This window comes from Arvicola amphibius, chromosome 6 (genome assembly GCF_903992535.2).
Source record: "Arvicola amphibius chromosome 6, mArvAmp1.2, whole genome shotgun sequence".
Taxonomy (NCBI): domain Eukaryota; kingdom Metazoa; phylum Chordata; class Mammalia; order Rodentia; family Cricetidae; genus Arvicola; species Arvicola amphibius.
The window spans coordinates 14017196-14087989 of NC_052052.2; the positions used below are offsets into that span (position 1 = coordinate 14017196).

At 50.4% G+C, this 70794-nt stretch overlaps 3 protein-coding genes across 3 annotated transcripts; 2 read left to right on the forward strand and 1 right to left on the reverse strand.

Moving 5' to 3' along the window:
• Positions 1 to 4774: 4774 nt before the first annotated feature.
• Pla2g2f (phospholipase A2 group IIF) lies at positions 4775 to 10262 on the forward strand. The gene is made up of 5 exons (XM_038335536.1): positions 4775 to 4890; positions 5508 to 5560; positions 7794 to 7938; positions 8740 to 8849; positions 10051 to 10262. The coding sequence occupies exons 1-5, from the start codon at positions 4775 to 4777 to the stop codon at positions 10260 to 10262; spliced, it is 636 nt and encodes a 211-aa protein (XP_038191464.1).
• Positions 10263 to 18870: 8608 nt separating this feature from the next.
• Positions 18871 to 32827, reverse strand: Pla2g2c (phospholipase A2 group IIC). Its single transcript, XM_038335498.1, is given in 7 exon segments — positions 18871 to 19034; positions 28561 to 28639; positions 28641 to 28665; positions 30083 to 30200; positions 30203 to 30221; positions 30401 to 30405; positions 32770 to 32827. Coding segments are annotated over 7 exon segments (450 nt in total). The 5' UTR covers positions 32810 to 32827.
• Positions 32828 to 43100: 10273 nt separating this feature from the next.
• Ubxn10 (UBX domain protein 10) lies at positions 43101 to 47647 on the forward strand. Its single transcript, XM_038334368.2, is given in 8 exon segments — positions 43101 to 43727; positions 43729 to 43758; positions 43761 to 43790; positions 43793 to 43944; positions 44980 to 45360; positions 45938 to 46109; positions 46519 to 46697; positions 47563 to 47647. Coding segments are annotated over 8 exon segments (1656 nt in total).
• Positions 47648 to 70794: the final 23147 nt, after the last annotated feature.

Here is a 70794-nt window from a genome sequence, read left to right on the forward strand (position 1 = left end):
TTTCATTGCTTGAGCACAGAGATGAGTTTGTACAACTGGGGCAAAGCTGTGGGTGACTCATCTTCCCGAGAATGGGGGAGGACTCAAGTGATACTGGGTGGATGGATGGGTCCATCTCTTGATCATTCAGAACCATCCAGAGCTTAGTGCCTGCATCCTATTGGTAGGAATTCTTCCAAGTCAGGGTTGCCTGTTTGAGAGGAGTCTCACTACGTAGCTCTGGCTGCCCTTGAACTTGTGATCTTCCTGTCTTTGCCTCCCAACTGTTGGGTTTACAAGCAGACACCACTTGTCATGCCTGCCTGGACCCAGGCATCTTTAACTTTACCACAAGGCAGATGGTGCTTTGCCTTGTGAGTCCTTCAAGGTCACATTGGTGGGTGAGGGAGTCCGGCTCTTCTTAGACAGTTTATAAACCTGTTCCTTCCTGTCATCAGACGCCTGTTTCAGTCAAGTGAAGGCACCGTTGTGACGGGGCAGGACTGTGACCACATGGCTGGCAGTGGCCATGGTCAGGCAGGAGTCCTCGTGTGGACTATTAAACGGATTCTAACTGAAGTGTTCTGTTGTTGTTGCTGTTGTTGTTGTTGGTGGTGGTGGTGGAGGTGGTGGTGGTGGTGGTGGTGGTGGTGGTGGTGGTGGTGGTGGTGGCGGTGGTGGTTATTTGTTTCTTCTTTGAGGCAGTGTCTCTCCATGTAGCCCAGGCTGGCCTCCAACTCTTGGGAGATCTGCCTGCTTCTGCCTCCTGAGTGTGGGATTAGGCACGTGTGTCATCAGGTCCAGGGACAGATACATCTGTTGTGGCTTTAATGGTTTTGTTTTTTTGTTTTGTTTTGTTTTGTTTTTGATTTTTTGAGACAAGGTTTCTCTGTAGCTTTTGGAGCCTGTCCTGGAACTAGCTCTTGTAGACCAGGCTGGCCTCAAACTCGTAGAGATCTGCCTGCCTCTGCCTCCTGGGTGCTGGGATTAAAGATGTGCGCCACCACCGCCCGGTTATGTTTTATTTCTTTTTGTGCTTCCCTAGTCCCTCTCTCTCTTTACCTTACTAAATGCCCTCACCGCTGCCCACCTTCCTCCAACCCGAGTGCAGTGCTGAACAGATCCAGTGCTTGGACATCCTTGCCCCCCTCCCAGCAGGGAACATTCAGTTTTTCAGCCTCAAGCGTGATTTTGGTTGTGATTTATAGTTCAAGGAGAACTTAGCTCTCAATTTTCTGACTTTTAGATTTGTTTTTTTTTTGTTTTTTTTTGTGTTTTTTTTGGCCAAGAATAAAGGCAGCTTTGGTATCTGATGAATGGATGTGGCTCCATAGGGTAAATTCAGAATTTCCTCATGCAATGCCAGCAGGAACTCCTGTAAATCCTTGTTCTGGCCAGAATGGTGTCCCCTCAAAATTCACGTGGTGAAGCCCCTTGAACACTTTAGCCCAGTGCCTCAGAATGTATCTGTCTTTGCAAAGAGCACCCTCAAAGAGGTGATTAGATTAAACAAGACTAACCTCCTTGATCGTCCATAAGACACAAGTAATAAAGGCCACCCTCGCAGTGCCTCTTTGCATCCATCTTTGGGAATAGCTTAGGTTTGTATCTGGGGTTGCTCTCCCACAAGTGGAATTTCTGGGCAGACCAGTTTATTATTCACTATTGAGCTCTTGGAGCTTGGAAGAGGCAGGTGGGAGTGGAGGAGCCCGCCCCTCCCCGGGGAGGATCCGGGCTGTCTGAAGACCTGCCTGACTTGCATCTCCACTCGAATTTTAGGGGACAAAGTGGCTTCCTGAGGTTCTAGGTCTTGGCTTCAGGCTAAATGCAGGCACTCCCCAGTTCCTGCAGGCTGCATTTGTTGTTGTTTTTGTAGGTCAGTGATCTTCCTGAGAGACAGATACAAATGAGGAGGTAGAATTAGAACCCAGATACCCTGCAGACACGAGAGCAACACCAGCCTTGCCACAGCTTTTCTGAAGCCCTTGTCACAGAGGCAAACCCTGGGGCTCACTGAGAAAACGAGGGCCTGGAACTCCAGGATTCCCAGTCGTGTCGAGATCCACAAAACAAAACATGCAGGTACCCGCAAGGGAACGCACCTGCAAGTACAAATTAAAGCCTTGCCGTGTGTGGATGAGTGATGGTAGGCTGTGAGGGACTTCCTGGGGACACAGACAGGAAACTGGGCAGAAGTGAGGGGGTGTGGGACACTGAATGACACCTGAGATAGGGTCATGGGCTTGGGACAGCCAGAAGAGGAAGTCTGAAAAACCTGAGGAGGAAGAGAAGCTTGTGGGGGAGTAGGAAGTGGGAGGAAACAGGGGGAATGGAAGGAAAGGGGGAATGCGGTGACAGGGGCATCCCTTTCAGACCCTTGTCAACAAGATTAGAAACACTGGATGAGGAGAGATGTGCAGATGAGGGAATAATTGGAAGTACCAGAATCCAACAGGCCTCTTTTCCCATCATCTCCGATACCCCTACCACTGCCACAACCCACCCCTATTCACTCCAGGCCCTTGTCTTTTAAAATTGAGCCCTGAAGCCGGGCAGTGGTGGCGCATGCCTTTAACCCCAGCACTCGGGAGGCAGAGGCAGGCAGATCTCTGTGAGTTCGAGACCAGCCTGGTCTACAAGAGCTAGTTCCAGGACAGGCTCCAAAGCTACAGAGAAACCCTGTCTCAAAAAAACCAAACAAAAACAAAAACAAAAAAAATAAATAAAATTGAGCCTTGTGCATGCCTCATAGCACAGGTGACAAGGTGACACTGGTACTTACAATCCTTATTCCTGGAAGGAGGCCTTGGTACCCTGACTACACAACCGAGGGGGGCACAGAGCAGGGAAGGGAGCCCAGTGGCCATGGTCTCAGCCCTGGGTGGTTGGTGCCTGCTCAGTCTGCTCAGGTGGCTCCCAGAGTCCTCCCTTCTTTCCTGACCCCATACAGAAGATGGTAGTGACAGGGACCAGCACAGCATACCCCAGTCCCTAAAAACAAGCAACTGATGCTAACACCCAGACTCACCAGGCCCTCCACCACCCACCCTGGTATCATCTGAGTACAGATAATAATTTTCAAAGACATTTTGGGAGTGGGCCAATTTAGGAGTGAGGCAGGAGGGGCTGTTGCTGGGCCCGGGGTGCTGTTTGAAGCCCTGGGGTGTGTTAGACAGCTGTAGCACTGAGTGTGATCTCTACCCACAGGACAGGTTAAAAAGAGCCCCAAGAGGGCTCTTGACACTGCAGGTGAGCTGGGTGCATGAGTTGAGCTCCCCACTCTCACCCCGGTCTCAGTCTGGGGAAGATGGCCATCAACACACTTAGGGACACGAGGATAGGTATGTATCCACACAAAGTCCCCTCACCAATAAGAGCCTCCGTCACTGGGTCAGACTTGGGCTCCTCACAGCTTTGTGCTTAATCAGGCATTGGTGGTTAGCCTGCTTTGGGGGTCTCTGCAGTGTCCACGTTTAGCTACAGTCTTGCTACCACGGTTCAGCTGGGATCTCTGCTGTCCCTCTCTGACATCCACTGATCAGCCTCTACAATCCCAGATGTTTGAGACGTTGTCGAGTCAGCTTAGCAGAGCCTCTGCCCCGCCGGGTCCTCGTGATGACCATGCATTCACTCACACTTGTCTTTGCCTTGTTGATAGTGCCTTTTATCCCTTTTAAATTATTGATTTTTATTTTAAGTATACATCATGTGTATGTGCGTGAGTGCATGTATGTGCACTGCATGCACTGGGGAGCCTGCAAAGATCAGAAGAGGCATCAGATCCCCAGGGACTGGGGTTACAGATGGTCGTGAGCCACCCTGTGGGTTCTAATGAACCCGAGACCTCTGCAAACACGATACGTGCTTTTTGGCTGCGGTGCCATTGTCTCTAGGCCCAACTTATTCTTATTTTATGTGTATGAATGCCTTGCCTGCATGGACGTGCCTGTACCGCTCGCATGCCTGGTGCCCGAAGAAGCAGAATAAGGCACCAGAACCCATGAAATCGGAGTGACGGGCAGCTGTGAGCTGCAGTGTCAGCGTTGGGTACTGAACCCAGCTCCTCTGCAAGAGAGCATCAAGTGCTCTTAACCACTGAGGAAACTCCCTAGCCCTTCTCTCTTCCTCCCCTCCCCCTCTCAGAGTCACATGTTGCCCAGGGTAGCCTAAAACCTGCCATGTAGCCGAGGATGGACTTGAACTCCTGCCTCCATCTCCCAAGAGCCAGGATTACAAGCATGTGCCACCACAACTGGGTTTTTGGTGTGGTTGGGTCCGGACCTTTTGCACTCTGGCTTCCTTAACCCTCTTTGCTTTGTGTTTGGAACTGTCCAGTCTCTCTTGCTCACTCTAAGGCCCTGGTACAGTGGTCCCTACAGGAAGATCCCTTGAAGAAAGCGCCTCTTGCTTTTCTTGGGCTAGTGTTGATAGATAACATTTTCCTTAACATCTTCCAGCTGGGGATGTAGAGAACTTCAGCCTTGCTTCAGGTACAGGGGGTGGGGCTGATTCTTGGTGCCAGTACCCCACTCCCAAGCCCAGAGGTGGGCAGGCTGCCGTGGGGTGGGGATTTTACCAGCCTGGTGTGGGAAGGGCTGTGACAGCAGGAGGGAAGAGGTGGAGTCAGTCTTTTCTAGGACACCTGTCACCTGCCTCCTGCCCAGGGGCATTACCCCAGCACTACCCTGCTAGTGTGCGTGGCAGCAGCGTGAAGCTGGGGCCTGTTCTTCAGAGACTTCCGGGCATATCAAAGACCTTTAAAGCCCTATGTCGCTGGCCTCCCCAAACCCAAAACATGGCAGATGGGGCACAGGCCAACCCCAAAGGGTTCAGGAAGAAGGTGCTGGTTAAACACCCCACTGGGTGGAAGTGGCCAAGCCTCAGGGCCTCCTCTCCGTTCAGAACCTCCAGGTAGGTGCTTGTTGCCCTGGAAGGGAACATTCCACGTAGTGGGGAGGGAGACGGGGAGGGGTTCCAGTTCCGTTCCTGGAGTCAGTTCTTCAGGAAGGAGAGCCTAGTTTCTGCATGTTGAGCAGAAGCGTGCCAACTGCATTCTGGTGCTAGAAGGATCTCTGGGATTTAGTCAACTTCAGTCTGTTCTTGAAGCCTAGAGAGATTGAGAGATCTGCCTGTAGTTCCTCAACATTAACCAAGCTGAATCTAGAATCCAGTGACCTGGGTCTCTTGGTTTTATGTTTTAAGATCCAACTGCCAGGTGGGGTTCCATGACTCGGGTCCTACCATTCCTTGGAGTATGGACTCAAGAGAGCTGAATTTGGTGTAGGATAATGGCTTTCCATCTTGGAGCTGAGAGTCGGGTGCGGGCCGTGGAGGAGATTGGTTCTGGTGGCTCTGCCACCCTGGGGTGTGTTCTTTCCAGGAGATGCAGGCCAGGTAGGGTGGTGCTGATAGCAGGGCTGGGTGGCAGCAATTAGGGCAAGAGAAAGCATGGGTGGTGTCTTGGATGAGACCCGGCTGCACGTTGCTGGGGAGGAGGGATTCAGCTTGGGCTTTGCTTTCTTTCTTAGGTCCAGCCTGGGTATGAAGAAATTCTTTGCCATCGCAGTCCTGGCCGGCAGTGGTGAGCATGGCTCCAAGGAGACCATTCTAACCCTCCTCCCTCCCCCAGCCTTTCCCTAGAAATGTGGGCTCCTGTGTGGTTCTACTGGCAGGCTGTTCCTTCCTCTCCACTTCCCTGTCTAGGCTCCAACCTCTCTCCTCTGGGGCTGTTTAGTTCGGGACACCTGTAAACAAGCCAGAAGACGTCTTTAACGAGCTATGCCGAGCAGGTGCAGGGAGCTGAGCAAGCCTTGTAAACTCGGAGTGTTTGCCATCATCGTGGACCTGAGCATATGTATTAGTGACTTTCCGTGCTGGCAGGAGTTAATGAGTCTGTGTGTAGCTAGATGCGTGTCTGTGCATGAGTGTAGGCGTGTCTGAGTATACACGACGTCTGCATGACCCACACGTCAGTAAAATATGGCTTATGGCTGGCACCTAGGTGTGCATTTGTGTTCATTGTGATGTGATGTGTGTGTGTGTGTGTGTGTAGTGGGAAGTTTAAGGGAGTGTTTGTCTATCCCAAGCATAATCATGTGGGTTTCTTTTTTTTTTTTTTTTTTTTTGGTTTTTCGAGACAGGGTTTCCCTGTAGTTTCTAGAGCCTGTCCTGGAACTAGCCCTTGTAGACCAGGCTGGCCTCGAACTCAGAGATCCACCTGCCTCTGCCTCCCGAAGGCTGGGATTAAAGGCGTGCGCCACCACCGCCCGGCTCATGTGGGTTTCTTACTCTCATCCTGTGAGGGCTGATGGTAGGGGACCCAGCAGCCTGGTGTTGCATATATCCTATCCCCAGGGTAAAATGCCTGCAGGGGAGGAGGCAGCCAGGGCCTTACAGCTGCAACTAGGTACCTCAAGGTCCTTTGTGGGGGTGGTTCTATTTAGCCTCCAACTTTCCAATCCTGGGCTTCCTGTCTCTCAGAACATTTTCTTGTCCACGGAGGAAGGAGGTTGGAAGATGTGGAGATGGGATGCCTAACTCCAGGCGCAGATGGAGCAGACCAGTGGAGGTTGTTATATGCGTGGCTTAGCATCCAGCTAAGGAACAGACAAGGCTCCTGCCTGAACTCTGCTGCTCCTAGCCTGTGCTACCTGGGCCAGCCTTTCCCCTTCTGAGCCTTTGTTTGCTCACCCCATAAATGGGGATAAAACCTCCCTCCTGCTGGTGGGTGGGTGAGTGGCTTCATCCAGGTGGGGCCTGCAGACCCCAGGCTCATGGCACTGACTCAGCACAGATGGCTCAGAGAGCCCCACACCCTACAAGGGACAGGAGAGGGAAGCAGTCAGAGAAGCAAGGGTGTCTGAACGGCCGGAGGGCCTGGCCGCTGTCAGGAAGCTGATTTTTGCTGGTGACAGAGGTGCCTTTGCATTATTGCTTGCTCCGTGTGTGCACTGCCTGAGATGCACCAACTCCAGGATGCTGGCAGGGACCCTGGCTCCCCTTCGGTTGCAGAGGTCAGAAAGGGAGCAGAAAGAACCCAATTCCTGTAACTCGTGACAGTTGTGGCACTCAGGATGACCTCTTGGGGAAGTGGCCTCTGATCTCATTAAGTTGCCCAGGCTGTCCCTGAATCCAGTCTACAGCCCAGGCAGCCCTTGCACGTTCAATCCTCCTACCTCAGACAACGTCCTGAGTAGCTGGAATGTAACCACCAAACCCGACTGAAATGCAATTCTGACTTTTAGGATTTTCACCTTAGTATGAGTTTAGCAGGCTCCACCTGAGGCAGAGGGTGTGGCTGAGGTTCCCACCCTGACTGGCTCTGGGTTCTCCAACGATCACGTGACAATGTGACCCTAGGCAAGTTACTCAGGGCTCCAGCCTCAGTTTGCTTATCGGTAAAACTCTGTTAATAACTTCACGATGAGCCGGGCGGTGGTGGCGCACGCCTTTAATCCCAGCACTCGGGAGGCAGAGGCAGGCGGATCTCTGTGAGTTCGAGGCCAGCCTGGTCTACAAGAGTAGACCAGGACAGGCTCTAAAAAAGCTACAGAGAAACCCTGTCTCGAAAAACCAAAAAAAGAAAAAAGAAAAAAAATAACTTCACAATGAATACCCAATGAGTTAACAAATTCAAGGTTTTAGGAGGCTGCCTGGTCTGCAGCTGAATGAACCAGACTTGGTCCTCTGGCCTGGGGCTGTAGGGCTCCGTGCAGGGAGTGGGAACCCCAGCCTACTACCCTCTCCTCCTCCCTTCGCCCCTTCCCCATCCCATTCTCTTGGCCCTGAGGAGTCACTCCCTGCTTCTCTTGTAGTTGTGTCTGTCGCCCACGGCAGCCTGTTGAACCTGAAGTTCATGGTGGAAGCTATCACCCACAAAAACGCCATCCTGTCCTTTGTGGGCTACGGCTGTTACTGCGGGCTAGGAGGGCGCGGCAAGCCCATGGATGAGGTGGACTGGTAGGTTCTGGAGGCCTCCTGTGGGGAGAGATGGGGGACGCTTGTGGACAGACTGAGGAGGAAGGGCCAGGAACTGCATTTTTACATTCTTAGATGCTTTCTGTTGTCCGTATTAGAATGGCATTTTATGCCCCCCACAAACAAACAAGGAGGCACCGGTCTCGTGGTGGATGCTCCACAAAGGCACGGACATTATGGACACCCACCCTATTAGTCCACACTTCCTCCCTCACACTAAGAGGCCCTGGAAGTCATGGCTTCTGCTCTTACTTCCTCAGCAGCAGCCAGCACCAAGTTTGGCACCACAGAGAGCTGGCAGCTGGCTTCACTCTTGTAGAAGAGGAGGGGATGACCACCTGCATTTGCTGCCCATCTTTTATGCCCCCATGCCTGTTGATGCGCCTCAGACCCTCTCCCCTCCTTGGCCCTCCAGCACAGTGAGGCTCTGCATAGAGCCTGAGTTACTTCCTATGGTTTTAAAGTAACGGCTTCCTGCCAACCCTCCCTCCCTGACCTGGTAGCGGGACACCTGTCTCCAATTGCAGCTCCACTCTGGGTTCCAGTGTAGGGAGGGAGCCGGGAGCCCTGATGATAGGACAAAGAGGTAGGATCAAGGACAAGAATATAGGGTGCCTGTGCCTGTTCTGCTTTACTGTGTGACCTCGGGCGTGTAACTACCCCTCTCTGGACTGCTGTTTGAAGGGCTGACTGTGAGGGATTGAAATAGATGATCCAAGGTCTCCACTTGGTTTTGGGGGGGGCTGCCTGCCTGCATCTGTCTGCCCATATCTACCCTCTCAGGTGCTGTCACGCCCACGACTGTTGCTATCAGAAGCTCTTTGACCAAGGCTGCCGCCCCTATGTGGACCACTATGACCACAGAATTGAAAATGACACTGTGATTGTCTGCAGTGAGTCCCTCCCTTGACACCCTGGTTAGGAATGGGACCTTGGGGGTGAGTGTGGGAACCCAAAGACAAACCCAGGATACCCCACTAAGTTTGGATTTCAGGCAATCAATGAAATATTTCAGGATTTCCCATATGAGACACACTGACACTAAAAGCTAACTGTTGGCTTCGAATTAGTATTAGCATAAAATGAAGAATTAGACCAGCCGTTAATTGGGCATGAATTTGAGTAAGAACTACCTTTTGCTACTTGGCCCTTGCCAATCCCTCCCTAGGAGAGTGGGGGCTTGCCTGGCTCTTCCACTGAAGGGAGAACTCTGGGAAAACAGGAGGTACTGGTAGGGTTGGGTAAATCTGCCCCTCTTTTTTTTTTCTTCCTAATTTTGTTGACTTTTACTTATGTGTGTGTATACCTGCTTCTCTATAAGTGTGCCAGGTGAGTGTGTGCGCCTGCAGCGCTCAGAAGAGGGTGTCGGGTCCTCTGGAACTGGAGTCACAGGTGGTGTGAGCCACTTGATGTGGGTGCTGAGAACTGAACCCGGGTCCTCTGCAATAGCAGCTGGTGCTCTTAACGGCTGAGTCATGCAATCGGAGATTTTTTCTGTCCCGCCCCATCCGACAGTCACTTTTAAATCATCTCTCAGAGGCATCTATTAATTATAAATGTTTGGCTGACAACTCAGGCTTATTAAAACTAGCTCTCACGTTAAATTAACCCATTTCGATTCATCTATGTATCACCACGTGGCTGCGGCTTTATCAGCCCACTGGCATCTTGTTTCTTGGGCAGCTGGCTGGCATCACCTGAACTCCACCCCTCCTCCTCTGAGTCCTCAGCTGGATTGTTTTGCCCAACCTTATCCAGCCTGGTTACTGGTCAAACAGCTTTTATTATTAACCAGTGGGGGCAATACACAGCCACAGTGTATAGAAGCATCCCATAGGCAGAACTATCTCTCCAGCTCCCCCCTCCCTCTTTCTTAGCCTCAGTTGTCCCAGTTGCTCAGAGGTTCCCCAGTTTTACCCTGTGCTAGAGTCACTCACAGGCTGTGGGGTACCAGCCCAGAGCAGGGCACCCCAGAAGCCAGGTGGAAGAAGACTTACGGACTTGAAGTTACTTCTCCAAGGCCACCGAGTTCCTGGAGCCCCTTCCTCTCTTGTCTTGCTGTCACCCATAGCCTACGCCTTCTTTCCACGACAGGTGAACTCAATGAGACAGAGTGTGACAAGCAGACATGTGAGTGTGACAAGAACTTGACTCTGTGCCTCAAGGACCAGCCGTACCGGGACAGGCACCGAGGCTACCTCAATGTCTACTGCCAGGGTCCCACACCCAACTGCAGCATCTATGACCCGTACCCAGAGGAAGTCACCTGTGGATACGGCTTCCCATCGACCCCTGTCTCAACCTAGCCCGGCTGAGGTCTGAGAGAAAAGAGGGTGGAGGGTCTGACTGGGGTCTACACCAGATGTGTGGGGCCACATAGGGCCCAGTGCTGTCCTGGGGCTCCCTCCTAGGACTGTAGTTAGCTCAGAAAACTCTAGAAGGCCAGGGCTTGTCTGTGGCCATCACTTGGTCAGTCTCACATTCAGCAGCTGGGTCAGGTCTTAGCAGGAAACACACGACTTGCTGCGGTCTCTCCTGGATACGGAAGGAAAGGATATGGCCCCAGCTCACCTCCCAGAACCTTTAGCCCAACACAGACCTGGAACCACACTCAGGAAGGCAGAGTGTTAGGCTGAGGCCTGGGTTCTAGTCGTCTTCACAAGATGACTGAAGGAGTCATTTCTTCTATGAGGAGGACAGAGTGGGTGGCCCCATCCAGTCCTCAGCCAACGGGATGTGTCTAGGCCCAAAGCCTGACCTCTGTTACCCAGCATGCCTCTGGGCAGGCTCCAAGGGCACAGGGACCCCATATACAGAGTAGCTACACATACAGGAACTGGGAGGAGGTGGTCACACATCCACAGTTCTTCCTACCCCCTGACTCCTGCACAGAAGTGGTGTGTACCCCCACTGCGCCCTTACCCCACCTAAATTCAGAGTGACAAGCTAGGGGGTACCCGGAGCTCTCACTCCGTATGCAGGGAGAGGCTGATCCGGACTGTCTCTGGGGAACTGAGACTGAGCTTTAGGTCGAAAGGTGGAAGGGAAAAAAATCTCAGTAGACTGAGAGGAAAACTTGGGTAGAGAGAGGGTGGGAGGGTGAAGAAGGGAGGGGTGAGGGGGTGGGAGCAGGATGTAGTGAAGGCCAGGCCAGTTGCCAGACACGTAGATGGGAATAGCAAGAGAAAGGATGGGACCGGGCTAGTGACGCTGAGGGCGTGGCCCCATGGGTCTGGGGAATCTCGAAGGCTCCTGCTGGCAGGTCACCTTCCCCACTGCCCCCAGCCTGTGTTCTTCAGGTGTACCTCTCTCTGTCCCTGGCCTCACCTTCCATCTCAGGATCAGCAGTGTCTAGTCCTGCCTCATACCTGTCTTCTGCCTTCATCCATGTTTAACTCTGAGAACCCAGGGATGCCAGCCCCGTCTGGACACTGAGAACATTCGCTGGGAAGCTCAGCTTGTGTGGCTACATGGGACATTGTCACTGGGGAGAGAGGGCCAACCAGGGTGGCAGCAGATGCAGGAAAAGATGTTTATGCAGACGGCAGTGTCGGAAATGGAAACTTTGGGACTATAAGGGGTCATTGCGGGCAAGTGCAATCCTTCTGAAGCTTGCCTCATGCTGGCTGTGGTGTGACATGGTGGTCACCTAAATGAACTGACTGAACTTGCCCCGACCTTGTGATCTTCCTCCTCTACCCTCTCAGGAGTTCAGCTAACAAGTCTCCCTTCCCTTCCCTGCCTCACTATCCCCACCCCCAAGCCAGGGGTAGGCCTGCAATGGGTGCCCAGAGAGCTTCCTCCCAAGTTTTGACCTCAGGCTTGAGGGCTCTTCCATGGGCACACATCTCCTATAGAGAAGGCTGGACCAATGAGACTACTACTGTGGGATCCAGAACCCTGTGCCTCAGTCCCCCTCTCCCCGCTGCCCCAGTCTCCACAGAATGCCACATCCACTCCCCAGACTAATAAACACGCTCCACCTTGGCTGCCACTGCTGGGTCCTTTTTAGGGTCAATGTGGGCACAGGGATACCTTCCTAGGTCTCTAGTTCTGGGGGAGACAGATTTCATGACATTCCTCAGCTGGCATAGCCTCATCCTTTCCCTCACCCCCTGCTTGTGGGGAGATGTGGCCCTCTGCAGCAGGAAAGGAAAGCCTAAGCCAGGGGCAAGGGCAAAGGGACCCTCCACGCAGTGACGGCAGCCAGCGTGGGCTTGGGATGCTTGTCCTTTCGTGATGATGAGCTGAGGTCCCGAGGGGGACAGCAGCTGTCCCCAAGTCTCCAAAGTCCCAGCTGTGCTCCGAATCCCAAGAATGACATGCAGCCACCCCTCCTGTGCCTCCACACTGATGTGCACTGGGCACTATCCTCGTCCACTGTCATGTCTCTGGTTGTCCCTTCTGGAATGGAACCCCGGCCTGAAGGTCACAACTTGATAGGACAGCCAGAAAGAGAGCAGCTGTCTCAGTGAGCTAAAGCGGGGGCAGGGAGGGGGAAGTGAGGCAGGAACTCTGGGTCCTCCTGGTTTCTAGCTCCAAGGTCAGATGCCTCAGAGGAAGTGGAGGAGCCACAGGAAGCCATGGAGCAACCCATGTGTATCCACCTCTTCTCCCGCTCAAGTTCCTTCATGGATTCCTATCTGTTTCCTCGTGTGCCCAGTGTCCAGAGCCACGGGTGCTCGTCTTGGTTTGATTTCTATTCCTGCGGTAAACACCATGACTCACGAGCAACTCGGGGAGGATAGGGTTCATTTGTCTTACACACGCCTCCCACAGTTGGTCACTGAGGGAAATCAGGGCAGGAACTCAAGCAGGACCAGAGGCAGGAAGCATAGAAGGAAGCTACTCCCAGTTCCCCATGGTTTGCTCAGCTTCCTTTCTTATACAACCTACTCCTGCCTAGGGAATGGCACCACCCACAGTGGGCTGGACCCTCCCACATCAATCATTAACCAAGAAATGCCCCATAGATACGACCACGTGACAATCTGGTGGAAGGAAGTGCTCAGTGGAGGCCCCTCTTTCCAACTGCAGTGTGTGTAATGTGGACCCAAACTAACCCACCCTGTGTTCCTAAGGGAATGGGGGAGGAAGTTCCCAAGGGAGGTGAGGCTGACACACACCCATGCCCTGCCTCAGTCCCCAGTGAAGAAGCCTTTCTGCATTACAAACTCAGCTCATTATGAGATCCTGGAAGAAGAAAGAGACTGTGTTGACTGTCTGTTGTGTTCCCAGAAGTGGCCCCTGTTCTCCCAGAGTCCTGGCCTAGGAGGGAGGACGGCACATAGGACCATAACCTTCCCGCATGATGCCTGTGGCATACCAGTACAGATGAAAATATTTCAAGTCTGTGGCAGCTGCAGAGGCCATGTGGGTCGGGCTGGGGTGAGAGGAAGAGCAGAAAGACCATGACCTTGGGGTGGTTTGGGGGGGGGGCTCTTTGCTCCCACAGTCTGCCTCTGCTTGTGACGCCTGGTCAATCTTTCTGAGCTGTGAGGTCCTCTATGCTGAGACTTGAGAGGGTGCTGTCCGTGCTCTCTTGCTGACCTAGTCCTTTTGAGCGCTGAAGAACCTGTCATTTCCCCTCGCCCCCTAGTTGCAGATTTGGGGACCCTTTGTTTTTAATGTCTGTTTTCTAGAACTTTGGTGACACCTGGTGGACACTATGGCTCACACCCGGTGCTGCTCATGACATCTCAGAGCTCTTCTGCTAATGGAACCACCGCGGTGGGGTCCGTACCCCATAGACAGGTCTCATCCCAGGCAGCCAATGTTCCCCTGGAGCAAAAGGACACATCTCCTCAACCACCTTGTCATGGCCACCAATGCTACCACTCACAGCAAACACTTGTCCTTCAGGCAAAGACCGTGGACTAGGTACTACACAGCTCAGTCTCTGACTGGTCACATGGCCCTGGGCAAGTCACGTCACCCCCTGAGCCTCACCTCTCTGCCCTCTGTGGCATAGATGTTGGGGGGTGGGAGTGACTGAGGGCAACAACATGCATGCCCTGTGGCATGCCTAGTACAATCTGGCACAGAGCACAGAAAGTGTCAGAGCTGGCTAGGGTGTTGACCACAAAGTCCCCAAGTCAGCGTGGCAAATAGGAGCAGGAAAAGGAAGGAATTGGTGAAATTGCCCATGACCTCCCCCGCAAACAGAAACCTGACAGAGCAGCTGTGGCTTAGCGAGCCAGTCCTGTCTCTGCACAAGGGGGTTGGGGAAGTTGGAAGCAGCTGAAAGGGAAGAAGAGGGGAAACAACCACAGGTCCCTTCCCCCATGCCATCTATGCCTGCCCCTGGGCTGAGCTGGACTGGGCTGGAGTGCGGCCATTTATTCAGCTCAGCCTTGAATGTGAACACAGCCTTTCCTCTCCATGGGGCTGGCAAAGAAACGCCAGCTGCCAGCCTCCCCAGTTGCAGCTTCCTAACAAGCAGCTGATGCCACCAACTGTGGCAAGCAAGGTTCTGGAGAGAAATACTGAGGCTTCCTAGCATCAGGAGAGAGGATTCTGGAGCAAAACCAAGCCAGATCTCTCTGTAAGGGCCACCAGGCAAGAACAGCCTGCTGGAGCAGGGGTCTGCAATCCCAGGGCAGCAGCCGAGATTAAGTGAGCACCTACTGTATACACTCAAACTGCCTGACAGCTGCCTGGCCTAGGGACTCTTCGTCGTTTCCTTTATAAAATGAGGAGGCTAAAGCCCATAGAGGTTACATAAGTTATGCGTTGTCATCCAAGAATTGACTCCTGACTCCACTGAGCCATAACCTAGAAAGGTCCACTATCTCTCTCCTATAAAGGGGAGAGCGGGGAGATATGTGTTAGTTGGTTTTGCTATGACAAAGTTCCTGGCAAAAGCAACTTAAGGAAGGGAGGGTGTATTTGGGCTCTCATTTTGAGGGAATGGTCCATCAGGACTGAGAAGGCCTGGGGGCCAGAACTAGTGGTAGTTGGTGAAAAGCCCAAGAAAAAGAATATAAAAATGTAGATTCCAGAAATAAGAAATGAAGAAATATAAAGTTGTAAGCCTAGGAGAATGAGAGCAGACTGTCAGCAGCTTTCTCAGCAGCTTAACGATTAACTATTAACAGTGGGTTACTCTGCTTTACAACCCATAGCTCTATTTGTGAGGCTGAAGCGGCCCTCTGCAAACTTAGGGTCGCTCTACAAACTGAGGGTCAGCTTTTAGATACCCTCCCCCCCCGGCCACTTATGAGCAGAAATTGATGTGAGCTAATTTTTCAACGATGGGATGTACGTGGCTTTTGACTTTTTGGTTTTATATTGTCCCATACCCCTTCCCTGCTATGCGAAACTGGTAGTGTCAGGGGAGGTGCAGAGCCTCGGTAAACACTATCAAGGAATGTCAGGGGAAAACAATGGACTAAATACAAACACTAGTTTAACTGAAAAACTCTACTAATGAAAATTGCAAAGAAGGGCAATTTGTATCCGAGTTTTACCTTGAGATTGTAAACATTCTTTTGTTATTGTCTAATACTTCATATTAAAGGAGGAGTTCAGAAACCGGCCTTTGCCACAGCCTTATAAATCCATATCTGGCTGTGGTCTCAGCTAGCTGATAAGCTTTTTGTGCCCCGTGGAGATTTATTTTTTTTAATTTTTCATTTTTTTTCCTAGAATAAAGTTTGCTTCTGCTTTATTAGACTTCAGTGGTCTGTCCCCATCTTTGCACGACCCCGTGTGGACCCGACAGCTGGTTACATTGTGCCTACAGTCAGGGAGGATGGAGGATGGAGGTGGGAGAGGGAGGAAAGCGAGTGTCCAACTGTTTTTTTTTTTTTAAATTCAATCTGGGTCCCTAGCTGTGGAATGGTGACTCCCATATTTGGGGTTGGTCTTGCCTCCTCAGTTAAACTACCACCAGAAACAACCTTAGAGGAGCAGTTAGTGTCTCCTAGGTGGTTCCAAATCCAGACAGTTGATAAATAAGTAAGCACCACGGGAGGCAGTTTCTCAGTGGAGGCTCCCGCTTCCAACTGTAGAGTGTACTGTAGACTTCAAATCACAGGACGAGGTTTACCTTCCAGTGCTGTGCAGACACAGCCCTTCATTTTCACCAGAGTCATGGGGGTGATAACTGATTCCTAGGATCTCTCCCATGATCAGTAAGACCGTTCATGAAAAACATGCCGCAGGTGCTTGTGCCCGCCATGCCATCTCTCTGCCTGCCCTCTCCCCTCGGCACTTCAGTGATAGCAAGGGGAATGATATCATTGCTCTCAGAGAGGGGGCAAAGACTATAAACAAGGGTCAGCATGGTACACTGGGTGAGGGAAAGGCACTGGAGGGGAGGGGGCTAGCAGTGTGGATAGGTGGTATGTTACAGACGTGGGCTGAAGAGGAACCTCAGGAAGGATGAGGGAGGGGTGGCCCTGGAATCTTGGTGACAAATTGCTGTGTGAGAAGTTGCAAAATGACCCCACAAAGGTATAGTCACCTTTGCACAAAGCAGGAGGCTGAGTCTAGATTCTTCCTCTTGTATTGTATCGAAGTATTTTATAGATACAGGATGGAGGTGGGTTGACAGGGCCATGCCAGCAGCTTGAAGGTGGGATGTGGGATTTGAGATTACCTTCAATCTGTCTACCTTGGGGAGAGGGGTGGACCCCCTGCTCTCCCCATACCACACTTGGCCCTCTCAGCTCTTTCTCTTCTGTAGGGTCTCGGACAAGATGTCACCCCCCCACACACACACATACCTGCCCCTGCATTCCCCGAAGGAGCTTTCTTCCCAGTGGCCGTTGCTCCCCAAGCACACACCCATCTCAGCACCTCCCAGGCCATTTGGTCCCTGTGCCCTCCCTCCCCAGTCTGACAAGTCCTTGGAGTAGAATTCCTACTCCTCCACCCTCATCACAGGCCTGGAATAAGGTCAGTCCCCAATGCAGACGAATGGCTGCCCTCCCAAGAGAGCAATGTTTCCTGCAAGCACCAATGGTGCCTTTTACAGCCCCTGCTTTGATTCTGGGCACAACACTGCCTGGGACTCACACACCGCCTGTCCGTTATACCAGGTTAGAACCAGTCTCTGATAGGACATGACCTTCCAGAAGACAACGTGCCATTGGCTTAGCCTAGCCACACTGGTACCATGCCTGAGCCCATCCTCGACGTTCCTAGGCCAAAGGTTCCTGCCCCTGCCCCTCCCCACATGTTTACTTTCTGTACATGGGCAGATTGGGGGAAGAAAGACGACTCTGCGGGTTGAACCAGGAAGACCGCAGGGACCCTGGCCCTCTACTGACCTGTCTGTTTTCATGTGCTCTGATTTCTCAATGCAGGTTTTAACCTCTGGCACTGGCAGAAGCGGCTACACCCCGCTTCAACCCTGGAATTCAAAATGCTTAGATTTGAGTCTCTGTGTGTTTCTTTAAATCCCTGCTGCTCATCACTGCCTGTGGTGACAACACAGTATGGGCTCAATACACAAATGCTGGGTGACCTACTAAGCAAAGGGTCTGTGCGCTCTCTTCTCTTCACCTGTGTGCTCTCTATCACTACACAAACCCTGTCATCTCCCTAGCACTCATGATGGGGGGTGGATGAGGACAAGTGACCACCAAGTGCTGAGAACCTGGCAGTACTGGTGAGTAAAGACCAGCATCATCGGCTAGGCAGAGCGGTGTAACCAGCCACACGGAAGCACCATGACAGCCGACGCACCATGATGACATAGCTTCCTATAAGAGGCTCATGGTTCTAGGTGCTACAGCCCAGCCTGGACGTGGCTGGGCTTCCCAGTGCTTCCAAAGTCTCTGCTGAGCCCAGATCTGCTGTTGCTGATGCTGCCCCAGCAAGCTCTTGTCACCCAGGAGGTCAAGCCCAGGCTTCCTCCAGGCAGACACAGGAGTCTTCACGGTAGACCTGCCCTGGGCCTCAGAGGCCAACGCCTGCACTTAAGACCTCCCCTTTGGTTACAGTACCAAGCAGGGTCCCAGATCCAGGGGCCGGAAAGGACACTCTGCCCTTGACAGATGTGCTGAATGCTAGGGCACGAAAGGCAAGTGCCACCAAAGAGGGAGACAAGCGTGGTCATAGCTGTGCCTGAGATCCACTATGTCAGTCTGGCCACACAGAACGGACTCAACCTCAATGAGACCTTCCCTGTTTACTGTTCACGAGATTTAAGTCTTACAGGACCAGAGGCTTCTAAATGGGGGTGGGGATTTAGGGTGCCTTAGATCGACTGCCCATCGTCTATCCATTTCTTCATGTCATCTTTGCCATGACATCCTCGTGGCAGTGGTGAACATCATCATTGCAGTGGCACCCGGCTTTCTGAGACACCAGACCAGCCTTCTTCCTGCCAGCGGGTTTACAGAGGCAGACCTGGAGCAAAACAAACCAGGAGCAGCCTCCGGTGAGGCTCTGGGGTTGTATTTTCTAAGCTACCCGCTTTGTCCCCAGTCAGATATGGGTGGAGAACTCCGTTCCCTGTCAGACATGCGTCCTGACTTGGGTGGGGAATATAGTAGTTTAGGCTAGATCTTGGCGGTTTTCCCCCTTCCTGGGAAAAGGATTTTAGGTCTCAGGTAGCCCAGGTTAGCCTTGAACTTACCATGTAGTGAATTCCTGCCTCTCCTGCCTCCACCTCCCAAATGCTGGAATGAGAGGGTGCCTCCCATCCCCGCTCTCTTGTTTTCTTGATTCCTAGCACTTACTTCGGTTGGAAGGTGTCAGTTAATTGCCAGGCACCCAGGGTCTGTTTCCAGAGCAGGGATTCCTTCATGTCTCATTTCCAGCCCCCAGCGCTGAGTGAGAAGACACTCCCTGGACAGCAATGCGGAGCTCCAGGAGTCTGGGAGCTGTCAGAGGTGGCCGGAGACAGTTTGCCAGAGGGACCATGACTAGAGCAGGTGCCGTGTGACAGGGACGGTGGCCTCCCTAGCACCGGAGTTTGTGTCGGCCACACTGGGGCTTGCTCAGGAAGACCTGCCTGAAGGCTTTCTCGTAGGTGTCCAGGTTTTCCTTGAAGCAGTACGCAGACTGCTTGTCACACTCACAGGCCTTCTGCCCGCAGAGGCAGCTGCTACCCGGGAGGCATCCACCTGCCGAAACACTCAGAGTCAACGGGGGCTTGCTGCCTGCTCCGAAGCTGGGTTCTAAAGCAGGGGAAGGGCTGAGGGTATATAGAGAGCGACAGAGGTCAAGGGCAGAGGGCAGGAAGTGGGGATGCTTCTGCTCTGTTCGCAGCCCTTCATCAATCACCCTTCCACACCACAACGAGCAGATGCCTAGAAGGAAGCAAATGAGTATAGAGGACAGGCTGCATGTTGGGGTGGCTGCATGTTGGGGTGGCTGCATGTTGGGGTGGCAGTGGTCGGTTACAGCCCCCAGGCAGCACACGGGCTGAGGCAACAGGCAGGACTCAGCACCCAAACCCCAGGGCCCACCTCCTATTCCAGATACAGGTTTGATATCCACAGCGCTGTCCGGAACATCTCCAACTGCAGATGTTCAAAGCTACCCTGCACACACACACACACACACACACACACACACACACACACACACACACATATATATATATATATATATATATATATATATATATATATATATATATGCCATGGCCACTGGCCTGTCACCTCTCCACCCTTAGGGGAGAGCATCAGCAGCTCTCTGGAAGCCCTCCCCTCCTTTCACTTCCTATTTCCCATCTGCTGGTAAGTCCCATGGATTTCTCCATATTTAAACCCCTTCATGTTCTGCCCTCTTTTGTCCACCATCCCGGCCACTACCCACATTCCTGTCCCTCTCCACACTCTGCCACCTCCAGTTCTTCCTCTTTAGTGGGGGGGGAAACAAACAGGGAGCCTCAAAGTGTCACCTGGGTCACACACAGGTAGTCTCAAAGTGTCACCTGGGTCACAAACAGGGAGCCTCAAAGTGTCACCTGGGTCAAAATAGGCCTAGCCCTCCAAGTGTCACTTGAGTCACACACAAGTAGCTCCCCAAGTGTCACCTGGATCACACTTACTCTTCCTTTTAAAGCTACACTGTGCTTCCCTGGTCTTTGTGGATGAGGTGACCATCCCTTTGTGGCAGTCCCCAGCCCACCTGCCACAGCCTGACTGCCCCAGCCTCCTCTTCCTCATGGAAGACTGCCACCCTCCCACCCACAGTCTACTCCAGGCACAGGGACCTCTGTGAGTTCAGGTATCACATTCAGCCTTATCCCGGCACATGTTCTTCCCAAATCTCTTCCAGTGATGAGCTCCACAGGCTACCTGGGTCTTGATGGAGCCCAAGTTCTTCAGACAGGCTCACCCAAGCCACTTGGTCTAAAGCTCCCAGGTCACTCCCTCCTAGGTGCCTCTTGCTATTCTCATTTGCAGACTGGCTTGCTATGCCCTCCTCTGCCCTGCAGAGGGAGGTACCAGGAGGCTGGGACTCCCTTGTGTATCACAGTCTCCCCCTTGCAGAGCAGAGGCCAGCCCGTGGGAGCGCCTCAGGGCACTGCCGCCCCAAGGACTTTGGGATGTGGTGTTTACCCTCGAGCAGAAGGGCAAGTAGATTGGGGCCTTTTGCTGCGTAGTCACTGTCCTAATGCTTTGTGTGTGCACACACATGTGCACACATGAGCGCATACTGGGGTCACGGAAGGCATACTTCTCCTTTCTATAGGACTCCACCCAGATCTGCTCTCTCTGAGAAGGAAGGGGGCTGCTAGACCCTGGGGCTTGTGTTCTGCAGCTGGTTAATCTGGATGTCTTCCTGGATAAAATGGTGCTGACTGTGGTCAAAGATGGGCAGCGTAGAAAGGCCCCCTGCTAAGATGCTGGTCCCAGATGGAGTATGTGCCGTGTCTAATGCTCTGGCAGGGGCACCCTTGGCTCCACATATTTAAAGAGCAAGGACCCTGTCTGCTGACCAGTGCAGGCTGTTTCTCTCCTGCCTTCCTCTCCGAGCCCACATTCCCACTGGAGCTGTCCACACATGCCGTCTGGAGACTTGATTTCTCAGGGCAGACACCGCCACCCCACGCCGTCAGCTGCCCTTCACCCACACACCCTCAGGAAGGTGGCCAAGGACATCAGGGCAGACACCGCCACTCCACGCCTCAGCTGCCCTTCACCACACACCCCCAGGAAGGTGCCAAGGACATTCATGCCACTCCCACTCTTCCTCACACCTGCACCCATTGGTCCTCTCACATACCCCCTCTCCATCTGTGAAGGTTTGCCCTGATCCATCAAGTCCCAGCCCCCTCAGGGCTCTTCCCCATCTCAGCCCCTTGCAAGCACCTCTTCCCCGCTGTTTACAGCAAGTCCTTACACAGCAGCTGCCGCCAAAGACACAGAGGGCGTGGGCTACCTGAATGCTGGTCCTACTCTAGTGGACCACTCTCCTCTGTGGACCTGGTGCTGCCACCTAGGAAATATAAACTCATTATCCCCTCTGTCCTCTTCCACTTGTCCTTCTCCTCCTTCTCCCTTCTCTCCTCTTTCTCCACACTACTTAATTTTCTAGACTCTTCCTTCTTCTCAGACTATGTGTAGGATTGATTTTTGTCTGCATATATGTATGTGCACCATGTGTATGCGTGGTGTCCACTGTGGTCAGAAAACATTGGATCTCCTGGAGTTAGTGATGGTTAGAGCTGCCATGTGGTTGTGGGGGAACCAACCTCAGGTCCTCTACCACAGCAGCAAGTGTGCCAAGGCACACAGAGCCATTTCCCCAACCACTTTCATGTTTTCCTTCTTGAGACACAACTCATGCAGCCAAGGCTGGTCTTAAATCTCTCCTGAAGTCACTCAAAGATGACACTGAACTCCTAATCCTCCTGTGTCCACTTTCCAAGTGCTGAGATAACAGGCGTGGGGCCACCGTACTGGTTTATGAGCAATGGAATGGAACCCAGGGCTTCATGCTAGGCGAGCACGCTACCAAGTGAGCTACACTCCCAGGTCTCTGAGTCCTCTCTGCCGTGTGATTAAATCCTCCCCTGAAGTGTAAATCCTCCTCCGCTCACAGCTCTCCTAGTCCCTAGATCTTCAGGACTGGTCTTGGACAGCGATTTTTTCTACCAAGGATGATCATTTTGGCAGCATCCCTCAGTTATGGTAAGATTGGGTTTGCATGAACCTGGAAGAAAATACAACCCAAAAAAAAATGCCATCTTTGCAAGCCACCATGTCAAAACATTGGACTCCAGATCTTACATCTTCCAGTACTGCCAAAAGAGAAACCGAGGCACAAGGAAAGGAAATGATAGCTTCAGAAAGTGCTTTCTCGTCCTGAGAACGCCATCTCCACAAATGAGACAAGATGACAGGCAGACTCCTGCATTGTGGCTAACCCAAGGCCTTACAGGGCCTCTGTCTGGGCTCTGGCTTTATTGCAGATTATCTTCAGAGAGTTCTTGCTCAGTCTCAGTACTTGATGTCCTCCTGGATTCCCAGCTCCAGCCCAGACCTCCCCCTTGAGCTCTGGACTGCAGCACAAAACAGCTGTTTGCTGTTACATATCTTACATTAATCTGTTTTCTGTTGAAAAACATGGAGTTGGGTATTTGCAAATAAATGGCTTATTTTGCTCACGATTTGGGGAGCTACAAGTCCAGACAGCACGGTGCTGGCTCCGGCAGGACTCCCTTAGGCACATCACTGTGTGACATACAACATCACGATGAGTGTACACACAAGAGGGAGGGGGTCACACGGGACAACAGGAAGTCAGAGAGACTGGGGAAGGGCGAGCCTTGCTTGCCGATATAGAACAAGTTTCTCTGGTGGGAATTAACCAGTGTCCCAAGGAAAACTACATTAATCTCTTATGGGGGGGGGCACCTGCAGCATTCGAACGATCTCCAGGCCCTACTTCTTAAAGGTTCCACCAAGTCTTGTGTGTTTGCATATATGGTGTATATATGTGTTTGTGGGTGATATGTATGTGTGCATGCATGTGGAGGCCCAAGACCAAATGCTGGGCATCTTCCTTGATTCCTCTCCACTTAATTTTTTAATTTATTGCTTGTGTATGTGGTGTTCATACATGTATGTGTTCATGTACACGTGAACACATGAACATGCATGGGTGTACATGCATGTATGTGCATGTGTGTAGAGGCTCAAGATTGACAGTCTTCCTAGTCATTTTCCACCTTATTCATGGAGTCATGGTCTCTCACCCACTGGAGGTTTGAAAGAAAATGGCTCCCAAACGAAGTGGCACTATTAAGAGGTGCAGCATTGTTGGAGTAGGTGTGGCCTTGTTGGAGGAAGTATGTCACTGTGGAGGTGGGCTTTGAGGTCTCATATATGCTCAAACCATGCCCAGTAAGTGAGACCACATCCTGTTGCTTGCAAGCCAAGATGTAGGACACTTGGCTACTTCCCCAGCACCATGTCTGCCTGCACACTACCATGTTGTAGCAGGATGATAATGTATTTCCTTTATAAGAGCTGCCGTGGTCATGGTGTGTCTACACAGCAACAGAAAACCTACTAAGACACCAATATAGATTGGTTTCTTTAATCAGCTTGCTCTGTAGACCCCCCTCTGTGCCTTTCAAGCTCTAGAGTCACAGGAAGGCTCCCATGCCCACCTAGCATTTATGCGAGTCTTAGGATGCAAACTTGGGCCCTCACACTTGCATGACTGGGATCTTTTAACTTTCGAGTCATCTCTCCAGCCCACCACCTTACTTTTGAGACTGGATTTCGCACGGAATCTGGAGCAGCCCAATCAGCTGGGATGACTGACCACTGAGTCTCCTCCGCTTGTGCCCAGCGCTGGGGTTATAGATGTGTGCTGTCATGGCCCAGATTCCATCTGGGTGCTGGAGATTGGAACTCAGCTCTGTACAGTGGGGGAATTTATCAGTTGAGCCATCTCCCCAGTCCTGGTCCCCCACTTAGTAACATCTTCCCACACACAAACCCCGGGAAGACACTGGAGATCTATCTAAACCACAGCACAGCTTACTCCTGTGCAACTCATACCAGCCCGCTGCTGGGTCTCGTTGTCCCCCTCTACTTCCATTTTCACAAGCTCAGGGGTCGGTGCCAAGACCTATGGCAGCCGAGGCCAGGAGCTGCCATTCAGGCCTCCCTCTCCTCACCTCCACATCTAATCCATCTGTAGGTTCTGGTGCCTTAATGCCCACAGCACTTCTCATCATCCCTCCTGTCGCCCATCCTGGCTCCATGCGATGGTCAGTCCCCCAGGAGCTCCAGAACTCAGCATATTCTAAATAGCCACCCTCCCTCCTCCTCCCTTCGTAACAGGAGTGCATCCCGGTCCCTCTGAACATGCTCCAGTAGGTCGTGTGCCACTAAAGCAGGTGAAGCCTCCGGCACTGCCTGGGAAGGACATCCGCGCATTAACGTCCACTCATTCCCCAGGCGCCAAGCTCCTGCCACACTGGCCTTGAGGTTTTGGACCTCCTCTGCAAGGCGTGTCCTTCCACAACCTGCCTAAATTAGTTACTTTTCCCTCCGTGGATCCCAGCCATCCCTCTAACCTCAACTGTTTGAGCAGTTGCGAAAGACTTACCCCACCTGACTACATCTGTCCCTATTTGTGGCTCTATCTGTCCACTATTGTGGGCTCCCCCTTACTGGAATGTAAGCTCCTTCAAGTCACAGCCTGGGTCTTGCGCAGGGTTGATCTCCAGCCCTGGTGACGGCCAAATTTCCATCGCCATTTGCTGGAGCCTTTAGCAACTGCACTTATGTGGCCTGTGACCCACAGAAAGGTGCCCATCCTGGGACCCTGGAAGCCAAGTTCTAGACCCAAGTCTGTAACTAATACACTTTACGATCTTAGGCATGTTGCTTCCCCCCCCCCAAAACTGTCTTTTTGACTTTTAAAAGAGATAAATAAGCCTGAATTGTCTGTTTAATGAGATTTTTTTCACTCAGCCACTCCTTAAACAAACACGTATTAAACTCCTAACACATGACTTGCCTTTGTCTAGAAACTGGGGGTAGAGACATGAGCAAGCACACCTCCAGACTGCACAGTCCCAAGGGTACTATTTCAAATGGACCCCGAGAATGAGTTCCCCCATAACGAGAAGGGCTTATCCCTTGTTATGTTTGAATATGAGCTATTGCCCCACAGACTCATGCATTAAACACTTGGTCCCCAGAAGGTGGCACTATTTGGGGGGGGGGCAGTGGGAATTTGTGGGGCCTCACTGGAGGATGGTTAGGTCACTGGAGGGTGATTTTTGAAGACTGCCTTTGGTCCTGGCCTTTCTTCATGGCATCCTATCTGCCCTAAGAGGAGGAGTCTCTACGGCACGTCCTCACTGCATAGTGAACCACTTCACTGGCCCATAAATGACAAAGCCAAGGCCAATGGACTCAGATCTGTGAAATCTTAAGTCAAAAATCAATCCTTGCTGGCTTTTAAATGCTCTCTCGGGTCATACCAATGAAAAAACCTAATACAGAAAATGAGCTTGAGGAATCTTGGAGATGAACTAAATGCATCTTGAAACATAAGAAGGTCTTGAGGCTTTGGGGGCAAAGGCAGTGTTATGGACTGAGGAGGAAATGTCCCCCATAGGTCTCTGTGATGTAGGTTCGGGTCCTTGGCTGTAAGTGCCATTTTGGAAAGTGATGGAAGCTTTAGCTGGGCGAGGGGCAGTGTTCTAGTTGAAGAAAAGAGGTCACTGTTAGCAAGTCTTTGGAGGCTGTGGATTATATCTGTATGTCTCTTGTCTGTCTGTCATGAGGTTAAGACCCTCCTCTGCCACATACCACACACATTGCCACACACCACACATCCTGACACACACCACACTGACACAGACCACACACCCTGCCACACACCACACACCCTGTCACACACCACACACCCTGACACACACCACACCCTAACACACACCACACCCCAACATACACCACACACCCTGACACACACAACACTGACACACACAACACTGACACACACAACACTGACACACACCACATACCACATACACTGCCACACACCACACACCACACACCCTGCCACACACCACACACCCTGTCACACACCACACACCCTGTCACACACCACACACCCTGCCATACACCACACACCACCCACCACACACCCTGTCACACACCACACACCCTGCCACACACCACACACCCTGCCACACACCACACACCCTGCCACATACCACACACCCTGTCACACACCACACACCCTGCCACCACTTCTGCTCAAAGGTTTGGAGCCAATAATGGCCAAACTCCCAGAAACCGAAAGTCTGGTTAAACCTTTCTTCTTTTAAGCTGGTGACGTCGGGTATTTGTCAAGGCCATGGTAAAGCAGTGGACTCTCACAGCTCTCAGGGAACTTACACCCTAGCAGGGAGGTGGGGGCCACCACACAAGCAGACAAAGAAGACACAGGAAAGTCAGGCGCACAATGAACGCTGGGAGAGGAAAGGGGTGTGGACCAGGCAGGAGAAGCTGGTACGAGGAACACGCACAGAGTAATGAGAAGGTCTTTGAAACTAAACTCCCAGAAGTTACCACTACTGCCCTCTCCCTCTCCAGGGGCCTGCAGGCACAGGGGACAGCAGGTGACAGTGGTACCGGTGGCTAGAACCAGTCTCTATCCCCTCACAGCCAGGCAGCACCCTACACATGTGCATGCCTGGTGTGGGTGGAGGGGGTGTCACTGCACTGATCTTCAAGTCCCTGTGAGTGCCAAGCGCTTATATAAACCTCCTCAGAGGAGGAGCGGCCACCTGGTCAGCCATGCTAGGGCAGCTGTCCCCTTCAAGAAAACTGGCCCTTGAGCTCCTTCAAAGACTTTGTTATGCACTGGTATCTGGGTGGCATTTCAGGCTGACACCAAGCTCTTGCCCCACCCCAACCCCCCACTAACTTACCACACCTCCCCAAAGCCCTCCCCACATTGGTTGCTAGGTAACCTGGGACTAGGCTTGGGGGAGGGATCTCAGAACTGCTGGAAGCATTATTAACTCTTCCAGTGCAGCTCTTTGAACTGTAGTGTGGCTGGGCATGGAAGAGGCTTAATTCCATAAGGGTCACGGTAATGATGTTAGTTAGTCCTAGAGGGACAGTACAGGACAGACTTCAATGGAACTATAATTAAGACAAGGAAGGGAGGGTGGGCTGGAGAGATGGCTTGGTGGTTATGAGTAGCTGCTGCTCTCCCAGAGGACCTGGGTTCAATTCCCAGTACTCACACGGCAGCTAGCAAATGTCTGTAACCCAGTTTCAGGGCATCTGACACCTCATTCTGGCTTCTGCTGGCACTCGCACATACATGGTGCACAGACATGCATGCAGCCAAAATACTTACACACATAAGATTAAAAAATTACAAAAACAGTCCTGGTGTTCCCCCAACAAAATCAAAAGCTGGGACAAACCAGAAATTCCCACATCCGAATGGCAGGCGCTAACTGAACACCTGCAGTGGGCCGCCCTCCAAAGGATACACAAGAGGGTGACTCCTGTCCATCAACCATCAACTTGAGGCAGGGTGGATTGATCTCCCCTTTCCACAGGTGAGATGAAGTTGGGGACAGCTGGCCAGTTCCCTGACCTTGGAGGAGGCAGAAGGATGGCCCGAAACACAGTTGTGCATACACCCAGGAGGAAGAAGTGGCTTGCTATGCCCTAGGCCTGGCAGGTGTTGAGCTATGGCATTGTGAGGAACAAGAAACCACCTACTGGGCTGGAATTACAAGGCTGAACGAAGGTCGTGCCCACTCGCCTTCAAGCTCTTAGGCCGGACTTGCCCTTCACATGCCCGACCATTCTGTGTGCTTCCCCACCCAGTCCCTCCTGTGCAGGGTCCCACCCTGGTTACTTCTCTGTCCCTATCCACATTGGTCATAGCCGCACAAACATACAGTTGCCCTTGGCGAATATTTGCTCAGCTGACAGAACAGCCAAGTGCCTTGCTAACATGAGAAAGAACCAAAGGCTGTCGGGCTGGAGTGATAACTTCAGTGGTTAAAGCACTTGGGAGGCCAGAGTTCGAATACCCAGAAAACCAAATGCTGCGTGGGTCTGGTGGCCTGCTCTGCGATCCTAGGCCTTGAAGGCAGAGACGAGACCGGATCCCACAGTAAACTAGCTACATCAGCCAGCGCGGGTTTGACTGAGACACTCAGCTCCAGTGACAAGACAGAATGACAGAGGACAATCCCTAACATCAACTTCAAGCCTCCGCCCGTGTGTGGCCCACCTACAAGTGTACCTACCTAAGTACAAAAACATAACACACACGCAAACCACACACGCCTGAAAAATGGAAAAGAAAAAAAAATAAAGAATGCTCTCAACAGCCAGAGCTATCTAGGGAAAGTGCAAAGTCAATGGATTTCCAACAGCCAACACTCTTAGTGGTCGATAGTGTAGGGCGGGCTGTGGGCTCCTAGGGGAGCTGAGGTTCAGGGGCAGGCAGCAGAGACCAGGCCAAAACCAAGCAAGGCCTCTCCAAAAACCTGACTCTCAGACTTGGCCCCGTTTCTTGGTCTCAGAACACTTGGGAATGTCTCATTCCCTAAAACAGTTGAGCTAATGAGAAGGTGCCGTTAGGACCAGCTTCAGGTCACATGGTCTCCCTCCAGAGAAGGCTACTCACAAGCCACAGTCCCATTGACAATGCTGAACTGGTAGCCATTCAAGATGGGCTGGCAGCCATGCTCCTTCAGCGTGTGGTTAGCAGCAGTCGTGAGCCCAGCAGCACCTGGAGGGTGGGGAGAAGAAGGTGGGGGCTGTGCCGGTGTGGGGGGGTGTCTCTGGGGAGTCAGCGGGGAGGATGCTGGATGAGAGCTGGAAGAGACCTCCAGCTTCCCTCGCCTTCCCTGGACCTGCAGACACTGGAGCTGGGGGTGGTGGTGTTACTGATACACCTGTCCTCTTCCAGACGTTCCCATGTGCACATGGGCTCTTGGCCCTTTGGAACCCTGGGCTCACGGTGTGCAGCTTTGGATCTATCTTTGGACTCCAGTAGGCAAGGCACAGGTGGACGATGACAGGGGGTGGATTTAGAAATAGGTGATCTGTGTTCCAGGCCAGGCTCTGCTGCTTCGCCTGCGGGTGGTGGCTGAGCAACTCTTAGTCTGGGATTCTCTCTGTCCTCAGCCATCAGGTGGGTTACAGCGGGGGTGCAGCCTCCTGTATTCACAGTGAGGGGGTGAGGGCTGAGGGCTGAGGCCCACGTGTAGATCACCTGTTCAGTGCTGGTGCACTTACGGTGTAGCTCACAAGTGTCAGTTGGCCTTCCATGTCTCCACAGCCGAGCCTGGGGCTCAAGTCCCGTATATTAGGCCCTGCTCTAAGGACACGCCCAGGAACATTTCCCTTCTTATTTCTTCAAATGGGAAAAGACGTAAGCTATCCGGTCTTGCCCACTGTACCCTCTCCAGATTACAGTAATGTCCATTTTTTTTAAAAGAAATAACGACACCACCCACCCTCAATCCTTCGAACTGTCCTGGAAACCAGCTTGGTACCACGTGACTGCCTCCAGATGGACAACTTTTTCCCAAACTGGGCCACTTGGCTTCTCTCCTAAAATATGGAATTAGGTCTGGAAGCTGGCAGGGGCAGTCTTGCTGGGCCATAAGCCTAAGAAATGGGAGCATGTGAACGAAGAACACCTTTGCCAGGCTAAGGAAAAAAGGCTCCAGATCTCGGGCTGGACCCACCGTGTACATTAGGGCCCTTGATTGAGAACATGAGGATGGGCCTGGAGAGTGTCTCAGTGGTATGACTGTCCCGCAGGGATGGGGTTCTGGGTGCGTTACTAGAACCTGAACACTTGGGAGGCTGAGGCAGGAGGATCCAGAGTTCAAGCTCAACCCGTTCTATGTAGTAAGTCAGATGCTAACACAAGTTAGGAGCTAAGCCCCTGTCTCAAGATGGTCAGCACATAAGCCGTATCCAGGACCTTAGGCATATGGGGCCCTTGGCAGCTTCACAGGCTAACCAGGAAAAGGCGGCTCAGTTCCGGCTTCTCCAAGATTCATCCTGCAAGCCCCTTTCAATCTCACGCTGCCTTGTAATTGTTTTGTCAGGATTCCTAAGTCCCTCTCTCCTCACTGTAAGCCTAGATGTCAGGGCAAACGCAATATGGGACTCGCCGAGGGCTTGTGCATCACCTGTCTGTGGGCGTCCATGGGGATCCTCTGCCCCCTAGCCCACAGTGACAGCCGTATCCGTAATAGGAGAAGAAGGCGCTGCGGCCCTGTGAGTGTCTGACCATCCTCTGGAACTGCAGAAGCTGCTAAGGGTGGAGGTCTCCCTGCCAAGGAGAAAACAGAAAAGGAGAGGAGCCTCGCTGGAGGCCTGCAGTGAGGTGGGCAGTCCAGGGCCCTCATACAGGCGCCAGCCTCCTTCACAGGAAAGAAAACAGGATCATGTTAACTCCATCACCCAGCAAGTTTCTTGCTAACCAGGATGAGGCCAGGTTCCCCAACCGTCCCTCCTACCACCATCCAGGTCTGATCAGCACTACTGGGGAAGCTCAAAGCCAAGGTCCCAGTCAGTCCCTCCTCTAGGAAGCACATGGCATTAATAGTCTCCCAGGAGAAGCAACATTCAGGGGTAAAGATCAGAAAACCCTTCATCCAGTCTGTTAAATGGCACACACACACACACACAACACACAAAACTCATCAATTCTTACTATTTTTAATAGACAGGGTCTTCTTTACTACATAATCCTGGCTGGACTGGAAGGTCCTAAAGAGACCAGGCTTGGCCTTGAACCTGGGAGATCCCTTCCCTCTCTGTCTTCAATGTTTCAATGATTCAGCTGGAATCACAGGCATGCATCATAGGCTTTGTACTTCTACAAAGTGCTTACAGACACACAGAGAGATGCTAATACAAGGATGCTTGCTGGCAGTGTGGTCTGTAACATTAGAGTACTGGAAAGTACCACACATCCACCTCCAGGAGGATGCCATCAAAATACCACATGTCCACCCCCAGGAGGATGCCATCAAAGTACCACACGTCCACCCCCAGGAGGATGCCATCAAAGTACCACATGTCCACCCCCAGGAGGATGGTCATCAAAGTAGCACACGTCCACCCCAGGAGGATGCCATCAAAGTAGCACACGTCCACCCCCAGGAGGATGCCATCAAAGTACCACACGTCCACCCCAGGAGGATGCCATCAAAGTACCACACGTCCACCCCAGAAGGATGCCATCAAAGTAGCACATGTCCACCTCAGGAGGATGGTCATCAAAGTACTGGTCTTAGCAATGTATCACTTTTAATAGGTGAACTCCAGGACATGAGACTGAGGCAGACAGGTAAGAACGAGGCCATATTCATTTGGCATACTTCCATGTACCTTTTAAAAAAGCACATGGTGGTGGTGGCTTGAGTAAGGACGGCCCCAAAGGCTCACATATTTGAAGGTTTGGTTACCAGGGAGTGGAACTCTTAGGGAAGGATTAGGAGGTGTGGCCTTGTTGGAGGGAGTATGCCACTTGGGGTGAACTTTGAGGTTTCAAAAGCCCAAGCCAGCCTAGTCACTCTTTCTCTTGCCTACAGATCAGGATGTAGCTCTCAACTGTTTCCCCAGCACCACACTTGCCTGCCTGCTGCCATTCTCCCTGCCCTGATGAGAATGGACTAAGCCTCTGAAACTGTAAATCAGCCCTCCCCCTCTGTGTGTGTGTGTGTGTGTGTGTGTGTGTGTAGGCTTGTCCTCCAATGATTCCAGAGCAGTTGTATCTAGGAATAAGAAAGTGTTAGCCCCCAAGAAGGCTGTACCTTGGCTACTCTGTATTTTATGGCTTTGCTTTGTGGCTAAACATAAACTTCTCTGGCCCAAGCTGGCCTCAAACTCACGTGTAGTCAAGGATGACCTCTAACTTCCAACTCTCCCACCTCCACAGCTGATTACAGGCTTGGACCGTCCTGCCTGGCTTTATTCAGTGTTGAGGATTGAATCCAGGCTTTTGTATATGGTAAGCAAGTACTCTTCCGGCTGAGCTATGTCCCTAGCCCTGCATTTGATTTTTTAAAATTATAAACATATATTTGGTTTGTGATAAAAATACAGCAAACGCATGAACTCAAAGAAGGAAAACAGCGCGAGGGATGGAGGATGTTTCTCAACTCCCTCCCGCCTCAGTGTTGAGTTGGACGCCTTGACCTGATTTCTCAATCCTCCTGCCTCCACTTCCCAAGTGCTGAGATTACACATTGACATAATTTTGAAAACTGCAAAGCTCACTAGCAACTTGGGGAAAGAGGGAGAGACCTAACTTTGATCTGTCTGACTCACCGAACCCCAGAGTTAACTGCCACAGGGCTGGAAACAGCAGGAAGCTGGTTTGGGACAAACAGCTAACTTTTTGTTTTGTTTTAACAGACCTCAGATGGCTCCCAGGAAGTCCTTCAGATTGCGCACCTCCCTTTGCAGAGGTTTGACCAAGTATTCCACTAGCCATCATCAGGATGCCTTCCCCGGAAGAATTACTCCAGCTGGCTGGGATCATGCCTACCGTTTTGTACAACACTACACATAGCTTCAACTAAAGGCAACCAGATTGGGAAGGAAGCAAACCTCCCAGACCAGGAGTGCTCACACCACAGCTGAACATCATTTTTCCACTGTGCGGTCAATGTCCTGGATTCCGAGAGTTCTGTGAGGGCCCAGCACTGTGACCAGCCCACCAGACAGCAGAACCAGAGGTGGGAGAACTTTGGAGGGAGGCTGGTTCTCTCCTTAGTGCCTTGTACCCTTCCTTCACTCAATGCTACCCCTGTGACATTGCCAGAAAGATGGCCTCCAGGCACTCTCTCAGAAGGCTTCTACTTACAGCAAAAGATGAAGACAAGGAATATAGCAATGGCCTTCATTTCCGAAGACACCAGGAGGTCCAGGGTACCAGGGTTCCACCTTCATCTGCCAGTTCAGCTCCTTTTGTGGGAGGAGGTAAGGAAAGAGACCATTTAGGTACAAACCACCAATACAGCCCAGGCCTTTGGATGCCCTCAGCACAAGGCAGAAGCAATCATGTTTGAATATGACACCTGTCCTTGCATTTACATAAAACGTAAGAATGGCTCAATTGTTTGAGAGAGGTGAACACTAATGGTGTCTTTCTTTCTCTGGCAATACTTACACTCACTGGGGGAAGTCAGCATTCCATTTTCCCAGGTTTAAATGGCATATACGGTATCCATCATGGGAGTGGTTCAGAAAGCCAAATTTATCAGCATCCCCTGCCATCTGCAGTATTTCTGCTTTGATCCCTGGTACCAGAGTTGCAAACTCGCCCCCTCTAAAGCTTGGTTTCTACGGCTGGCACATGAGAACCAAAGCTCTGCGAATAAAGTCAAACCTTGAGAGTGTCACAGGTATTACGTCACAAGACCCTCACGTCAGCTTCCGAGTTTCTATCTCCACTTAAGAGATGAGCTGGATGGACTGGGGATGCAGCTCAGTTGTCAGGGTGCTTGCCTAGCCCCGCAAAATCCTGGGTTCAATCCAGTCGTGGTAGCCTATGCCCATAATCCCAGCACTCAGGAGGTAGAGACAGGAGGATCAGAAGTTTAAGGTCATCCCTAGCTACATAGAAAGTTTGAAGTCAGCCTGGGATCCATGTGATCCTGTCTCAAGAATAAAAGAAAGATGAACTGGGCAATGGTGGCGCACGCCTTTAATACCAGCATTTGGGAGGCAGAGGCAGATGGATCTCTTTGAGTTCAAGGACAGCCTGGTCTACAATAGCTAGTTCCAGGACAGGCACCAAGGCTTCACAGAGAAACCCCGTCTCAAAAACAAACAAACAAAGGATAGATGAATAGCTGGCTCGCTGGCTGGCTAGACAGAGGGTAACAGAAGCACAGAGAGAACGAACCAATTCCTTACAGTCCTACAGATGTCAGCTAGCGTAGACTTGCAGTGAGGGGCATCTGGAATAAGGAAAATGACAAGGATATTTAGAACTAAAACCAAAATCACTCAGAGATGTGTGTAATGAGAAGGAAAGCCTATAAGGGACACTTCCCCGGGGCAGTGGAGGAGAATGTGGGTGTCTGTCCCTCCATGGAGTGGTCCCACGATCAGCACACAGCTTTCTTTCAGTCCAAGTGCTCTCCCCCCACCCCATGAGACATCAGGCTACCTCTCCCCCAGCCCCATGAGACATCAGGCTACCTCTCCCCCAGCCCCAGGAGACATCAGGCTACCTCTCCATGAGCCCCATGAGATATCAGGCTACCTCTCCCCCAGCCCCATGAGACATCAGGCTACCTCTCCCCCAGCCCCATGAGACATCAGGCTACCTCTCCCCCAGCGCCATGAGACATCAGGCTACCTCTCACCCAGCCCCATGAAACATCAGGCTACCTCTCCCCCAGCACAGGAGACATCAGGCTACCTCTCACCCAGCCCCATGAGACATCAGGCTACCTCTCCCCCAGCCCCAGGAGACATCAGGCTACATTTGACTGTGACGGCTCTTGGAGAGGGAACAATAGCTTGGCTGAGCTTTGAGAACTTGGTAGGTCCAAAAAGCCTCAGACAGGTTTTCACTCAGTGGTGAACTTTCCCAGGAAGACTTCAAAATGTCAGTCCTACCGCAAAAGCCCTGCGAGAGCCCACCTGGTGGCCTAGCCGCTCGGCCTTCTTTGGTATGACTCATGGATGCCGAGAGGCTGGGCCCTGACCACGCTGGTCCTGGCCAATCATCATTTCAACAGCTGTACAAGTCTTTCTAATGAGATTCTGTCTCCATGGGAATCTGACCAAACCATGCCCAGGCTGGAGCTGCAAAGAAAGGACTCACATCTTTTGAAGCAGTAGGTGATGAGACTTCAGATACAAAGGGGCCTGGGATGTGTGCCTGGTAATGAAATCCAACTGAAGTACCAACTGTGTGCTTAACTAATGAGAAGACCCAAGGAAGGTCTAAGGGAGGCTGCCCAGCTGACTACAGGTAAACAGAGATCAGGCAGAGAGCAAGAGCCCCCTATGAGCCTTGACTTCCATCAACCGGATTGCACCCAAGCACAGCTGCTGGCTGTGGTGTTGCACAAGAGGCAGCAACAGAGGAGGGCAATGAACTCTGAGTCTATACCAGAGAGAGCTGGAGCTGTCCCAGTATTTCCTGTCAGTGGATCTGAGCTCCAGGACCTCCAGCTTCCTGTCTGTAAAGTGGGGTCAATGACCTGTGTCTTCTGTGGCGCCAGCAAGGTTCTAGATGCTCCTGGTACAAAAAGCACTTGGTCAACATGGGGCCAAGGTGAGTGACAGTTCCATATTCGGCTTAACAAGACAGGAAATATCACTACACGCTTGGATAAGTTCCAATGAGATGCAGGAAGCAATGAAACCCTGCAGTACTTCAGTGGTTCCATTTTATTATTATCCAGAAACTTCTCTGTGGAAGGTCTCCCAGGAAGCAGATTTCTAAGGAGCTGTGCGGAGCAATGCAGCCTGTTGGCCTCGTTACCAGATTAGATACTTTCTTCTCAAAAGTTACCTGTGCTCTAGAGGTCTAACAGGGTGAAAGTCAAGAGAGAAAACCACTGAAAGATTCTGAAATCTAGACGTCACTAGTTCAAAATGGGCCTACAGACGCTCTGGGAACAAACTGGAAAATAAAGAAAATAGACCGCCTACCTTCAGCCAGCTCCAAGAGAGGCCATTTACATCTCAAGCTAGCCTCGGGGTGTCAACTGGTAGCTTGTGAGCCTTTCAATTAGAAGAACCAGATGTAGAATAAGTGTCACCATTGTCAGTATCCATTTCTCATTTGCCGGGCACCGGCGCCCAGCGGGCATTGTGTGGGCTGAGTGTGGGATGGAGGGACAAACAAGTTCCTTCCCCTGGGCAACTTATCACCCACCGAAGGAGTGTCTGGGTGAGAGGAAAGCAAAATACTTCTATGTGCCAGGCACCAATGCCAAGGCTGGCCTTCAGTGGCTTATCTCATTCGCTCCCATTGCAATCAGAGTCTTCAAGTGGCCATTCCATAGATGTACAAACTGAAATACACGCCCAGGGTGTCTCACGACAAAGTGGTGAAAGAAGGATTAGAACCGATGCTTGGGCTCCACAGCCAACGAGTCCTATGGCCAGCGGAGCAGGCAGGTCCAGATAAAGTGCCTGGTAGTCTAAGACTGGGGTGGTAGGCGGGGAACATAGTGGGCTTGGGGGCCAGCTGGTTCTAAGCTCCCAAACTGCTCTACTATTCATCAGCAGAAAGCCCTGAACTCAATCGTGCTTTAAAGGCAAAGAAACCCTGTGGATAATGCCTGCGTGGAGGAGATTCACGGACATCCAAGGAGCTGGCCGGGGAACGGTGCAGGGCACCATCTTGGGTATGTTATCACAGACCAGAAGGAACTGAAATACTGCACTGGGGGATCAGGGGGCACGGTCAGGAAGGGCCTTCGTAGAACAGGTGACTTAAGAAGGGCCTTGAAGGATCAAGCAGTTTGGATTCACCTTGCGGGGCAGGGAGACAGATGTGAACCCAGATGTTGGAGAGGAGAAGGTCAAGGGCCTATTTGGGGAAAAAGCTGGCTAGAGCTCAGAAGAGAGCTGGGAGCGGTGGCATGGAACAAAGGAAGATGGCTCCTCGCACTGGCAGACAGGAGAGTGGCCTCCAGCCATTTCCTGAGAAACTAGAGAATCTGTGAGCATGTTCAGCCCAGGCATCAGAGGGAACATTCTTTGAAGATACCCTCTGGTGTGGGTCAGGAGATAAAGAGAGGGACTAGCTGGCCGCCTCTTCCCCACAGGGCTGCATCACACCATGCTGGAGAACAAAGACTTGTGTGTTGCTGAGCATGAAATGGACCACAGGCAGAGCCAGCACTTCACCATGCCCCAGCAAGGGCACACAAACACACACACCACTCTTGCACACAGTGGGGGAGCCAGGATTGAAATCGACACAATTCTCAGAGGATTGCATAATTCTTAGGTGAAGTTAAAATAGCTGGTGAAGGATCTACTTTCATCTCTTCTGAGTGGGCGCCGGAGGGCTGAGGAGCATCGCCTGGAGACTTCTGACAGCATCATTAACAAGATGTAAGCCGGCGACACTGCCACGCAAAACAACCAGCTTCTAAAAGTACCCGCAGTACCTTCCTGGGGCCACGATGCCTCCTGGATATCCAGAGACAGAATTCCCAAAAAGGAGTCCAGCCTAGCCCAGGCCCTCATCCAAGGCCAGGTGCTCCACCAAGGTCAGCAGCTTCCTCTCCGAGGTGGGCTAACAGCCCATCACTCAAATGAACCCCTCCATGCCAGCTCCTAAAATATGTACCATTGGTACCAATCACATTATATGTAATGGCTCATACACGCCCATGCTACTCTCTCCTACCCTTGGCTCCAAGTATACTATTATTTATAACAATCAAGTACTATTTATAATTACAAGTACTACTTATAACTGTCAGCGAACAACGTACCTTTCTGACCCAACCGTGAATGTGCTGACAAGGGCTTAAGAGTTGTGCTCATATCAAAATCCCATCCCTACACATGCAGGACAAAGCAGGAAGCAAATACATGGCAATGACGCCACGCAATAAATCTGTGGTTCTTGACTGTCTAGTAGCAACTTGTACCGGTCCAGTCACTAAATTACTCTAAGGGCCTGGAGAAGAGTCTGTTAAAGTCTTATCAATGCCGGCTCGGAAGGAAGACTTCATTAGACTGGAACAAACATGGGGAGGAACTGGGCAAACGAAGGACCAGGATAGGCTGGGGAAGGATCTTCAAGCCAAGGGTTCAACAGAAGTGTGGGTGTTGAGCCTAGGGAGGGTACATGGATGCGTGGTCGTGGTTGGGAACCAGTGACACACCACAGGGGCAGTAACAGGGGACAGAGTCAGAAGTCAACCCTTCTCCAGTCCAACAGACTAGAAGCAAGGAAGCAGAGGCGGTGTGTGTGTGTGTGTGTGTGTGTGTGTGTGTGTGTGTGTAGGTGTTGACAGTAGTCAGTGAAAAGGGTTTCCACGCCTTGATTTCACTTTTTTTCCTGCAGAGGCCAAAAGATTGTCATTCCAGAGGGAGGAGGGAAGGCGATAGGTGGGAGGTTTTGTGGGGTGGGTGGGTGGAGGCTAGAAACAAGATGGCCTGGGAGGGCAGAGAGGCTGACTGACGTTGGGAGACCACACAAGTGCCCTGACGTTCATTTGTGTGACTCGCCATGATATCTTTAGTGCTTGGTGTGGACGGACATTTTACAGCTAAGACTCTATCATATATATATATATATATATATATATATATATATATATATATATATATATATATTGAGACACAATGACAAAGGCAAGGAGGACTCTTACCAACAGAATGGCTGAGGGAGTGAACCATAGCTTCTGAGTAGGGTAGAGGAAAAGCAGACAGGCTGTGGGACTCCAAATCTCAAGGCTGCTGGAAAACACAGTGAAGTGGCTGGAGCTGCTGACTGTACAGTGAGGCCCTCAAAGGAGATAAGGGATAGCTGGGTGATGGTGGCGCACGCCTTTAATCCCAGCACTCAGCAGGCAGAAGGAGGCGGATTTCTGTGAGTTCGAGGCCAGCCTGGTTTACAAGAGCTAGTTCCAAGGCAGGCTCCAAAGCTACAGAGAAACCCTGTCTCAAAAAAACCAAAAAAACCAAAAAAAACAAAAAAAAAAAAAAAAGGAGATAAGGGGTGCTGATCACAAAACTCAGAGAGTGTCCCCAGGTGGGAATGGGAAGGGGCATGACAGGGTGGAGCCAATGACAGACGGATTTGATGATGGTCCCCACCCCCACCCTTTCCCTTGAACGCACTCTCCCTAGACTAGACAATAGTCAGGCCAGGTCAGGAAGAGGAGAGAAGGTGGCAGAGGCCCAGGCCCCTGGCCCTGTGGCCTCCATGGGCGGGGCCACACCAAGGTCCTGCCTCTGAAATCTGTGAACCAGAAACTCTTAAGTCCTGTGCGCTCTCTCCGTGTCTAGGCTTGTCCAATTTAGCCAGCGCAGGCCTGTCCAGGCCAGGCAGGTTCCGGCCCCACCGGAAGCACGTGGCCCCCCACCCCTCGGCGGTTGCCACGGAGACGGGGCTGTTTACCAGCTGGTCGCAGCCAGGCACAGGAGGCGGATGGAGCTGAGCTGCGAGGTGAGAGGCCCACTGTGGGTCCCCAGAAAAGTGAGAGCCGGGCCTTTTAAGAGGACTTCCCCAGAGGCAGAGCCAACCTGGCTGGTGCCTGAGTCTGCAGCAGCCAAGGGGCCCTCTGGGAGGGGCATATCTGAACCAGTCCCTGGACGCAGATCCAGAGAGAGAGAAGGGACTCCGGGTCCTGTGCAGAGGCAGGAGCTGGAGGGAGCCTCCCACAGCTCCATGCTCTTTCCCCAAGTCTGCCCTCATGCCCCAACCCTTCCTGCCATTCCCTGATACCCTCCCCCCTCTTCCCCCGGGTTCTGCACTTCTTTGCTTCTAGGCCTGACTGCCCCTGGAAATAATAGAAGCTTCTCTGCCATCCCCTCACCCGCCCTTCTATCCTGAGACAACCCTAGTTCCCTTTGCAAAGCTTCCCTCGCTTTGTGGCTTGTGGTTTCCCTCATTCTGATCTCTGGTTTGGAGTAGCGCTGGGAATGGTGTCAATCTTGGCTTTCCCCATCCCCGGGTTGGTTCCTTTACATGTTTTAATTTTGTAAGCCAGGCTGGGGGCTAGGGGATGGCGGCAGGGGGGTGGTAGTAACTGATAAGCAGTTTTCAAAGACCAATGCACGTGTGTGAGTCCTGGTATATGCCAACAGATGGTTTGTAGGTGGTTAAATTTTGCAGCTTTCACCGTAGGTTTAGATTTGGGCTGTGAAGTAGTGTGGTCTGACCCCTTGGTGGCTTGTGGGCACCATGGGAAAACAACAGGAATCTTGCTTTATGTTCGAGCCAATGCCCCTTCCTTCCTGTTTGTGCGGTGATAATCCTAAGGAATGGGCACCTGCCCTCCTGGCAACGTCTTGGAAATGGTGCCCAGTGTTTCGTTTCTGCCTCTTAGCAGGCCTCTGCCTCCTAGCTATTGTGTTTGAGTAAACAGGCCACTTGTCTCCTCTGCTGGCAGCCTGATGGGTGCCTACGCCTAGATCCTGTCAAATCACTTTGTGGTTGAGTGTCTGCCAGACCTAGAGGAGGTGAAATGAGCCAAGCAGGGATTATGCTGTCGTAGAAGCCTGGACCCAGGGCACAGGCAGAGTTTGGGACCCAGGGTGTGACGATAAAGGTTCCACGGATGCAGTTCTCCAAAACACCGCTCCCAACAGCATCCTGCTTTGCACTGGGTGGGGGTGGGAGCTGGTGTCCTCCGTGTAACAGATTGGTCTCAGCACTGGGGAGGAGGCAGTGGGTTCTAAAAGCAGGTTGGATGGAACGGTTTTACCTGAAGGAGGTGTTACTCTCTAAATAGCCACGAGTGGGCTTATAGAATTAGTCATAATTGAGGTTTTTTTTCCTCTCTTGAGATAGCTTGCAGTCATGTTATCTTATGACCAGGGTGTCTTGAAATGACACCCCCTGAACATGGCTAATTATATAGAGTACCAAAAGGTATAGCAACTTCCACGCACACACTCAAGTTTGACTGTAAAAATAACCAGCAGAGCGCCTGTGAGAACACATGACTTTCCTCATCAAAGTTGTTAGGGAGAGGTTTCTAAGTTACCAAACTTCCTGACAGTAGTCAAGCCTTCCCCAGGCATGTGTGGGTGTTGGAAGCCAAGCCTGTGATATAGAAGCTGTGGCAAATTAATAGCTGTACCCAAGTGAGGCGCTTACCTTCATCGGCTCAGCTGGACAGCTACGGCTTCCTCCTGCCACTCTGAGCAAGAAACTCATAGGGGAAAAAAATAATCTTCATAGTCGATCAGAAAATAAACGAAACAGACAGGGAGATGGGAAGATATTTCTGAGGCCAAAATTTTTGGCTCAGGAAGAAGTTTCTGGACTGCCTGCTGCCAGCCTGGGCACGGAGGATGGAGAAGGAGAGTGGAGGAAGGTTATGGTTGTGTATAGAATGGGACAACTGCAGAGCCATTTAAACTGTGGATGAGGGCTGAGGTGATGGCTCAATGGTCAAAGCATCTGCCTGAGGACCAGAATTTGGATCTCCATCTCCATGTGCATGCCTGATGGGTGTGGCAGCTCAGCTATAATTCCAACCCTGGAAGGCAGGGACAGAGTCCCCGTAGGAATCTAGCAAGACTAGCCATATGGGTGAGGTGGGCTTTGGGTTTGGTTGACAGATCCCGCCTCAGTGAATAAGATGTCAGAGCAATAGAAGATGATTTCCATTGACATCAGCCCTGGGCCTCCTTGTGTGCATGTGTGCTTGTCTACCTCTGTGCCCACAAATATGCAGCGCACACATACACACACGGCAAATGGGAAAAAACAATTAAAATTTGAAAGGGAAGGGAACCTTGTCTGAGATTTTAAAAAGCAGGCTGCCAGGATTACATAGAGGTAGCACGTTTTGGTTCCTCGCAGTTTGGCCCCTCATGGTCTAGTAGAGAACACACACACAGAGCAGCAAGGGCCCACTGTTAAGGACTGAGTTATGGGAGGCGCTTGGAGGAAGTAAATCCGAAATAAGAGAAAGTATGGCGTTAGGAGGAAATGATTAGCTCAAGAAGTGTCTTGTAATTTTGAGGCCACTGCATAGGAGGAGGGAGCTGTCTGACAGCAAACTCCTGGCCGTTCTCTGCAGTAGAGAGGGAAGGTTTGGGGGCTAGGGTCTCCATCGGTTTTAAGCCCCAAGTAGGAGGAGAGCCATCACCAATGCCATCGAGGTATACTCTGAAGCAGGGTGTGTGAACCGGCGGGTCACACGTGTCTAGGATAGTTATGATGTGGCCGATAGCCTCCTATCGTGGCATCAAAAGTTGATCACTCCTGTTGAAAAGCAACAGGCAAAGCTTTGCTCTAGAGTAACAGAAAAGAAGCACAAGGCAGGCCTACGACCTAAACAAAGCCACACCTCATCCATCTGACCCTGCCCAGGACGCCCCGCAGAGGCAGAGTTGCATGTCGCCACAGACCTGAAAAGTCAAAATGGACGCTCGCTAGGTCCTTCATGTGGAAGCTTGCCGACCCCTTGTCCAGAATCTGAGTGTCCCCTGGTGAGTTCTAGCGGGTGATCAGTGCAACCCTGTCCCTCCCTGCCACCCAACCAAGCTGGGGAGGCCATCTTCCACATGACTTGGCGAGCCCACCTGGCAGGTGAGGAAAGAAGTTAGGGCTCAGTGTGCACTGAGAGGGAGGAGGACCGAAGAAAGAAGCCTGCAGTGTAGGGAGAACGGGAGTCCAGAGGGCAGTGTGTCCATCCAGTACATGATACCAGGGTAGACAGCGTCCTTGTAGAGAGAAGAGACTTTCTGTTGTGTGGAGCTGAGTCTGGTTGTCCCGTTGTGTGTCCTAACAGGGTTTACTGTCCATCTTTAAGCAAAGCAGCCAGCCCTAGCTTCCAGCCCTGTGTCTGAGGTCTGCCACTCCCTGGGGGAGCTTCTTGCCCGAGAGCTGTCAAGGACGTGGAAGCTCAGTATGCTCTGCCTGATGTAGGAGTTCACCAGGACCCTTCTGCCCCACAAACACCTTTCTGGGTGGCGGCCCAGTCAGACTTCACCAGACCGCTATTGGTTGTGTCGCCATGCTGGTTTTGTCCCGGCACGGCAGACAGAACTCAGTCGCTACAGACACATATGTGGAAAAAGTTGTCTGACTCGATTATGGCTTGTCACATGGCTTGTTCCTTCTCAGGGTGGTCTTTCTGCTCCGTGGCCCTTCTCCATGCCCTTCTCCATGAGATTGAGAGTTAGTCCCCCTGCCTAAGTCATTCTACGTCACGCCGCCTTCTCTTGTCATTCCTTGAACATATCTACAGACTTGTGGATTTCACTCCGTTCTCTCCTTGCTTCAATAATTTAAGTTCAAGGACTTTGGTTCACTGCTGTGTTCCAAGATCCTGTAATGAATGAGTCACAATCGCTCCCCCTCTTCGGGTGTCAGAAACCCAGAGAACGGTCCCATATTCTGGCCCATTGATGCTTACTCTTCCAGTGCGCAGTGAATGGCAGAAGAGGGAATCTCGGTTTCCCTGGAGCTTGACCCATGGCTTTCCCTGTTTCTGCCTGCTTCCTTAGGGGTCCTGAGAAGCAATGGCCACAGAAGCCCCTGTGAACCTCGCACCACCTGAAAGTAGCACCGTGGTCGGTATCTCAGTTGACAACTTCATCTGGCAGCCCAGCTCTCTCAGGATGCATGTTATCAGGCCCAAGTCTGCCAAGGGCCGGAAACGGCCGAATCTGCACAGAACACAAGGCATGGGCGATGGCGCTCCCAGTGTACTGTCGGCTTCATCTCCGCCATGTTCCTCTGGGTCGTCCAGCAGCCAGAAGCCAGGGGCCTGTGCACCCGTCTCTCCATCTCAGGGAACCCCTGATGAGATGCTGGAGCTGCTGCCGCAGGTGCTCGGCGGGTCCACCTCATCGCTCAATAAGTACCCAGTCCTCCCTTCCATCAGCAGAAGGAGCCTGGAGGACGGAGCTGTGGACACGGTGGCCAGAAAGGCCAGTTCTCTACAGCTGAGTAACATCCAGGCGCTTTACCAGGAGGAGGCCCACACCACTGTAAAGTCAAGCCAAGAAGATTCCAGAACCCAAGTCTGTGCCTTAGAGAAGAAATTCATCATCCGCACCAAGAGACAGAGTTCCTCTAGGTCCTCAAACATGGAGGAGCCAACAGACCAAGAGCCGAGGCTGTTGCTGGCTATCAGGTCACCCTCAGGGCCAAAGGTTTGTGCGCTACTTTAGGCCCTAGCTGATGACCTACAGACTGTCCTTGCGGTGGCGCTGAGCAGAAAAACAAAGCCACCTACCAACACTGCAGCATCGAAACGATGGATGTGCCCAGAAGACGTTTCTCTGACCTCACTAAGTCCCTGCAGGAGTGTGGTATTCTCCATAAATCCGTGCTGGGTATCTCCCCAGGAGGGGGGGAGGGGTGACCCTGAGCCCACAGAGCCAGGCTGGGGGCCCAGGCCTTGAGCACACAGCCTGGTTTCAAGCACCACATGAGCCCAGTGAAGCTCAGACCCAAATCTGTGGAGGCAGGGACATGTCTGTACACGGGCTGAGCCCCCTGGGAGGAAATTCCTCCTTTCTAGAATTGTCCTTCACCACGCTCGGAGGCTGCCTGCACGCATGCAGTGAAACTTGACATCTCTCTCGAGCCAACACTTTGCTTCTCTGTATCTGACATGAGATTGAACTCTTCCCAGAGAGGATTCTAGTCTAGTAAATAACCAGGGGTTCAGGAATTACGGAACTGACATTGGTATTTCTTGCAATATCTTAAGAAATAGCTGTTGATCACCTCTGTTTGGAAGCAGCCTCCTTCCTGAGCTGCAGAAGCAGAGATCCCTGGGGATCCCTGTTGGTGTGATGTGACAGCAAAGGGAAGAACCGTTTGTCACAAACCCCCAACACACACACACACACACACACATACACACACACATGCACACACACAGAGAGAGAGTTCTGAAACATCCTAGAGCTAGCCCGAATTAATTGCCTCTACATTCATGAGCTAGCCAAGGCTACTTTTGAATGGACTGACTAGGTCGGCGCTTCTTGGTAGTGCCTGTCTACAGAATTCTTCCCAAATGGAGGTGAAATGTGCTGATCTCTGTTGTTTTTAAGACACGTCAGCTACAGGTCTGTACAGGTTTGTGCTAACAACCCCTTGGCATAGGTAAATATTTATCCCTAGTCTCAGTGTCTTACCTTCTTCAAACATGGAACGGCTTTGGCACAACATCAGCACATCCTGGGGTCTGATGTCAGGCCCTCTGTAGAAGGAAAGTGGCTCCTTGGGGTTTCTTTCCTGTGCTCCTGTTGAGACCACACTATGCAGCTGGCTGACTGGCATGCAGTGTCCCTGTTCCCCCTCACCCAGAGCTGTCACGAGCACTGTAGAGTCTTATTTTTCCTGTGGAGATACAGCTTATTTGCCAAAAGTTCTCTTGCATTTCAGGTTGGGCCAGACACCCCCAGCTCATCTGCATCCCTTTGTGGCCAAATCCCCAGTTGGGAGTCAGGAACATGGAGACCTTGTGGGTTCCCCCTTAGAGCACAGTCACCACAGGGCCCTGGGTGCTAGTACCTGTCCCCAGGCCCTCAGTACACAGACAAGGCAGAGTTCGGGTGTTCTTGGAGCATCCTCGGAACAGGGGCATCTTGTGCATGAACAGCACAAGTGGTTAGAGACTTTCCTTCGGGCACGCTGCCCCTTGGTGACAGCGACGGTTACTCTGAGCAGGCTGGCTCCTCCTTCCCAAGCCACCTCCAGCGCCACACAGATCACTGTAGGACTAGGACATTCCAGTCCATTTGCCAGCTCTACCGTCCTGCCTAGGTTAGTGGCTCCTTGGATGGGAAAGGTCAGCCAAGACCGGCTTCGATGCAGGCGGTCACCTCGTCTGCTCAATGACCATGGCAGGAGGGGCAGGTGGCTTGCTCTTGGACTCCCCCAGTACAGGTATTTCACTTCCCCGCCAAGTGCACAACTCTGCCTCTGAGCTAGGCCTATTAAAAATCACACCTACTCTATGGTAAGAATAAAATTCCACCCACCTGCAGCTTGGTGATTCCAAGCTTTGGATTGTGCCAGTGAGAAATGTAACAAGCTGGATGGAATTGGAGACTCCTGGCTGTGGGGCTTTGTTGCTGCTATTTGGCTTTGAATTTTGGGGTGGTGGGGAAATAAGGGGAGCATGAAGCATAGGAGTATTTTAGGATCTTTTAGGAGACATGATTAAAGCTAGATTTGAGCCATCACAATAATCTCTTTTCTCTTTTTGAACAAAAGATAATGATACGAACAATAAAAGCTGATTTGTGTGAACCGCTGTGGAGAAACATGTCTTATATTTTAGCCTAAGACCTGAGCCACCAGGCAGGAGTGCACAGGGTGGCATGTGACTCATCTTCAGGTGTCTGCCTGGGCAATCACCTATTCCGCCATTGCAGCCAAGGCTCCCTGTTACACAGTCAGATGCCCACCCTGGAGGCCCCATCATAACTGCCTCCACTTGTAGCCTAGCATATAGCTCGGGAAGCATCTCTTCCACCTCTCCCGACTTCTGTGACATCAGGGCCCTGCTGGTCAGCACGTTCCCCTTCGTGGCCCTTGATAGGCCATCCTCGCCCGGTGTGTAGTCCCAGACCTTACTCTGTGTAACCAACCGAGGGAGCATGAGTAACCCCCAAGAGAACACAACCCTTCTGAGGTCAGCCCGTGGCTCAGCTGTATCTGTGACAGATCCAGCGCTGGGGGAGGGGCCACACCATAGCCCACTGTCTCTTCCTCCCACCACTTCTATTATCGCTACCTTCTCCAGGGGTGCTGGAAAGATTTCTCACCATGGACACGGGCTTTGCAGAGGACAGAGCTTCATGACAAGCGAGTCCGCATATTCCTGCTCCAGCCCCATGGTACATTAGTCCCTGGCAGCAGCAAGAACAGCAGGAGAAGTGACTCATCACCAAGGATCCAAAACATTTGCATTGACAGACGACAGGTGGCTCTGACACAGCCCTCACCCTGACTGTACCTGGAGATGCAGCCATCAGCCAGGCCAGGGCAGTCCTGTCAGAGAGACAGCCTGTGAACAAGCGACCTGAAGGAGGGAAAATCCTAACCTCACACGAGATTCGGGGGAGTCAAGCTTTCATGTCTTACCGCCATCTTAAGTGGGTTTCCTTGACAAAACCTCTCTGCTCCAGGAAGTTCCTCCTGACATTTTTTTTTTCTCTTCGCTGTAAGCAGGGATGAAAGAGTACTTGGCGCTTGAGGTATCATTTGGCTGAGCCTTCCATGTGGTGAGATCCATTTCTCAGCCTTCTAAGTGGACTCCCTGGATGGGCTTTTGATACGATGTCAACTTGGAAGTCTTTATCAAACAGCGCTGTCTGTTTTCTTCACCCACGGTCACACATGGCGATGGCGTGGTTGCAGTTAAGCCTAGAGCCCTACTTAATCACTACACCAGAGACAGGCAAGCCACACTGTGGTGGGTAGACCCACTCCGGAGGCCCAGTGATGGAAACAGAATACACTTTTGGTGAGTCAGTTACCAACATGCGTGTCAGTAGTTCCCATTATAAAAATTAAGTCAGATGGTTTCCTTTTTGTCCATACTAGTGACGTGCCACTTCCTTTTCTGATTAAGGATGTTCTTTCCCGCCCACCCTGATGTCCCTCTCTCTTCTTATTTGTTCAGACATTCGGGAAGCATTTGCTCTCCTGAATAGTCAACACAGATGAACAAACCGAGGTATTTCTGGGCAGTTAAATTCTACCCTAAAGGGCTGAACAGTCACCGTGACAAACACTGATGGGTGAAATTCAGCCTGCGCTGGCCGGAGAGGCACTCTGGCTCTTGGTGTAGTAGACTGGAGGGGTCAGGGTGGAAGACGGGAGATCAACTCCTAGAGGTGGTGAGAAGTGGGAGAGGTAGCCTAGGCTCCCGGCAGGTGGTTAGACTCAGGATACACAATCTTTTCACTTTGGAAGAAAAAGGAGTGTAAATTGACAGGTTGGGATCTCCTTGAGCAGACCAGCTAATATCTTCAGTGTGGAGTTCTTGCAAAGACGAACACGAAAGCACTCAAACCCACAGCAGGCAGGGAAAGTGCCCTGAGCATCAGCAGCGTTCATATGAAGGGGAGACACAAGAGTTTATGGATAAAATGTGTCGAAAGAAGCAAGGCTATTAACTGCGTCCATTGAAAAGATGCACCCTCAAAGGTCCCCGACTTATCCAATGTTCGGGTCCAAGTTAACACTAATCGCTACCTCCCTCCAGGGGTGATTCCTGAGCAGGGTTGCTTTGGAAGGCACCTGTGCATCAAATGAGCTCCTGGCTCTTCCATCCTTCCTTTTGCTGCCCCTCACTTCATTCAACTAAATCCTGAAGCTGATTTGGAATACATGTCTTCTCAAGAGGGTCTAGTGGCCCACTTAATGAACCTCCTAACTTTATACTTTCCACGCCTGCCTGTTGACAATGAGGGTTCCAGGGCTTTGAGTCTTGGTCCTTTGGTGATCAACTGAAAACTCCCCTTTCTGATATCTGTCCCTTGTGATGGGAGATGTGTCTGCTCTGGCTCATGGGCACCTCCAGCAGACAGCGTGGGTCTCTTTGAGCTCTAGCCCCCTGTTAGCAATGCCTAACATCTGAGCAGAAACCTGAAGAAATGGCAGCAACTCCCACCTCCCAATCGGAAAGTAAGGTCAAGAAACTGCTACCCATGGCCCACCCCTAAGTCCAATCCTGCGATGCTGTGATGTGCACTCTGACCATACTCAAACATACCATGTCCCACGGACCAGGTCTGGACTCTGATGCTCCATGGGGATTTCCTGTATCCGGCCTCTGCCTCTGCTTGCTTTTTTCCTCCTGCCAGGGTTCCCAGTGGCCCTCCACTGTATTCAAATCTATAGCACATTAATTCAACAAATACATATTAGGTACTTATATGCCAAGCATATTTGACCTATCAGGGAACAGAACAGGCTCTCCAATCTCTGTCCTTAAGGAAGTTACTTTTGGTAGAAGGGGAGACAGAAAGTAAGCAAAAGCCATAATACAGGATGCAGAAGACAAGGAATGGCTACCAGTAGAATCCAGGCCAAGGATCAGGTGGGTGGCTACACAACTCAGGGGAAGTAGACAGCTTCTAGGACACCAGTCAATTTTTCCTTCTTTCTTTCTTCTTTCTTCTTTCTTCTTTCTTCCTTCCTTCCTTCCTTCCTTCCTTCCTTCCTTCTTCCTTCTTCCTTCCTTTCTCTGTCCCCCTTTTTCTGCAGGATGTCATGTTATTTTCAGTAGCTCATAACTTAATATATAGCTCAGGATGTCCTTGAACATCTGATCCTTGTATCTGTACTTCTCAAATGCTGGAATTCTAGGGGTGTGTGCCACCACACCGGCTTATGATGTGCTGGGGATCAAACCCAGGGCTCGGCACATGCTAGATGAGTACTCTATCTACTGACCCACATCCCCCAACCATGATTGCTTTTTACAAAAGTAACAATTTTATTATAATAATATTAAAGTCAATGCTGATCTAAGTATGCATAGTCTTTATCATACATACTTCCCCGGGGAAAAGAGGGCACGGGGCGGGTGGTGGGGGGGAGGCTCATTCACAGAGTCAGTTATAGCCTTTCCCCTCAAACAAAAAAAAAGTTTTGGTTGACTTTGTTTTTGCTGTGGAGCAGTCTTTGTACACTGAAAGCCATATATTACTCTCATGGTTAATAAAGAGCCGACTGACCTATAGCTGGGCAGGAGAGATTAGGTGGGAGAGCCAGAGTAAGAGAATTCTGGGAAGAAGAAGGGCAGAGTCAGAGAAGTCTAGAGCAGATGAGGAAGAAGCAACATGAAGTTCGTACGCTACAGGTCCAGTGACTTTGCTTTGCCTCTTAAATGGCTACAGGGCAAAGTAAACAGGAGTTTAGGCTATTGCTTTTGATAACTCCCAGCATTTTTAAGTTGAAAATAGAAACTAAATCTTTTCTTAATTTTTGGACAGCATTGGTTACAATTAATTATTAACATTTTCTGTGTCTTTCAAGACACTTCTAATACAGGATTGAACCCAAGCCATCTTATGCTACTTATGCTGCAAACGCTTCTGCCTGCGGAGCCATTTCACAGTGTGCTATTTCAAACTAAGACAGAGGGCTGCAAGAGACAGCTTAGCAGTTGAGAGCATGGCTGCTCTGGGGCTGGAGGGATGGCGTCATGGTTCAGGAGCGCTCGTCTGCTGCTATTCTAGAGGATCAGGCTTTGATTCCCAGCACACACATGATGGCTTATAACTGTCTGTTACTCCAGTTCCAGGCATCTTCTGGCCCCTGCTAGTACCAGGCACACACACACACACACCACACACACCACAGACACACACACACATACACACACACATACACACGCAAAGCAACATAAACATAAATAAAAATTTTCTGTTATTGTTTCTTGCTTTTTAAATTTATTTTATTGAGCTATACATTTTTCTCTGCTCCCCTCCCTTCCTCTCCCCTCCCCTTCAACCCTCTACCATGGTTCCCAGGCTCCCAATTTACTCAGATCTTGTCTTTTTCTACTTCTCATGTAGATTAGATCCATGTATGTCTCTCTTAGGGTCCTCATTGTTATCTAGGTTCTCTGGGATTGTGAATTGTAGGCTGGTTATCTTTGCTTTATGTCTAAAAACCACTTATGAATGAGTACGAATGATATTTGTCTTTCTGGTCTCAGTTACCTCACTCAATATGATGTTTTCTAGCTCCACACATTTGCCTGCAAATTTCAAGATGTCATTATTTTTTCTGCTGTGCAGTACTCCATTGTGTAAATGTACCACATTTTCCTTATCCATTCTTCTGTCAAGAGACATTTAGGTTGTTTCCAGGTTCTGGTTATGACAAGCAAAGCTGCTATGAACATAGTTGAGCACATGTCCTTGTGGTACGATTGAGCATCCTTTGGGATTGAGTAGACCCAAAAGTGGTTCTGCTGGGTCTTGAGGAAGGTTGTTTTCTAATTTTCTGAGAAATCACCACACTGACATCCAAAGGGGTTGTACCAATTTTCACTCCCACCAGCAATGCAGACGAGTTTGCTTTACCCCACATTCTCTCCAGCATAAGTTGTCATCAGTGTTTTTGATCTTGGCCGTTCTTACAGGTTTAAGATGGAATCTCAGCGTTGTTTTGATTTGCATTTTCTGATGACTAAGGATGTTGAGCATTTCCTTAAGTGTCTTTCAGCCATTTTAGATTCCTCTGTTGAGAGTTCTCTGTTTAGATCTGTACTCCATTTTTTTAATTGGATTATTTATCCTTTTGATGACCAATTTCTTGAGTTCCTTGTATATTTTGGAGATCAGACCTCTGTCTGATGTGGGGTTAGTGAAGATCTTTTCCCATTCTGTAGGCTGTCGTTTTGTCTTGTTGACTGTGTCCTTTGCTTTACAGAAGCTTGTCAGTTTCAGGAGGTCCCATTTATTAATTGTTTCTCTCAGTGTCTGTGCCACTGGGGTTATATTTAGGAAGTGGTTCTCTGTGCCAGTGCATTCAAGTGTACTTCCCACTTTCTCTTCTATGAGGTTCAGTGTGGTTGGCTTTATGTTGAGGTCTTTGATCCATTTGTACTTGAGTTTTGTACATGGTGAAAGATATGGATCTATTTTCATTTTTCTACATCTTGATATCCAGTTATGCCAACACCACTTGTTAAATGTGCTTTATTTATTTCCATTTGATATTTTTTGCTTTTGATTTTTTGTCAAAAATCAGGTGTTCGTAGGTGTGTGGGTTAATATCTGGGTCTTCGATTTGGTTCCATTGGTCTGCCTGTCTTTTTTAATGCCAATACCAGGCTGTTTTCAGTACTGTAGCTCTGCCGTAGAGTTTAAAGTCAGGGATTGTGATGCCTCCAGAAGTTCTTTTATTGTACAGGATTGTTTTGGCTACCCTGGGGTTTTTTGCTTTTCAATATGAAGTTGAGTATTGTTCTTTCGAGGTCTGTGAAGAATTTTGCTGGGATTTTAATGGGCATTGCACTGAATCTGTAGATTGCTTTTGGTAAGATTGCCAAAAATAAATAAAATTTAATTATAAAAAGAGGACTTGCTGTTCATGGAGGACTTGGGCTCAGTGCCTAGAACCGACATGGCAGCTCCTGACTGTCCATATCCAGATCCAGGCAGTTCAAAGGCTCCTCTGGCCTCTAAGGGCCCTGCACACAGGTTGTTCATATACACACATACATACCTGCCAGCAAAACACCCATACACATAAAATAAAACTTTGAATTTTGCTGGGTGTGGTGGTGCAGACCTTTTACCCCAGCACTTGGGAGGCAGAGTGGATCTATGAGTTCAAGGCCAACCAGCCTGATCAAGACAGCCAGGGCTGCATAGTGAGATTCCCTGACCCCTTAAAAAATTAAAAACAAATTAAAACTAAAATGGATTCTATAAGGAAATTAGAGACATTTGTTGAGAAAGGAATTTACATATTTGTGTAATACATTATACTCTGCAAAATATATATGATAAGAGCTATATGAACAGTGGCTCTCTTTTAACTGATTAATAATTGTTAAGACAGGGCCTCATTATGTTGCTTAGGCTGGTTTTGAATTCTTGAACTCAGCTCCCAACTCAGCCTTTCCAGTACTGGGATTACCAGAGTGTCCCACCATGCTGGGATTTGAACTTGGGTTCTAATGAGTCAAAGGTTGTGTTTTCACTGTGCCAATAAGATGGACAAGCACATACCACTCCAGGCATAGAACATGACAATGAATCAGACTGCCTCTGTTCTTGAGGAATCCCTAGTAGAGTGGGAAAAGCCACGTGGAGGAGACACTGTCTCCCATGCTGACCATCCTCCATCTCACTTGGTGAGAGTCAGAAACCAGCTAATCCCAGAGTGCAGAAAGCGTCCCTGTGCATCTGTGATAGCCTCCAGAAGGAGTCCAAATACTCCCCTTCCCAGAGGGCAGGACAAAGCTGATATGGGATGTCCACGGAAACAAACAAGCAGCCTCTGCCTACACAAAGCCATCAACACTAGGCTGAGAGCCAGGGTACCAAATCCACTGACTTCTAACGCCTTTCTGTCCACATCTTTCAAAGGTGGAGAGAGGAAAGAGGGAGGAGCAAGATTTGGGCAAAAGCCAACATGAGATCCTGGAAGTCAGTCCTTTCTACAGAGAGTATTTGCTTTCAATGCCATTTATACTAAGAAGGAGATGTTGTGGGGTTTTCTAAAACTGCCAAACTAAATCTCTGAGGGAAGGCCCAGGGCACTCCATAATAAACCAGGTCAAGAACCCCTGGGCCAGTCCGGACCGTTTCAGGCTCGTGTCATGATCTACGACTCATAGGCTCGCGTGTTTGAGCCCTTGGTCCTCCACTGGTGGCACTGTTTGGGAAGGTTGTGGAATAACCTTATGGGTGGAGTGGGTCACTAGGGATGAGTGTTGAGGCTCTGTAGACCAACCCTTCACTTTCTGCTTCCTGAAGTTGGATGTGATGTGATCCACCCTGCCTCCAGGTCCTACCAACATCCACGCCTTGCTTGTTGCCTTCCCAGCCATCACACATGACATCTCTCTGCAAGTGTGAGCCCAAATAATCCCTTTCTCCCTCAGCTCTTTCTATTCATTTATTTGTCAGCATATTATATCATTGCAATGAGAAAATAAGTCAGCCGCCAGGTAGGTTCAGCTGCAGCTTCCTGTGGGATTCCCTCCCTTCCCTGGTTGCCCCCAGCTCCTTAGCTCTTCCAGTTGTTTTCAGTTTAAAAAATATTACTCCTGGGGTTGGAGAGATGGATCAGCAGTTAAAAACACATGTTGTCCTTGTAGAAGTCCTGGGTTTGATCCCCAGCACCCATGTGGCAGATAAAAACATCTCTAACTCTAATTCCAGGGACCTCACACCTTCTGTGGCTTCTGAGGATTCTGCACACACAGTACACTTGTACACATGCACACAAAACACTCCTATGCAGAAAGTATGTAGATTTAAGACCCCAAAGTCATATGCTCTACCTGTGGGTAGGTCAGCATCTCCGCAGGCCTCAGCATCGTTCCTACTGATATGGAAGCAACTGCTTTACATGGGGCTTCATGAGGGATCACATGAAGCCCTTTATGTGGAGGATGTTTTGACACCTGTAAGAAATATGTACAAATGCTAATTTTTATTTTAGTAACCATCTTATATTGCTGTCATTTCTTCTTCACCTGTTCCCCACGCACTTAATGAGCCAAGAACTGGCCCAGAAATGAAGATGGACTCACCTCCCTCTAGGACCCACCCTGCCCACTCGGGGAGAGTAGAGAGGACCAGAAGCTGCCATCTCCACTGTGGATTAGATAAACCATCTATTTTCCTTATTGATGCGTGTCCAGTAGCAAACAGTGCCAGGCACAGAGCAGGTGCCCAGTGGGATCTGTGGACGAGGGGTGCACTGGAGGGTATGTGGACCCACGGCTTCAAGGATGGAGGTTGGGGGAGGTTTGCAGTATAACATGGGAGCTGAGGTTTAGAGGACATGGAGTGAACCAGCCAGGGAACCAGTGAAGTCTGAGAATCAATACCCAGCTGGCCTCTTTCTCAAGGCTGCAAGACCTTTGAATGCCAGCTTGTGACATGGCATTATTACATCTTTCTAGTGCCTTGTTGTGTCTCTGCACAGAGTTGGTGCCTACCTCCCCCAGATGAAATCAATGAAAGGGCCCAGAACTTTATATAAAAAAGCCAGCTCAGAATCACAGGCATCAAGCTAACGGGTTATTTGGGTCAGCCAAGCCCTTCAGCCAGTGCACAGTGATGTGATTCACAATGTTGCCATCCCCAAAGAGCTTGGCAGGACTCCAGAGCTTCCTGTGGAGAGCTGGCGCACACACATAGCTCAGACCATCTGCCACGATCCTCATCTGCCTGTTTCAGAGCAGGTCCTCTCATTACCCTAATAAAGACAACACGGTCTTTGCAGCAAGAAGCCAGGCAGGTAGGCTCTTCTCCTCCAGATTCTTCCTATTATGCAAGAGCAGAAACCCGGCACACAGGTGAGACACTATCAGTTATACACAGGAAGTCAATGGCCCCTGGATGGGGACCTTTCAAGGACCACATCTGTGAATGAAAGCACTGAGATCAGGGTTCAGGGACAAGGGTTGGGGCAGAGTATTAACCCAACAGACACTATTGAGCTCATGGTGGAGGTCCTTCTGGGGTCTCCAACCATGAATCTACACAGCAGACACTAGTAAACCCAAGCTGGAGGTCCTGGGGGCTTTATCTGTGCTTCTATCTGAGGAGAGAAATCGAGCCTTGTGGCTAGGAGGAAGACAGTCTGTCAACCTTGTGGGACCCTTTCCATCTCATGATGTCATAGCCCACCGAGGGCTGAGTCTTCATTGCCTGCAACTGGAGATTCTGCTAGAGGCAAAGCTGTAAGCACGAGCGGGCTTCATTTTGCCATCTCCGACCTCCCACCATGGTGGTAGAGTCCTGCCACACGACCCTCTCCTCAGCCTGCCTAGATCTAGGGATCTGTACTTCTCACCCAGGGGCCTGCGGTGCCAGCCAGGCTCACAGCCAGCCTAACCAAGCTTCAGGGGAACCGCTGGCATTTGGAGAACGCGTCTTTCCCTCATCTAATGCTCTGCCTACACTCAAAATGATGGCATGTCAGGACGGGGGAGGAGGGGTGCACGTGGGCGGGTGTAGAGGTCCCTGTGCGAGAGAAATGACATTTTCTCTGCCTAGAGGAGATCACAGATTTAGGAAATGTTTAGTGGAAAATTCACACCGATTGATCTGAATCCTGCGGCAGCTCCCCCCCACCTCCCACCCCGCCCCACCCCCGTCTTTACTGCTTCTGATTAGTGCTTCACCGCCATCCCACTAACCTTGACTCAGATTTTTAAAAAAATAATTTATTTACTTTTATTTTACGTGTATTGGTGTTTTTGTATGCACGGATGTCTGTGTGGGGGCGTCACATCTTGGAGATACAGATAGTTGTGAGCTGCCATGTGGGTGCTGGGAATTGACTCCCAGGCTCCTCTGGAAGAGCAGTCAGTGCCCTTAACTGCTGAGCCACCTCTCCAGCCCCCCAACTTGCATTGTTTTAGCTCCAGGGACTCAAGCGCACCCCAAATGCATTGTGATTTTTTTCCCTTTGTATGTATGAATACAAGTGCATACATACGTGCTGTGGTGCACGGGTGCAGGTCGGAGGACAGCCTTCCATCTTGTTTGACACAAGTTCTCTTATTGTTCACCGCTGTGTGTGCCCTGGTAGTTGACCTGAGCCCTTCCATGGACTCTCTGGTCTCCATCTTCTGTCTCCCTATGGAGAGCCAGGATGACACACAAGCACACTACCACATCCTGCTTTACATGGGTTCTGGGGTTCCGAACTCAGGGTTTCCAACTTGCCCAGCAAGTGCTTTACCCTCTGAGCCAACTCTCCAGCCCAACACTGGTTTTCGATACCTGGAAAAGGTAACCTAAAAGGCGCACTGCTTCAAAGCAGGCGAGAGCCCCTGGTTCCCGGAAGTGCCTTCTTTTGAGTTGGTTCTATAGTCTGGACCTGAACCACAGGAGGACAGCCTGAGTCACAGTCATCTGCCAGCCTTGTTCTTTGTGTGGTATGAAGGGTGTAACCCTCTGGGTCCAGGTCTCCAAGGCTCTGCCCCAGGTTCCGCCCCAGGCTCCCTATCTAGTACCTGAACCTCCTGAGACAAGTTATTTCACCTTTTTGTCTCAGTGTTTGAAATGAAGATGCTACCTCCCAGGGCTGTGGTCGCTGAGTGGATAAATACAGGGAGCTACGGAGAGTCAGGGACACCTATTGAGCACCATGGTTGTCTGACTTCTCAACAGCTCCTCAAGGGAGGCTTTTAGTACCATTTAAAAAAAAAAAATTGGCATGCGCTTACTATGTGATGAAAGGCAATCTTGGCAATCCTGGCGTAAGAGGACACTCCTGGGCCTGGCGCCACCGAGGACTTGTCCACAGCCAGCTTAGCCCTATCAAGGCTCTGCTTTTGGTACCCTTCGCCGTCCCTCCTTCCTGGGGACCAGTCGCTCTCCAGCGCCACCTGGTGTTCTTCCTGGCTGCGCTATGCCACCACTCACCAGCCCATCTACATCCCAAGATTAGAAATGTGTTTAACGGCTGGACAGGGTGCTGCAAAGGTCCCACCTCTGCAAACGGCCACTGACCCTCAGACAGGAAGTACAACCTTTGAACTCCTCACCATGTAGTGTCTGTTGCTCAAGCTTTGGACAGGCAGCAGAAAAAGGAGAGAGTAAGGCTATTTAGCTTAAGGCTGCTACCCTGACCCTGCATTGCAAGGAGATGCTCACAGGCCTAGTGACCAGATTTGGGCTCCTCCTGAAGAACCTGAGGGTAGACCTCTAGCTGAACTGGTGAAGGGCCAGGAGGAATAAAACTGACAAACTTGAACATCTAACAGGAATTCTGTAAAAGGATCTTTTTTAAAAATAATACTTATTTAACTTTATTTTATGTGCATTTGGTGTGAAGGTCTCTGATTCCTGAGATCTGGAGTTATAGACGGCTGGGAGCTGCCGTGTGAGTGCTGGGAATTGAACCCGGGTCCTCTGGAAGAGCAGCCAGTGCTCTTAACCACTGAGCCATCTCTCCAGCTTATTTCCAGGGCATTCCCTGGAGGCAAACATCCTCGTTTTATAGGTGAGGAAATGGAGATTCAGAGGGAAGAGTACTTGGCCAAGGTCACATGACCAGTAGCAGAGAGCTGGGGTGCACACCCAAGGCCTGGTGCCAATTCCTGACCAGCGGCCCAGAATTCCTGAGGTGGCGAAGGGCAAGAGTGTTTTACAGCCATGACCAGACAGTCAGCAGTATCCGCCACCAATCTGTGGGAGGAAGATCTGGCAGGTGGCTCAGAAATCTCTGGCTCCCCCCTCAAGCTGGAAGCCCTGCTAAAGAGTTCAGTGGACACTTCCATTCTAAGTCCTAATGTGAATCCATTCGGTTATTACAGAAATAATGAGACAATTTAATGGTGTTTACCGCCTCATGATCATCAATTACGCAGTTCTCACGTCAAGGACGATTTCTGGTGTGAGGGCTCACACAGAGCCTTGGAGGATGAGCTGGAACAGACAGTGTAGGACCGATCTTAAGACATGGCTTCTACCGCCAAGCTGGCCAAGCTACGGGTCGTAGCAGCACCTGCAGGGGAGCAGGGGCTAGCTCCTGATCGACACGGGCAGGGCAACATTCACCAGCCACGAGCAGGGGTCTGTGATGACGGAGGCAGCGACTAAAGCGTGAAGCTGACAGGCTCTGGGTCCCCTCAGGGTTAGGTGGGAGGTGGAGACAGAAAGGACAAAAGATGGGGAAAAGAGAACCTCGAGCCCCACTTCTCACTGAGCAGACTGGATTTTATTTCTCGGGTCATAGGCCAAATAGAAACAAAAATAAAAACAAAAAACCTCCATCAAGTGTGACCTTTAGAGATGTGGTAAGCCAGGTGCGGTGGCACATGCTTTTAATCCCAACCCTCAGGAGGAATGACACATAGATCTCTGTGAGTTCGAGGCCAGCCTGGTCTGAGTTCCGGGATAACCAGAGCTACATAGTGAGACCCTGTCTCCAAACAAAGAAACAAACCAACAAAACTGTGAAGGATGGGATCACCTGTGGAGAAACACTCAGCTAGACTATGTGTTTGTTCTGTATTAGGCCCCAGGCTAGGTTATGGGGGCCTCTCCAGGAGATGGAGAACTTGCTGGAGTGTGTAAAGGTGCTGTAACAGGTTCCAACACAGAGGCTGTTGTAGCTGGGTCCTGGCTGTGAAGGCTGAGATGGGACCTTTAAGGTAGGGAGGGGCATGAGATGAGCTTGAGGCTGCAGAGGCCTGGCTTGCTCTGCCAGGGACCAATGAGCTCAGAATAGCGGGAGCATGTCCTTGCTGTGATGACACAGGACCCTGAATGCCACAGTAAGGTAGGTGCACTTGACCCTGCAGGAGAGGGCAGGCAGCATGGGTTTTGAAGACCCATGAATCACCAGCCCAAACCAGAAGCTGGTGGGAGGAAGGCATCTCCCAGAGCTCCATGAAGGGTCAGTGATGGGTTTGACGGGGAGACAGAGGTGGAGGGATGTTGCATAACCTTTCCTGGAGGGCTGTACAGAAACACACATTTACCCCAGATAGAAAGGGCACCAACAGTCAAAGAAATATTCTGTCCAAATCCAGCTTGCTGAACCAAAGAGGTTAGTGGAATTATTTCCAGGAGCATGAGTGACCCAAAGCAGCTAAAGCACTAGGAATCCCTTTGGAAGCTTAGTCTCGGCTGCATCCCTTAAGAGTCCCCCACACAGAGCGTGGATGCCTCAGGAAAAGCTGCACCGCTGATAAGTCCCATACATTACCTGAGATTCCCCACCCACTTAATTGGTTTTCTTTTATAAAACTTCAAGAAAAGAACAGGGGAAGAGTCTGCTGAAGGAAGGGGAGCATCACTGAGTACCTAAGCCTTACCAGTTCCTTGAGGAAAATGTCTGTCAGAGCCTTGCCACTTCTGTGAGGAAATGTCTGTCAGAGAATCACCACTTCCGTGAGGGAATGTCTGTCAGAGCCTTGACACGTCTGTGAGGGAATGTCTGTCAAAATCTTATTACTTCCACGAGGGAATGTGTGTCAGAGTATTACCACTTCCGTGAGGGGATGTCAGCACCTCACAGCTTCTATGAGAGAGCATCGCCAGGTCTCAGACTCACGAAGCTCTTGTGCGGGTGAGCACAGTTTCATGAGATGGTCCTCTCCAGCCTGGAGGAAACGACCATGCAAACGCTGATGATGAAGCTGCTGTGCTACCAATATAGCCTCGTCAAAGTCTATCGGCAATCCTAAAATTCTTAGGGCAGCCTGAGCTTCTGTATCCTCAGCCCTGATGTCTTAGCACAGCCTGGACCACCTGGGCATATGGAAAGGTATGGCCGTGTTTTCCAGGGAACGGGCTCACAGTCTTTGACCCATGACCCACCCACATGCAGCCGGAGTTTCCTCCAACACCATCCATCATTCAAGTCAGGTTGGCCGGTGAAATGTGATCTCTAGAGTCAATGAGACCTTCTAGAGTGGCCCAGGGCATCAGCCCTCCCTGTCCCTTGCTTCTGGGTCTGAATTTACAAAGAGAGACATCACTCCCAGCAGTGATTCTGCAGCACACGGAACAACAGATCCCCTAAACCCAGATAGAACCTGGTGGGTTCTGGAAGGATAAGAAAAACAGGCCAGAACCGAGAGGTTCTTGCAGGATGGGAAAAATAGCTGAGGACCCCTGGGGCCCGGGCATCACTAGCCAGCTGCTCTTCAATCCCAGAGTACGTTGTGTACGGAACCCTTGCCCCGTCACCTCTTACATCAAAAAGCCAGGTAGTTTTTGCTTTTTAAAAAGTTCCTCATTAATTGATGAGGTGGCCTTTCTTGAAGGGTTTGCATTACTACCTAGCCGGGGAAATGGCTCTCGTATTTAATGAGGTGGTCTGTGGCTTTTACAGTGTGCTTGCTCATTGCTCACACTTCTCAATTCCTGGTTTTAAAAAGCCATCAGACTCCCACGGGCACACAATGAATCCCTTCACCCCTAGCATTTACCCTTCTGTAATGAGGCTCAGAGAATGCCTTGAAGCGATTTCTTGACGGTTGAGGGTTGAGGGGTGCTACAGCTAGTTCAAACGATAAGAATGTGAGTCAGAGCTGGGTTCCCTGTTATTTGCTTAGAGGGCACATCAGCTGCAAAGTCAGTCTAGACCAGAAGGACCTGGAAGTCACACCTGCAAACGTCCTCACAGACTGCTTTAAGAAAGGCTTTTTGATGGGCCAAGAGCAGGCGTTTCTTGTGGACGGAGGCCCATCTTGAAGATGCCAGATCTTTGTTCCTTTGCAAAAAGTCCAGCAGAAAGTACCATGGCTGTTAAGGCTGTGTGCTTAGGAAAACAATCTGGAGGTTTGGCCAGAATGCGAGTCTAATCCAGTGGCCAAAGTGTGCCAACAACAAAAGCAGTCTTTGGTCTGGGCACCCAAGTGGGGACCAGAGAGGCTTTCCTGGGGGGGGGGCATGGGTAGGTAGATAAGAGTTAGATAACATAGAAAAATTCATGTCATGGTCCCATGGCTCCAGTCTCTGGAGGATGGTGGCATCCGGAAGAACAAACACATCTACCTGACAGGACACCAGGACTCCTGGGAGTTACTATCATGCTCCAGAATAAGATTAAACTAGACACCGGAAGCATGTTTTCATGAGAATCCCTGCCCTGTCTGACCAAGGCTCTGAGAGAAAGCAGCACAGACCCACCACGGCGCAGACAAGGACTTCCAGCCCTGATGCCAGCAAGGTCTCTCATTTTGTTCTTTTCTGGTATGTACAGACTCAGAAAGCACCAACAGTCAGCCCTTCTCAGCCTCAACTTTCCTATGCCCAAAGCAAAGAGCAGCGCCTTCCCTGCCCACCTGCCCTAGCTGTTCCAAGGGACAACGAGAGAGAATAAATAAGGAATCACGTAGGAGCCTGTCCTGGGCCAAATGGAGTCTTGTGTCACCGTGACTCTTACAGACTTGGCCCTTAACACAAGCATGAAAAGGCGTGTGGGGATGCATTTCATAACCATCCAGATCTGAGCTCCAAGTTCTCCTGAGTCCTTTGAACCATTGCCTTGCCAGAATAGTTCCATAAGACTTGAAGTGAATTTTGATTTTATGGTACCAGATACATGTCTAAAATGGGTAAAAATCTTCACCGTCCTATAGATGCTGACAGATGTGCTGTCAAAAACCAGTCACACGGACTAGAGAGAGGGCTTGGGATTTAAGAGAGCTAGCTGGTGCTCCAGAGGATTGTGATTCAGTTCCCAGCACCTATATTGGGCAGCTAACGCCTGCCTGCAACTCCAGCTCCACGGCATCTGGCACCACCATCTGGCCTCTGCAGGTACTGCACCCACATGCACCCCTGCCAACATCATTAAATGTAAAAGACATCTTTTAAAAGATGGAAGAAACCAGTCAAATTTTTTTTTTAAAAAAAAGTTGTATACTTGTGCCAAAAAATATCAAAATGTCCTCAAAATATGAGTGTAATACCAACACACTCGCCAGAATCTGGCTCCAGCGCCTAAGGCAGGAACTGGCCTTCTCTTGTTGCCATTAACCAGAAGGTCATAGTTAGAGCGGCCCTGAGCTGTTTTCTTTTGGAATAACAGAAGAGACCAAGATCAGATGCCTCAGAAAACGGGGGTGAGGAGGTGGTAGAGTGACCTGGTGGGGGCAAGAGCCCAAATATAGAAAGAAAACCTTTCCCCAGGTTTTGCTTCCAGAAGGGAGTCACATTCTGCGCTTGTAAAACTATTTCCTGACTGAGAGCTGACCTACATTGCCGTCCCTGCCCACACTGGTAATTGTCTACCACAGGGCACCTGCTCTCTGGTCAGGATCCTTTCGCTGGGGTTTCAGCCTGTTAATTGGTTTCCAGGGGTTCTGTTGCGCCAACTGTGCTGAAACCTTCCCTGTAATCTGCCCCAGCTTCCTTGAGCACCATCAAGGGAACGGCTGACCCTCAAGAACCTCATGGGGACCCCACAGAGGTACCGCCTTCGCCAAACCATTCTGAAGAAAGAGTCATTTGTTCTGAAAGAATGGTTGTGAACGCTAAGAAACTGAGAAGGACGGCCAGCAAAGAGAATTAGAGGGGAGGGCAGCCATGTTGGCTTGATGAAGAATTTCTTTCTTCTTCTTCAAGACCCAGGAGCAGTTAGAGAGAATGGTGAGGCCAGAAAGAGAAGCTGGCTTGAAGTTTTCACTTCAGGAGAGGCAAGTGTTCTCTGCTCTGGGCCAAGAAGACAGAGTCTACAGCATAAGCACCTGGCAACTGAGAGTCCTTCCCTGTGACCAAGTTAGATTTTTTCGTTCTCCAGACGGGCAGACTGGGTCAGAGAGGGAGCAGTAACTGGATGGAGCAGTAACAGTGACTCTGTCTAACAGGCTCCTAAGACTTCTTGGTCCCCTGCTATTCGTGGCTCTATTCATTGTACAGGGGCCAATGATGACTTCCTCCAGAGTGGGCAGGAGCTCCAGAAGGAACTTACCAGGAAATGATGCCGTGTTTGAGTTCTCCTTTCCCCTCAGGTGGAGATGGGGTACCATGGGATGGTTTTAGGGTTCTGGCCCATGAGTGTTCTGTGGGGTTCTCTTTGTAAAACAAAGGTTGCTGTTATAATGCTGGGGGGCATGCATCACAATATGGATCATGGCAGCACGGGGATGGGTTTGCAGGAGAGCATAGGAAATGGGATCACAACAAATTTGGGGTGGGAAGGAGAAAAGTTGCTACAAGGCTAAGAGCTCCAAGACGACGGCCAGGAGACAGCGGGAGGGGCTCCGGTGGGAGTGGCAGGGGAGCAGCAATGCAACTCAACATACTGAAAAATGAGTCCAAGGCCTTGCGGGAATCGGGAGCAGAGGGTAGCAGGCAGTTCTTCCGATGAGCAGTCGCAAGCATCTGGGAACACGTTGGCTTTTATGGCTCGCTGCTGGAGATGGCTGTGATGTATTTGGTGGCTGGCCTCTGGTTGGACAGGCATGGCAGTTACAACTGTACTCCCATGGGGAAGTAAGATCTGCAGAGTAAATGTGCTCTTTATAGCCGCTTTGCCAGGGCATGTCTCTTGGGTTGAAAGATGGCACATGGGTAGACGGAGAAGTAGGTGGGACAGAGCCCAGCTGGGAAAGGCTTTCATCTGGGGGTCACCTGGCAGCAGGTTCGGCTATCCGGAGGATGTAGAGAATGTTCTACTTAGGGCAAGCCAGGCCATGAGATGCTACACAGTGACTCAGTCAGGGATCTTGGCATTAAAAATTTTGTCTGGTCTTGGCCAGTTCAGGACATTCCAGACAGCCAAGGTCTTAGAGTCAGATTCTTTAAGATAGGAAAAAAAAATCAAAGAGCATGCAAAGTTCCCCAAACTCAAATTAGCTTGGAACAAGGAAGAAAGGAAAGAAGGAGGGAGGGAGGGGGAAGAAGGGGGAGGGGGAGGGAGGGGGAGGGAGGCAGAGAGGGAGGGAGGAATAGAAAAAGGAAGAAAGGGAGGGAGGGAGGGAGGCAGAGAGGGAGGGAGGAAGGGAAGAACAGAGGGGGGAAGGAAGGAAAAAGGAAAAAAGGGAGGGAGGGAGGGAGGGAGGGAGGGAGGGAAGGAAGGAAAAAGGAAGGAAAGGAGGGAAGAGGAAAGAAGGAAGGAAGGATTAAAGATGCACCCTTTGTGCTCACATTCTGGCCTGCAGACTCTGAGCCATCAGCTTCGGGCAAGATGGATTCATCCACCCTTCTTGCTGGGATGATGGTCCAGAAGTCCTGGGAAAGCCCAGTCACTGGAGAAAAATACAGACAAGAAAGCAGTTTGCTGCCTTCCGGGGGCAAAGAACCTAGACATCAGCTTATGCTGTTTCAAATCACAATCACATATTTCCAGCAACATTTGGAATTTCCCTTCAGAGGAATGAAGCTCTCCCCCTCCCAGAGGGGTGCTACTCTGCTCAGTGAGCGTGCCTTCTAGCCAGAGATCGGCTGAAAGGCCCCAGCGCTGTGCAGACTCTCAGAGAGCAGGAAAAAAGGGTGCTGTCTCTGCCCCTGCCCAGGGAGCTCACCGTCTGTGCAATTGGGAACCAGGATCCACAGCTGCAGGAGATTCTAAGTGAGAGGCTGCAGGCAGGAGGTCACCTGTGGGCAGGGGAGGCGATGGGCAATGCTGGATCTTTTCTTGCCCCCAGGCACAAAGAGCCCACTGTGGCATTTGATTCTCCTCCAGCTCCTCATATGTCTCTCATATGGCTGAGTCTCAGGCCACGTGGGGTTGGCAGAGGTACACAAACAACTGAGTTTGGCAAGACCCTGCACCCATCACTCAGAGCCAGGCCAAGGTATTCTGTTGAGCTATTTTTTAAAAAAAAAAAATAATTTATTTTTATTTTATGTGCATTGGTGTTTTGCTTGCATACATGTCTGTGTGAGAATGTGGAATCCCCTGGAATTGGAGTTACAGATAGTCGTGAACTGCCATGTGGAATGGAACCCGGGTTCTCTGGAAGAGCAGCCAATGCCCTTAGCCATAGAGCCATTGCTCTAACACAAGCCAGAGTGTATGCTATAAAATAGTACAGGACCAGTGCTCATCTCCAGTGACCAACCCCAGCACACATCCACCAGCAGAAGTCAGAATCACCACTCAACCAGAGGCAGAAATATTTTCACCTGTTTTCTGTGGCAGGGTCCCAAGAACAGTCAAGGTTGAGTGATTAGGAGGTCCTGTAAATCGGTGCAGACACCGGCTGGCTTTGTGGGATTCAGAAACCCATTTCTGTCTCTAGGTGTTCCTGGGAATCAAATGATGAGGAACCATTTAGTCCATTTCAGCAATGATTCCCCGCTAATTAAAATCATTGACAACAAAGCCCCCACAAACATCAATCAGAACACGGAGACGCTTCTTTCCTATCCACTAGATGGCGCTGTGCCTCTAACTGCAGCAGGCCGGGCCCAGAGCAATGCAGGCAGCATTCCAGAGAAGGAGGCGAGGTGGTACCAGGCCACTGTTCTCCCAAGACCTGGTCAAGGTGGTGCAACTGGGCTCTGCAGGCAGAATCAGGACAGAACAGGAAATGGCCAAGAGCTCGAATCTCACAAAGCAATTTGGTTTTCGAAAGGTGTGTCTTAGTTAAGCACGGAAGCCAAATTCCGAAACCTTACCAGCCTGTGGACACAATGTCACCAGAACAAGAGCCTAGCGTATTCTGATCCAGGCTGGGCTGGCTCTTCCCAACAGACCAGCAGAGTCTCTGCCCCTGTCCTTAACTAGCTAGCAGTCCAGGTCAGCTGTTACTATCTCTTTTCCTCATTTCTGCTCAAGTCCACGTCACGACAAGACTGGAATTACCTTCCTCTCAGCTACAATCCAATATTTTTTTTTGTGTGTGTGTGTGTGTGTGTGTGTGTGTGTGTGTGTGCGTGCGTGCAGGTCTGTGCATGTGTGTACAGGTGCATGTGGAGACGTCCATCTTGTTTTATGAGAACAGTCTGTCCCTGGCCTGGAACGCGCTGAGTAGGCTGCCCTGGCTGTCTAACAAGCCTGAGGGGTCTCACCTCCGCCTCTCCAGCACTGCGACTAGGCACCTGTCACTTTGCTGGCATTTTAACTCGGATTCTAGGGATAAAACTCAAGTCTGCACACTGGGTGGCAAGCGCCTCTACCCACTGAGTCATACCCCTCGACCCTTAATGCAATAGAATTTTTAAAAGGGAAAGTCGGCAGTATGTACCCACAGACAGTCCCAAATCACCGAGCTTTAACATGTAGTCAGCGAGCCCTTTGAATAACCAAAACAATTGTTTTAAAATACTCACAGTGGTGTCGGGGGAGGGGGATGTTATATCATAAATGTAACTAAAGCTATAGTAGGGTTTGTGAGTAGATGAGGAAATATTGTGTGAAAAACTAACAGAAGATAGCTTGGGCTGTGGTATTTGTATGATAAAGAATAAACTTGTTTTCTAGAATTTAGAGTTGTTTTATTCTGATGTTTGAAAAATATCCCCAGCAGATTCTTAGTGACTGAGATTTGCTGGTTTCTGAACAGCTTCCTGTATTTCCCGAAGGGAAAAAAAAATGTTTTTCTCCTACAGAATCCTTTCCAAAAGGCCGCAAGTTCTGTGAAATGTGTGGATGGTTGAACTATTTTAAAAATCCCTTTCTGAACCTCACAATTGATGCTTTTCCAAATGATTTTTAAAATTGGAGTGTTTCTGGCTATTGCAATGGTTTTAACTGTCAGCTTGACACAATCCAGAGTCACCTGCCAAGGGCTTCTCTTTGCAGGATCCTCTAGGTTAGGTTGATCTATGAGGATTCCCTTGGTTATGTTGGTTGAGAAGAGCTGCCCCCTGTGGGTGCCATCACTCCCTAGGCAGAGGATCCTGAACCGTATATAAATGGAGAGAGTGTTCTGAACACTAGTTATGTGTGCATTAATCCATTGCTGGCTGCTTTCTACCGTGAATGGGACGTGACTAGCTGTTTCAAGTTCTTGCTGCCCTGACTTCCCCGCAGTGATGGACTGTAACCTGCAACTGAGCCAAATAAACCCTTCTCCCTCTAAGTTGCTTTTATTAGGAAATTCAATCATAGCAACAAGAAAATAAAGCTGACAGGGTGATTGTTCTTCACAATTAAAATTGGAGTATTGAAATGAAAAATTCATAAAAATTAATTTAGAATCTTACTACTATAAAATAACTACTTTGTATATTTCCATTTCAATGCTTGCCTTAGATGAATACTTTTATTATAATGGTAAAGTGCTTGTTATCATTCAGAATACTTTGTTGATGTGGTTAAAAAACCTGCTAACAATGTATCAAAGACCCCCCCCCCCCAGAATTCGGCTCATTAAGAGCTAAGGTGGTCCCAGCAGTGACAGTGAATGCCTTCAGTCCCAGCACTCGGGAGGGAGGCAGAGACAGGCAGCAGGCGGATCTCTGTGAGTTCGAGGCCAGCCTGGTCTACAGAGTGAGTTCCATTACAGGCTCCAAAGCTACAGAGAAACCCTGTCGAGAGAGAGAGAGAGAGAGAGAGAGAGAGAGAGAGAGAGAGAGAGAGAGAGAGAGAGAGAGAGAGAGAGAGAGAGCGGTAACTGTGGTACTGAGTTCTGATATTCCCTAATATGGCCTGCTTCACTCTCAGAAACTGAATACCTACAGGTTCTGACTGGTCCAGTTGTGCTGGGAGGCAGCCACACCCATGACTCAGTGATTCCCTACTAATGGCCCCTTGTGCAATCCTCTGGGCACCACTGTTTAACACTTCCACTGTCTGTCTCTCACAGCTTGTCTGCCTTCTGTGTGGTGGGCTGTGGCATTGGCTCTCTGTTTTCCTATCCAGGCACTTCGCTGAGCACAGCTGGGTAGCTTAGTGACAGAGAGTTTCCTAAGATTGAGTCTTCTACGTCGGAGACAGTGGGCTGCTGCTTGAGCTTTGGGGCCTGGGAGGATGCTTGCCTGACACGCGTGAGCCCCTGGGTTCCATGTCTAGCATGGCCGGGAGTGAGAGAGGTGGCGGGGAGGGAGAGGAAGGAGGAAGGATTCGTCTCCCTAAAACAGGTAAGAAATTAAAAAGGGATTAAAAGAGGGGCTGGAGAGATGGCTCAGTGGTTAAGAGCCCCTGCTTTTACAGCAGACTAGAGGTCAGTTCCCAGCACCCACAATGAGAAGCCCACAGTCACCTGTAACCCGAGTTCTGGGAGATCTGATATCCTCTTCTGCCTCTTTGGTCACCCACATGTGCCTGTGAGTACACACACATACACACACACACACACACACACACACAGAGAGAGAGAGAGAGAGAGAGAGAGAGAGACAGAGACAGAGAAAGAGACAGAGAGACAGACAGAGACAGACAGAGACAGAGAGACAGAGAATAAATATTTTTTTAAAAAAAAAATAAATACTTCCTTAGCTCCCAACTTTAAAAAGAAGACAAATATTTCTTTACCAAGTGCCAAGATGTTGTCTTCCATCTCCTACACAGCAAGAAGAAATGCCTGCCCACCATAATTACACAGGTCTGTGCACACCATCAACTCCCCCAACCCTTCTCTAAAGCTCAATGACACCCTTCACTGATGCATGCCATTGGAGAGATTCCAAGGCAGCTCCTGTTCTTGGATCGGCCCGCGGTGGCTCTCTAAAAAGCCAAAGAATGCCACCACCTCACCTCAGACGAGCTCCCTCAGATGGCAGAGGGACAGGTGAGTCACTGGGAGGCCCGAAATGGTTTTAGCTGTACAAAGTCCACAAACCATTTTACAACATGGTAATTCCCATTCAACTACCCTCCTGAACCAGTCAAGACCAACGCTAATGTTTAATTAAAACAAACACAAAATAAACACTGTTGGGGCCTTGGTCTTTGCACATAGCAGCCTTACAGATACCAGGAATGAGACACGGCAGGCTGGTAATTAACATGTAGACTTTGCTTTCATGCCATTCCAGGGGAAGAATGGGCATGGCTTGCTGCAATACTTTGGTAGGAGGGTAAATTACTTGATACTTCTCAGCAAGGTTCTATTGAAGCGTTCCACGCAACCCCAGATGCCAGGACAAAAGAGTTCCCTTTTAATAAATCTTTATCACATCATCAACTATTTATACTCCGCCTTGACTCAGAAAGGATTTGAGGTAGCCGGCAACAAGGAGAACAGAAATAGCTGGTCTCCATGAGTAAGTAGCGTGTGTCAGACACTGCCTGTCGGGCGTGTCACTTGCGTTGCCTCTAATTTCGCAGGAGCTCCCCCAGGAGCAAATCGTTATGGAGACAATAGGTACAGAGGTGGAGAACACAGGCCAAACTATTTGGCGTCTTTCCTGGTCCATTGTGGATGAGCTGTGAGATGCCAGCAAGGAGCCTCACCTGGTTCTGTTAACCTCTGTCCTAGCCACAATCATCCCTCCAGCCCCTGCACAAAGGACTTTTCATGAGCCAGATAACTATTGCTGTTCAAAGCGGTGATGAGTTCCAGGTGTGCGTGTTACTCCAGCAAGGCATTCACTACCCTGACTACAATCGTTATATTGTGACATAGTTCTTAATACTTTCTGTCCACACTTGAAGACACGAGGTTCACGCAGCTGCAGAAAGATATTCCTAACTTTCTGCTTAGCGATGCCTGCACCGCTATCCATGAATATTTTTCTTGAATCCTGGCTACCCCTCAGGTGGTATGAAAAAGAAATTCAGCTTCTGTTGGGTACTGATTAAAATACTGAGATGATACATATTTGATTTCTCTTCATGGCATATAAAGCCTTCGCTTTTTATAATGTCAATGATGGCAACTTGGAGCATTTGTGTATTTACCTCCTGCCTCTGGCTGGACTGTGGCCTCCTTGGAAAACAGACACACACACACACACACACACACACACACACACACACACACACACACCAGAAAACTGGGATGAAGTGATGTTCAGATTACATCACCAGAAGAGTCATAATCCCTGAAAACAAAACCGGAAAGATACAAGGCAGCCTGGTATGACAGAAGGAATTGGGGCAAGGGCCTTCACAGGAGAGGGACCGGAGCAGGCCGTCACAGGGAGTGAAAAAGAGAGTTGAAAACACAGACAATGGGGTTGAACAACACGCACACAGTTGGGTCCACCTCCTCTGGCTGCCATCTGTCTTCCAACCTGCCGGGCTCTCATGTGTAACGATTTAGGGTCTCTACTCCCTTTCTTGAAGGTCCTCACAGTAAGAATGCAGTAAACCCAAAGTCTCCTCCAAAATGCCCGCCATCTTAGCAGCAAGGCTGGGGAGATGACTCAAACAGTGGCTAAAGCATGATTGGTGTCCGTCTCCTCTCTGTGGGGCACTGGGCATCACAGTCTCCGAAGTCTTTAGGGTCTGTGCTCTGATGCGTATGGCTGCTGCCCCGACATCCTCACGCCGTTTCTATTTCACAGCCCCAAAGCATCCCTAAGGCAAGATGCAGTCTCACTCTGGGCCCCCTCCCCCATCCCTCTAATACATAAAATCATCACACCCCTGCTGCCTAGCACGCAGGGAAGGTATGAAAATGAGTTCAGGTGCTATAAAACGCTCCAGGAGCCTCCCACAACATGTTACATAAGCCTAAACATTAATATCCAACAGCTGCCACTCAAACTACAGATTTCTAATTTAGCGCTTCTACCGCGATCACCTTCCAAAACCTACGAGATTTCTGTCTTTGCCTTTTGCTAAATAACACTCGTGCTGAAATCGAAGTAATTTATGTGCACTGCGGAAAGTTAGAAAACACAGAGAGATATAAAGAATAAGGTAAAACCCCTAGTCCCATGCCCCAGGGACAACTTTGATAAAATCATCAGCATGATGATTTCCCTTTCACCTTTTACCAGTTTTATATTTTTTAATTACATCAAAACCCGGCTCAGCTCACAGTTCTATGTCCTGCATTAGCATTACAAACATTTTCCTACATCGTCCATTGAAATAGACTCATAGATGTATTTGTACATGGTATTTGCATGTGTGTGTTCTGATGCATGCAGATATAAGTATGTCATTGTGTGTGTTCTGATGCATGCAGATATAAGTATGTCATTGTGTGTGTTCTGATGCATGCAGATATAA

What these genes read in the sequence shown, in the direction of transcription:
- Pla2g2f (XM_038335536.1), top strand. Translation starts at nt 4,775, where the DNA reads ATGGCAGATGGGGCACAGGCCAACCCCAAAGGGTTCAGGAAGAAGGTG. An exon ending in CGCAGTCCTGGCCGGCAGTG is followed by an intron (nt 5,561 to 7,793) that starts GTGAGCATGGCT and finishes CTTCTCTTGTAG; the next exon opens with TTGTGTCTGTCGCCCACGGC. An exon ending in TGACACTGTGATTGTCTGCA is followed by an intron (nt 8,850 to 10,050) that starts GTGAGTCCCTCC and finishes TTTCCACGACAG; the next exon opens with GTGAACTCAATGAGACAGAG.